At 44.2% G+C, this 72089-nt stretch overlaps 1 protein-coding gene across 1 annotated transcript; it reads left to right on the forward strand.

Annotated features, from left to right (window-relative positions):
- Window positions 1-24532: 24532 nt before the first annotated feature.
- Window positions 24533-59148, forward strand: LOC120020510 (supervillin-like). Its single transcript, XM_038964212.1, has 33 exons — window positions 24533-24684; window positions 25028-25065; window positions 25442-25506; window positions 25736-25869; window positions 30695-30868; window positions 31251-31404; window positions 33435-33530; window positions 33942-34015; window positions 34165-34274; window positions 35560-36046; window positions 37328-37472; window positions 40736-40792; window positions 44900-45053; window positions 46775-46867; window positions 47143-47229; window positions 47567-47744; window positions 47991-48163; window positions 48264-48419; window positions 49480-49616; window positions 50341-50488; window positions 50755-50900; window positions 51687-51862; window positions 52031-52178; window positions 52411-52607; window positions 52810-53044; window positions 53312-53417; window positions 53753-53960; window positions 54267-54400; window positions 54489-54644; window positions 54926-55069; window positions 55419-55540; window positions 55742-57067; window positions 57741-59148. Exons 1-32 carry the CDS (start codon window positions 24533-24535, stop codon window positions 55943-55945), a joined length of 4788 nt encoding a protein of 1595 aa, XP_038820140.1. The 3' UTR covers window positions 55946-57067; window positions 57741-59148.
- The last annotated feature ends 12941 nt before the right edge of the window (window positions 59149-72089 follow it).

The following is a 72089-nucleotide window of genomic DNA, read 5'->3' on the forward strand; positions in this document are numbered from 1 at the left end:
TGAGTGTGTGTGTGTGTGTGTGTGTGTGTGTGTGTGTGTGTGTGTGTGTGTGTGTGTGTGTGTGTGTGTGTGTGTGTGTGTGTGTGTCTCTTACCTGCTACACTCCTCAGTCCTCCTGGCACCGTCCTCCAATCCATTTTCAGCGTTTTTATCATCAGGGCTAATTTCTGTCTGTAATCTGATTAGTGGCTCTGAACAGCTTTAGCACTCTGCCTCCTGCCTCTCATCTCTCTCTCTTTCCCCCTCTCTCTTCCCCCCCCCTCTCTCTCTCTCTCTCTTGCTTACACCTGTCTCGCTCTCCCCTCTCGCTCTCTCTCTTACTCTCTCTTCTCTCTTTGTCTGTCCCTCTATCGGCGCTGATCTCCCTGGCTGAGCTCACACACACACACACGCACGCACACACACCGTGTCTGTCTGTCTTTCAGACTGCTGGTCTGAGCTGGCGATCCACTCAGTGTGGTCAGGCCTTAATGCTACTTGCCTCGCTGTGTGTGTGTGTGTTTTTCTGTGTAGTACCTTACTGCCACAGTCTGTCAGTCTGTCTGCATCACTGCTGCTGTGACTGTCTGTAAGCACCGCTAGCTGTGGGACAACCTGGGACAACAGGGAGCCTGTCAGCAGCGTATGTTCTGCCCGTCTTCAGCCTCCCTACAAACATGTTCCGGAACCCACGGATCACTAATTATCTGAGCCATGTCAAATACAGTGTCGGTGGGCAAGGTAAGGGAAAGGAGGAGGAAGCGACTCTGGAGTGAGTGTGTGTGTGTGTGTGTGTGTGTATGTGTGTGTGTGGTGTGTGTGGTAGGTTTTGACTTAATAGTTAGCACTTATTGACCATTCATAGTAAGGAACTGTCCTTGTGTTGTGCAGTGAGTGAGAGATTCAAAGGACATGAGTTACTTTGATTTGGTGCATGTTCTCTTAGGGACTCAACTGGCTTTGACTGTGTGTGTTAGTGTGTGTGTGTGTGTGTGTGTGTGTGTGTGTGTGTGTGTGTGTGTGTGTGTGTGTGTGTGTGTGTGTGTGTGTGTGTGTGTGTGTGTGTGTGTGTGTGCGTGTGTGGGTGTGCAAGGGCTGCTACAGCTGCAGTAGGACCATTGAATAATGAATCAAGTATCTATTTGTCCATGTGGACTGAGGAAGTGTACCTGATGTTGTTTCTTTATTACCTTCTCCTCATCAGATACAAACGTCCCTAGTAGTCAACAGGTGCTTTATCCGTGGTACTTTATTACTGTATGCTGCAGATCATTATACCCCTCTCATCCATGCACTTCAGGGCTTGTATGTATCAAGCGTCTCAGGAGTGCTGATCCATTGATATTTCCGCTAGGATCTGTCAGGTCCTTTATCTTATAGTGAATGGAGAGGGGGGAACTGATCGTAGATCAACCCTCCTACTCTCTCATAGTCCTATCAGACTATGAAGGCTGATAGAGAGGGTGGTTTCCATGACTTTAACTGAGGATGGACACATGGTAAGTCTATTCGCTCTCGTGATTCCTGCCTGCCTTAAGACGAGGTGCAGTTTGTTTAACAGGGTCTATTTTTCACCTTGTGCCTCCCTCTGTGTATTTATAGAAAATCCCCTTCTTCACTGAGCTCACTTTTGACCGACAGTCTCCTAAGCTCGTCTTTGGCGTGTCTTTTCGCACGGCTGCCCGCGAACCAACTGGACATTGTCATGGGTGGACGACTGACCCTGTCTCTGATTTCGATGACCTGATTGACACATTCGTTCTCAGGCCACCACCCGTGACAACACCTGCACCCACCCATACATACTCGGGGCCGGCTCTAGCCTTTTGGAGGCCTGTCACGCAAAATAGTATCCCCCTGCCAAAAAGTCCCGCCCCCCCCCCCCCCCCCCCCCCCCGCGTCACAATGGGATTCGATAAGCTATTAGCGTCCGTTGCTATGTCAATGTGGTGACGGCCGAATGCGTCGATTGTTTGAGATCATTACAGTCTAAATGGCGTTATTTTCATCCCCCACTATGTAAACAAAGCCGATTTTCCACGACAATTTCATTGTTTAAACCAGTTTTGTTTAGCTAATTAGATGAAAACATGACTTCAAACGATCCCCCCCCCCCCCCCCACCCCCACCTCACAGCAGAACATTTTAGATGACAGTGTAGTTTGATTTTTTAAAAACTATTCTTCAATTCGTGGACCTTGGTTGGAGAGCAAGGTAGCGGCAGTGTTATTAGATCTTTTATTGAAAAAGCTGTTGTTTCGCTCTCGTTTTCCAATGGTTATTGATTGATATTGAAGAAGTGAGTACCTTATTTAGGCTGGAGTCTAGAGTTAGTCTCTGTAGCTGGTGCTGGTTATCTACAGTGTGTAATTCCATCATGTTTCCATTTAGGTGATGATGCTTTAGGTGATGATGCGTAATATGCTTTTTCGTCAGATTTCAATGGAAGATTGAGTCATTGTAAAATGTGGTGGATTCCTGTTTTTGGTCCACTCTGACACATTCTTGATATGTCTTTGTAATATTTATGTAATCAGTCCTTTTTTATCAGTTAAGTCAGTTGGCGAGTTTCACCACACTGTTTCACCACACTGTGTGACAGGAAAAATCTAACCAATTAACATACACAGAAGTAGGACATGTTTTTCTAACATATCTTGTCTGTCTGTTTCTCCAGGCTTTGGAACTGAGGCTCCAGTCAAACTCTGCACTTCAACCCCATTGCCAACAGAAACTCTAAGGTGAAGGAAACCATTTTGTATGCACTTTTCACTTGTCATATTCTGACATATACAAGTAGACCGATTTCACAGTCGCGTTGTGGCACGCACAATTATGCGTCAGAAAGATGGTGTTTTTTTTTATCAAAGAAAGTGATTGAGCCAACATTAAACTTCAGATGAAAGTGAACAAACGTAAGGTAATTTGATCAGGTTGTTATTGCAAACATTACACACTGTAATCCTGAAGAACGTGCTTGTCGGCCCCATGTTGTTATATCTGCTACATCATCAAGATAGGGATAGACAAGGATAAGGGTAGGTTCTTCCGACTGGTTTAAAGACTAATTCAGACTGGTTTAAGACTAGGCTCCTGATGAGATACACAGGCAGGCAGAGTACCTCCTCTATGAAACCAGAACAGTCCACAGTCCGGATGCAACCCCCACTGGCACCACAAAAACACCGTTACCAACAACAGCACAATGGCAACAAAATACTCCAGCTTTTAATGCATACTGGGCAAAATTAGCCCAGTAAGCATTAAAAGCTGGACATGCTTGGAGCAGCTTATCCTAAGATACTTTGTTCAAATGGCAGAACAGAAGAACTGTAACACCTCCATTCAGTAGTCCTGCCCTCCTATCCTGATGGAATTAGTGTACTTCTGCAACTGACAGCTCATTTTCTGTACCCATTCAAAGCTAGTCTATGTCAACATTCTCCACTCTTTTCCAAAATTGTGCACTTGCACACTTCCTGAAATGGATTTAACAATGTTAAACATTCCTTCCTACCAATGCTCAAACCAATCTAATGTTATTCCATATATCATACTAAAGCAGTTGAACGTGGCATTTCATACTAAAGCAGTCGAATGTAATATATCATACTAAACGAGTCAGAGCAAACTGTTGCGATCAAGACGTAGGATACTATACGCCTTATAATTCCTATTATATTGTATGACCGCTATTACATTGGTAGGCAAATGTAATGTCACCTAACGTAAAGTAACATAATAAATGGAGTGGCACGGATTTTAGTAAAATATAACACGTCTTGCTCTGAGGCCAGTTTGGGGTGGAGAATCAGAGTTGCATTAAGTAGAGCTACTACAATTCATTTCATTTGTGAATGATAGGATTTCTATGGTCATGTGGTCATTCATTCATGTTTCATAGAGCTGCACTGTTTCACATCGGACCATTTTGAGATCTTTTGATTGACAAGTAAGTGGGTCAGAATGCTTCATTGTGACGGCGGAGATGTTTAGAAGATACTTGCCTGGCTGTGTGTCCTTTTGATTGCTCTGGATGAAGCCACTAGGGTATGATCCTGATCGTTTCCTGGAGGTGTGCCATGTTAGGGTTAGGGGTTTAACCTAGTTCTTAGCTAGATCCCTCTTCCCTCACGGAAGTCGAAGTGTAACCGATGTGAAATGGCTAGCTAGTTAGCGGTGGTGCGCGCTAATAGCCTTTCAAACGGTGACGTCACTCGCTTTGAGACCTTGAAGTAGTGGTTCCCCTTGCTCTGCAAAAGCCGCGGCCTTTGTGGAGCGATGGGTAACGATGCTTCGTGGGTGACTGTTGTTGATGTGTGCAGAGGGTCCCTGGTTCGCGCTCGGGGCGAGGGGACGGACTTAAGTTAAAACTGTTACAGAAGCACAGTACAAAATTACCCGAACTGACCCTTGGGACTGACGGTATGTTTATCCACTTAAAGGCAGTGAATACAGTAATAGTAGTAGACATGACGGTGTCTTCACAATCTTAAAATGGTTTCTCAACGTCAGCAACTTAGTGGCCTTGTGGTTAGAGTGTCAGCTCTGAGATCGTAAGATTGGAGGTTCGATCCCAGCTCGGGTCGTACTCGAAGACTAAAAATGGTAATCTATGCTTGGCACTCAGCGTTAAGGAGTTGGATTAGGGGATAGAGCCTAGTGTGCTGTCCACGGGGTGTACTTGTACACCAAGCTGCCTCACGCTACAGAAACATGAGGTAGTATCATTTTTTTTTGTCATTTGACCAAAATGTCCAATATGTGAGATGATATATCCAGTACGAATTTGTGCGGGCACCTCACTGAAGACTGGTATACAACTTATATACAGTACATCTTCAATAGCAATAGTCTCATGATAAGATGTTAGATTCTTTGGAACTCTTTTACTTTCAGCTTTCAGAAGGACTTTTCCTTCAGGGACAAGACCGAGCTGGTCAAGAGTGCCACTGATATCGATGCCAATCTTCTGCCAGTCCTACCCAAGGGTGAGCTTCTTCCCAAACACAGACAGCATCCCAAATGGCACCCTATTCTATATGCAGTGCACTACTTTTCACATGTAGTAACCTATGTGTAGGGGATTTTGGGACGCACACATAGTTATTGCGATAGGAATAATGAACTAACTAACAGATTACTGTCGTGCCATGTTTTGTAATATTTTATATGTATTTTTTCCCAGTTTCAGAATTAAAGAAACATTTTGAAAGTGCTGTCTCGAGCGATTTAGAAATGAACAGGTATGTTTGCACATGTCAAAATCGTAATCCTTGACAACCCTCCATCTGTCCCTCCTTTTCATACATCCTTCAGTTCTCATCAACTCTCATAGCTACCTCAGACCGTTTCATGTTGTTACTGTGTAGGGCTGTAAAATTCTGGAAATTTCCGCCAACATTCCCAGGTTTTCCTTATGTCTTGCTTACTCCATTCTAATTCTGGGAATGTTCCAACTGAGATTTTTGGAAAACCTGGAATTGTGCAAACCTCTCCTGTATAAACAGGAGTCACTGTTGAGGACCTCTTTACTGAGGAATTGTGGTTGTTTTTCATGATTATGTTATATTTTGTTGGTGTATTTCCTATGCTCCTATGCTGCCTTGATCGTGTAATTGTTGTGTATTTGTTGAGATGCAGGGCGCCCTTGCAAAAGAGACTTTAAATTATTTATTTTTTAATTGCAATATATGATATTATAATATATCTATATCCCCCTGTCTGTCTCTGCCTGGTATGAAGCAGGAAGGAAAGGATAGCCAGGCGCCTGGAGGGTATCGAGAGTGAGGCTCCTCTTCCCCTGATACCTAGCTGTGCCGGCTTGGTGGCCAACCGCATGCTGGAGGAGGACCCGCCACGATACACCCGGGCCTCAGACCCCTGTGAGCCAATCATGGGTACGTATACTGACCACACAAGGCAATGCAAGCCCTGTATGAAACATATACTGTAGACTTGGCCTACTGTACTTAGATTTTAAAGCTCCTCGTAAAGAAAAGTTGAAGCCTCATAATGTATGCTAGTGAGGGGGAATGCATACGACACCTAGACCCTTATTCAGAGCATGGGTTGTTAGGTTTGGATTATTTTGGGATGGAGAAAGATTATATTTGGGAGAGAGGCATGGTAGGTCTGCCTGTATATTTAACTGTGTGTCTGGATTTCTCCTGAATCCACAGTGAGACCATGCCATGTTTGAGACATTGTTGTGTTCATATGATTTAGGGTACGTCCCAAATGGCACCCTGTTCCCTATATAGTAGTGCCCATGCGGCTCTGGTCAAAAGTGGTGAACTATAAAGGGAACAGAGTGCCATTTTCGACACATCCTTACTGTGTGCTTGTCTCCCTCCTCGTTCCACAGTGAAACGTTACAGCAGAGAGCAGGTGGAGGTCCCACAGATGCCGGTGTCCTCCCCAGACAGACAGTCTAGGACCCGGGGCAGACCGGGGGACCATCCTGGACCGGCCACCCACCCCCATGCAGAGCCTGTCCTATCCCCTTCCGGTGGCCCAGTGGACCCAGCCAGCCTCAGTTCCAAGGCCGAGCGGATCGCCCGCTACAAAGCAGAGCGCCGGCGCCAGCTCTCCGAGCGCTACGGCATCCTCTTGGATCAGGAGATAGACATGGACTACAGTCCTCGCTACTCGTGCTCACGTAGAGAGTCTGACGCCTCGGATAGAGGGGCCCCAGCGGTCACAGAGCGTAGGAGAGACAGAGATAGAGAAAGACAGGAGGTGGAGGAAGGAGGAGGAGGAGGGCGGGAGACTTCCTGCAGAACTCCCTACAGCTCTGGAGTGGGCAGGATCTACATGCAGGCTCACCCTGCTGAGCCTACTCCTGGCCACGCTCCTGCCCCAGGTCACGGTCCAGCCCCTGCAGGCCCGACCCATACTCAAGCCCCTCTGCCCACCCGGGAGAGGGCCGGCACCTTCTCAGAGCGGGAGAGGATGATGAACCTGGAGAACTACCGGCGGGCCCAGGAGAGGACGATGCCAGGTGGCCTCAGAGGAGCCAGTAACAGGCCCCATGATCATGCCCAGGCCCCCTCCATCCAGCAGCTCAGCCCTCCTCTATCCAGGGCCTCGTCCAGAGAATCCTGCAGTGTGGCGGCCATCCCCAGCTCCCCTCGTACGGCCCGCCGGGCCTCCCTGCCCTCCACACGCTATGGCATCTCCCCCGGGGACCTGTTCATCGAGCAGCAGGCTCAGGCCATCCTCAGCAGACAGGGGTGAGTTCAGATCAGCTTTGATGTCATACTGCACTCTGTCTCCAATGAGTTTGATCTCTGTGCTCAGGTTGCTTTCAGTATGAAATAGTTGCAGGTGCTGAGTACAAAAACAACGAATGTAAAGATATTGGCACAGTGATGAATGGTCCCACTGTCTCCGGGGTGGGAGCAATGGCTTGGGTAAAAAACAGGTTGCTTTCACCATTGACTGACCACTTTAAGGAGTAGTTGCAGTATTTTGTTGCCCTTGTGCTGTTGTTGTTAACGGTGTTTATGTGGTGTCAGTGGGGGTTGCATCCGGACTGTGGACTGTTCTGGTTTCACAGAGGAGGTACTCTGCCTGCCTGGGTATCTCATCAGGAGCCGCAGAGGGGCTACAGGGTGTGTTTTTGTGGGGGTAAGGGGGCCATCTATGATGGGGGATTTGTTAAGTTGGTTGGGTTTCACAGCTTGCCCTGTAAGGGCAGACCCATAGAGTTAGATAGAGTGCTCATCTTTGCCTCTGAAAACAGGCTTTGTGCCAAGTGTGCCCTCTATCCAACTCCATGGCCAGAGCAGAGATGGTAGAGAAAGTGAGACATCTCACTGGCTAATCTTTTCTTGGCAGGTCAGGTGAGGCGAGCAGGGAGGTGACAATAATTATACCAGTGCCAGCTGTTATTGGGCAGTTTCCCATTGAAAATGAATCCTTTCTGTGTAAGTGGGCCTTAACTCTCTCGCATGAACATGCCAGAGATTATGGAGGAACCGTGAGCTCCCGCAGGAAAGCATGCTCACGCGAGAGAGGGAACGCCCACTTACAAAGACAGGAACCTTGAAAAATGTTTCCAATGGTAAACTGCCTGAGTAAGACATCTTCATGTATCCACCATCTTTGGCCAGACCAGAGAGAGAGAGAGGACAGGGTCTAAATGTCTTCTTATAGCATTGATTAATATTGATATTTCCGACATAGTGCACTGCTTTTGACCAGAGCCCTATGGGCCCTGGTCAAAAGTAGTGCACTATATAGGGAATAGGGTGCAATTTGGGACATAACCACAGTATTATAGTAGTCCTAATGACCCAGCACCATTCTAAGCTATGTCGTCATCTTCACCATATTGGTCCTGTAGCCTGGCAGTGTTGTCTCAGAGTGACTGGTCTCTCCAGACAGACTCAGAAGATGATGCTGCTGGCACTCAGTCTGCCATCAGTTGGCCCTCCAGGTACTGTGGTAGGAACATACTGTAGGGGCAGACCTGGGTTCAACTACTTTTTGTAAATCTTTCAAATACTTTCCGCATTTGCTTTAGCCTGCAGGTCGTTGGGGTTTGTCATTTAGAGACTTTATTATTGGTTCTATTGCAACAGGCAAGTTCACTCAAGCACATATTTGAAATGATGTCTAATAGTATTTGAACCCAGGTCTGTGTACCGTATGGATGTGTGTGTGTAGACCCCAAAACATCTACCTAACACATCCTCCCAACAGATAGACAACCTATATCATTTATATGATAATATATCCTGTATTATATATTACTATATAATCATAGTAATCATTCCCCTTTTGTCATCTCCAAGTTAACTGGTGTTTTCTAGTTCTCAGTGTGAGGTTTGGATTGCAGTTCTTTAACTCTCCTTCCCAATCCAGTCACCAGTGTAGGGTGCTAGATGCAACTGACATTGTGAGGGTGAGAGAGCGAGAAAGGATGGGGGACACTTGCCTTAAAGCGCTAGGCATCTTGCTATGACATGCATTATCTGAAGTAGGGCCACAGGATATCTCTCCTGTGTAGGCCACAGTAACCTATGCTTCAAAGGGGAGGGGCAGGTAGCCCATGTGAGTGGAGTCCTGCTCATCGCTCATGGAGCGGTTACACACTGCTGCTGTGGCCATGTCCTTTCCTACAGCTTTGCAAAAAAAAACTGCTGAGCTCACAATAAAAAAAACTGCTGGTCCAAATTCGCTCCATTCATTAAAATCACAATTTAACCAACACCCATCTATTTTTGTGACTACCTGGACCTACCAATTGGGTTTTTAAGTATTGAAACCCGACACGTAAGGATTTGAATTAAAAGTATTTGAATAAACATGAAAAGGTGAATGTAAGAAGCAAACATCATTTCAAATAGGCTATGTGTCATATTACACAGCATATAAACACTCTAAAAAGGTCAGGAGCCAGACAGGGAGCATAAGAAGGGAATTATTTTGGCTATATTAATTATTATTTCAAGGCTATAGCCTACAAAGAAATACATTGCGAAGCATTTACAAGTACGAGACAATAGGCTGGTAGGGACATAAAGCACCATACTAAGCATCTCCAATCCAAAATTAAATCTAGAATCGGCTTCCTATTTCGCAATAAAGCCTCCTTCACTCATGCTGCCAAACATACCCTCGTAAAACTGACTATCCTGCCGATCCTTGACTTCGGCGATGTCATTTACAAAATAGCCTCCAACACTCTACTCAGCAAATTGGATGCAGTCTATCACAGTGCCATCCGTTTTGTCACCAAAGCCCCATATACTACACACCACTGCGACCTGTATGCTCTCGCTGGCTGGTCCTCGTTACCTATTCGTCGGCAAACCCACTGGCTCCAGGTCATCTATAAGTCTTTGCTAGGTAATACTCCGCCTTATCTCAGCTCACTGGTCACCGCGCTCCAGCAGGTATATTTCACTGGTCATCCCCAAAGCCAACACTTACTTTGGCCGCCTTTCCTTCCAGTTCTCTGCTGCCAATGACTGGAATGAATTGCAAAAATCACTGAAGTTGGAGACGTATTAGTTGGAGACTTATATCTCCCTCACTAACTTCAAGCATCGGTTGTCAGAGCAGCTTACTGATCGCTGCAGCTGTACACTGCCCATCTGTAAATAGCCCATCCAACCAACTACCTACCTCATCCCCATATTTGAAAAAAAATTAATTCTGCTCCTTTGCACACCAGTATTTCTACTTGCACATCCTCATCTGCACATCTATCACTCCAGTGTTAATTTCTAAATTGTAATTACTTCGCCACTATGGCCTATTTATTGGGGGCGGCAGCATAGCCTAGTGGTTAGAGCGTTGGACTAGTAATAGAACGGTTGCTTGATCAAATCCCCGAGCTGACAAGGTACAAATCTGTCGTCCGCCCCCTGAACAAGGCAGTTAACCCACTGTTCCTAGGCCATCAATGAAAATAAGAATTTGAATTTGTTCTTAACTGACTTGCCTAGTTAAATAAAGGTGAAATAAATCAACAACAAAAAAAAAGCGCTCAGCATTTAAACCACATTTTGTTGTATTAAATCATTAGAGTCTATAAATTGCGCATATAGGCTGTGACTTACTTAGAATTCAATACAAATTCAATGAAAAAGGACTTATTAGTGCCTTTGAATATATTTTTAGAAACACAAGTTTTGCCAGTCTTTTGCTTCAGGCTCATGCGATGGTGCCTGGAGAACAGGTGTTGTGCCGAAACCCCAGGTGTTGTGCCCCCCCCCCCTCGCGTGAACGCGCACACACTCAATTTTTCATTGCTGCGACTTGCTTGCTAGTTGAGATTTCTGATCACGTTTGGCTGCAATTCATTAAAAAATGTATGTCGTTTTGATCGCGGGGGAGGCACTAGTAATGTCTGCAGTTTTCGGTTTAGCTATTTGTTTCAAGTGTATTAGTCTATCAATAAATCTCTTTGCCAAAATTATTCATCATCTCTCTTATGTCTTATTCGACTAGTAGATGTTCTGAAATGTTTATCGCTTGCCTACATTTTACTCCCTCCTCTATGTTTAATATAACACACAAATACAATAATTACTAATTTCGGTTGCCTATCCTGACGCGAAGTTTGTTCTATAGAAAGTATTTGACTCTGATGTGTGCCACAGAAAGTATTTGATTCTAACCACAAAATTAAGGAAATTAGAGGGGGGTGGAGGGGGATTGGCAAGGCTATTTTCTTGCCTGCCGAAATCCCCCCCCCTTCTATCTTGGGACTACAAGGCCATTTTTTAATGGAAAGTTTTCCAGGTGATATCGTTGCCTGGAACTCAAGCCTGGCCTAGCCCTGACAGGCAGCGCAGACATAATCCTCCAATGATGGGATGGTTTTCATACAGGATTGGTGGAACCATTGTGGGCAGCGGTCACAACCAATCTGAAATTTATGAGGATTTTAAAAAATATATTTAAAACATTAAATACATTTTCTTGAATTACAATTATTTCATTATCAGACAAAGTGGATGATACTACTTCTAAAAATATTACTGCTTATACAAATTCGTACTCCTAAAAATGTGCCTTTTAGAAGTGAACAACCAATTACCCAGTTTAGTGTCTTCCTCATTATTGTCCACCTCCCCACAGAAGTGGCACAGTTGGCTCGTGTCATCTAGCAAAACATAAATGGCAAGTAGTCTATACATCTTTACATGTATATGGATATGCAAGGATATGCATATTATTGGTACCATTTGAAAGGATACACTTTGTAGTTTATGGAAATGTGAAAGGAATGTGGTAGAGTACAACACAATAGATCTGGTAAAAGATAATACAAAGAAAAAAACAACCGTTCTTTTGTATTTTATTTGTACTATCTTTGAAATGCAAGAGAAAGACCATAATGTATTATTCCAGCCCAGGTGCAATTTTGATTTTGGCCACTAGATGGCATCAGTGTATGTGCAAAGTTTTTGACTGATCCAATGAACCATTCTATTTCTGTTCAAAATGTTGTATTAAGACTACCCAAATGTGCCTAATTTGTTTATTAATAACTTTTCATGTTCAAAATTGTGCACTCTCCTCAAACAATAGCATGGTATTCTTTCACTGTAATAGCTACTGTAAATTGGAAAGTGCAGTTAGATTAACACGAATTTAAGCTTTCTGACAATATCAGATATGTCTATGTCCTGGGAAATGTTCTTGTTACTTACAACCTCATGCTAATCGCATTAGCCTACATTAGCTCAACCGTCCCGTGGAAGGGACACCGATCTTTAGAAATTGAGGAGAGTGACTTCCATTTCTTCTCTCATCTTTGTCCGTATTTGAAAAGACAATCGACTCCTCCTTCAGAACACATTCAGCAAACTGGGGAAAAAATTTGATGGGCATTTCAGTTTTTCCCAACAAAATGATGTTACACTTAAGATTCAAATTCGCAAGTATACAACGACACAGCTATAATATAATTTGAGAGTTCTCTTTTGCCTTTTAGTCAGTATCCTTTCAGTAGGTTAATTGTACATTACTTATACTCTCATACTTACTTTCAAGGCAAAGACCCCACAAGAAGTAGCATCTTGTTGGCATGGGTGAGGAATTACCACACCCACCTGGAGTGTGGGTGTGGCATGGGTGAGGAAGGTACCACACGCCCATCTGGAGATATTACACCCCTTCTCTCTCAGGAATGATCTGAACATGTATGTTAATAAAAGTACAGCATTTTGAAACACTTTATTGATTACAATATAGAGAATAATCACAGAGGGGAATCTGAGAATGCAGGGATTAAAGTAGTCAAATCTGGAGCTGACAAGGGCTGGAATGTAAATGACATGTGATCATCTGGGATTATCTGACATCTGAGAACGGGCAGGCATTCCCTCGGATGATGAGCATCTCTGTCTTGCTGATTATATGCTGTCATCCAGGTGGAAATGTCACCTGCATATCTGATGTAGGAAAAGAGATAAGAGATAAGTTGAGTGTCCTGTGAATATCTTTATGTATATGTATTGTACATGTGTATGTGTATATATATCTTGGTATATATATATATTTTTTATTTTAATATCTATTATTATTATCATTATTGTATTTTGTGGTTGAGGGGTGGGGGGTAGGGGGAGGTTGATGGGGATGGTGGAGGTAATGGGGGTGTCCTATTGAGGGTGAAGGGACCTTTTGGGGAGGGGATTCTTCATGGAGGCACATTCAGTCATAGTTTTGTTTATTATATTATTATATTTTTATTTTTGTATTATTTTTTTCTATTATTATAACCGTTTACTGTGATTATGGATATGCACTCATGTTGACTTGTATATTTGAACTTTCTTTTTCGCCCAGAGTATACATTTTAGATTTATTATTGTTATTTTATTATTACTGCTGTACCTACATTCAAAAAAATTAAAACAGAAAAGTGTATTTTTTTTATAGGAAAAGCCATAAGAGGGAAAAACACAATGGGATGGGGGATGGGTAGAGAGAATAGTAGAGGGCTCTGAAAACTATTATTGCTGAAATAACCACTTCCTCACACAACACAGTGCCGGTTTTCAGTTGCGGCTGAACAGTTTGTTTGTGTGTTTAACTCTGCCTGTAAACACGCTGGATGATTCAGAAGCCATTGAAGAGCTTGAACGATTCATTGACGAGAGATACTTACGAACTCAAAGAAACATGTCGCTGGTTTCGGAGGATTCAAGCATTGTTAAGGACAACCAACCCAATCAACAAAACAAACCAAAACCAGGTTGGCCAATAGGTATCAACGATGGAACCAAACCATCCCCTAGTAAGAGGGCGCGTGTGGCGAGTGGGGAGAGGTTTACTGATATGGATGTGGACTTGTTAAAATCCATCAATGAAAGGCTTGCCAAACTTGATATCTTGGATATATTACGAGATGACATCAATGCATTATGTGCTAGTCTAGAATTCAGCCAACGTCAGATTGATGATCTAAGGAAAGAGAACACGGCGCTGAAAGGTACTCTAGACTCTATTCATGGCAAGGTGGAGGTGGTGCAAAGGGAGAACAAACAACTTTAACATTTTTAACAAAACCTTGCTTGATGTACAGTGTCGATCAATGCGGAACAATCTAATATTTTCAGGGATACCGGAGAATGACAACTGGCTGTGAGGACACAGTCCGAGAGTTTATGTCAACTCAACTAAAACTGCCCACTGATGTTGTGCATAATGCCACTTTCTCCAGAGTCCATAGAATAGGTAAGGCCTCTGGAAATAGGCCACGGGCTATTATTGCATGTTTTGACAAATTTAAGCAAAAGGAAATGACGAAGAACATGGGCAGAGAACTCAGAAACACTGATATTGGAATGAATGATCACTTCCCCACCGAGATCAATGAAAGGAGAAAAAAAACCATATCCCTTCATGAAGGAAAAGCGTTGCCTGAATCAACGAGTCTCCATGGTGATGGATAAACTTTATATCAACGGGCAATTGTATCCGGACTCTAGAGTAACTCCCTGGCTATTTTAATTTAATGTTCAAATCTGAGTTTGTGTGTTGTGGTGTATCATGACAACTTCAACTATAACGAATACATGCTCTATTGATCTCCACTTGACAAGGAAAGGGCTGCATATAGCTCTGGTTAATGTATGTAGCCTTCCTAACAAAATACATGAGGTTTTTTAACTTGGTCAACATAAATAATATTCATATTTTAGCCTTGACCAAAACGCATGTAGATGCATCTGTAAATGATGGGCAAATTAACATGCAAGGATATAGTCTACTGAGAAGGGACAGGAATAGGAATGGTGGGGGTGTAGCACTGTATATTCAGAATCATATACCTTTTAAGAGGAGGGATGACCTTAATGTATGTCAAATAGAGGCACTATGGGCTCAAGTACATCTGCCTCACCAGGCACCCATATTGGTAGGATGTGTGTATAGACCTCCTAGCTCTAAGGTGTCCTATCTGGATGACTTATGTACTGGGTTTGACCAGGCCACAGATAGCAACAGAGATGTATTTATCTTGGGTGATTTTAATATAAATTGGAAGGATCACAATAATTCGAATAGAACAAAATTGATGAGATATGCCAAGAACTGTGGTTTGAAACAAATGGTTAATGATACTACTAGATCATCAATTAAGTTGGGTCATCGTTCAGACACATGCATTGATCTGATCTTCTGTAATATACCATTGCAATGCTTAAAGCCAGATCAATGCCAGTGGGCTGGACAGACCATAATATTGTGACCATAACCATGAACACCAAGGTTCCAAAGAAACCCCCTAGGATTGTGGTCAAGAGACATTTTAAAACATTTAATCATGAGTTATTTCTAAATGATTTGGCTGCTGTACCCTGAGAGCTGATTTATCTAGAGGATGATTTAAATCACGCTACAGAATGTTTTATTGATTTGCTCACTGAGGTAATGGACCATCATGCCCCAGTAAGAAAGAGTACAGTTGGTGCTCGTCCATCTCCATGGATTAATGATGAACTGGGTGAGGCCTTTTCTAAAAGAAATATGGCAAAAGTCTTAGCAGCTAAGTCAAAATTAGAAATTGATGAACAGAATTATAGAACATTACGTAATTATGCAGTTAAATTGAATCGAAATAAAAAAAAGTTATTTTACAACAATGATTTTATTGATTGTAAAAATTATTCTAAAAAGGTATGGAACACAGTTAAGGGCTTACTTGGTACATCTATCTCATCATGCCCATCTAGTGTGGAGGTTGACGGGAGAATAATAACAAAACCAGTTGATATTGCCAATCATTTTGCAGATTTTTTTACAAAGAAAATTAAATTACTCAGCAACAATGTAAACATACATTCTTCCAAACAAGCTATTGTCCAATGGATTGATGATCGTATTATGAGTAACAAGATCTGCTCTTTTAGTCTGCAAACAGTGTCAGTGGAGGAGGTGTTAAACCTATTGAAGTCATTACCTGATGGTAAATCTACAGGTTATGGTCTTATGGACAATTTTTTGCTTCACTGTGCTGCTCCCCAGATTGCAGTTCCACTGAGATACATATTTAATTGGTCACTGGAAAAGGGGATGTTTGCAAATGTATGGAAGCATGCAAAACTGTGTCCTATTCCGAAAGACTGCAAAGAACCCATTACTCCTGCCAGTAGTCGACCAATTAGTCTACTCCCTACACTCAGTAAGATATTGGAAGGTATTGTGAGTAGACAAATATGGGAGTACATGGAAAAGAATGATCTGATTACAGCCAATCAGCATGCTTATCGCAAAAACCATTCCACTACCACTGCATTGGTTGACATGACTGACCAGTGGCTCAATGCTATGGATAATGGCAAGTTTGTGGGTGTACTATTTTTAGATTTCAGTGCAGAATTTGATTTAGTGGATCATGAAATAATTTTGACCAAATTAATGCATTATGGTTTTAAGGAGGTAGCATTGAATTGGGTACAGTCATATCTAACTGACAGGAAACAGTCCACCTATATCAAGGGTTCATTTTCTTCCCCTCGTGTTAAACTGTGGAATACCGCAGGGCAGCTGCCTTGGGCCACTTCTTTATTTAATATATACCAACGACCTTCCCTATGCCTTAGTTGAAACTCAAGCTACTATATTTGCAGATGATACTACAATTTATGCAGCAAGACAATCGGTTCAACAGGTACAGCAGGCTTTACAAGGACATTTGCAGAATATCAGGGAGTGTGTTTGCCAAAACCAACTTGTTTTAAACACCAAGAAAACCAAAGTTATGTTGGTCTGTTCCAATAGGAAAAGGCCAAAACAGCATGGGATACAATTAAGTATGGGAGGAGTACAAATTGAAGAAGTGGCAGAAACCAAACTATTGGGAGTGCAGCTAGACAACTGCTTATCATGGTCGTCTCAAATAACTAATCTATGTAAAAAAAAAAAAAAAAAAACAGCATGCATAATCAGAAGGATAGCTAAATATTTACCAGGAAAAATTATTCAGCAAATAACACAAGCATTAATTGAGAGTCAGGTGAACTACTGTTCTGTGGTCTGGGGAAATGCATCATCAAGTGAAGTTAGGAGGCTGCAGAATGCACAGAACAAAGCAGCAAGGATTGTTTTAAGGTGGAGGTATGGTTCTTCTGTTGCAGTCATGCGCAGTGTTCTTGGTTGGTCATCAATCGACAAGATAATTGAAAAAAAATGCTTATTTTATTTCATAATATACATCATTTAAAACGGCCAAGTTCTATTCACAACGGTTTTCAGTTTGTAAGAGACAGACATTCAGTAAATACTAGGAATAGATTGTCCACCATCTATGTGTTATCCAGACAGAAAAGAGAAATAGGCAAAATAACATTTTGATTTAGAGCAATAAAGAAATGGAATAAATTAACTGAGCAAACCAGAAACCTTTCAATATATACATTTAAACATTTTAAAACGATTTAAATATAATACATAGAAATGTTGTGGGACTATAGTAGATGAAGAATCAATATTTTTTAGATTGAGTATTTATTGGGTCATTATGTTAGTATATTATGTACGTTTGTAATAGTGTGTTATATGTGAAAATGTGTTCGTATTATAAATTGTATTTTAATGTTTAAGGACTCTTGGAAGATTAGTCCAAATGGGGACTAAAAGAGATCCAAATAAAATAAAATAAAATCCTTTTGTGACAAGAGTCTAATACGTCCTGTGGCACACATCAGAGGACATGATAGGTCACCAAAAATTATTCAGAAGTGTGCCAGGCCTTGCAGTCCCAAGACAGAAGGGAGGGAAGCAAGAAAATAGCCTTGCCGAAATACTCCCCACCTTCTAATTTCCTTAATTTTGTGGCTAGAATCAAATACTTTCTGTGGCACACATCAGAGTCAAATACTTTCTATGGAACAAACGTCATATAAGGATAGGCAACCGAAATTAATAATTAATGTATGTGTGTTATATTAAACATAGAGGAGGGAGTAAAATGTAGGCAAGCAATAAACATTTCAGAACAACTACTAGTCGAATAAGACACGGGAGAGATGATGAATTTTGGCAAAGAGATGTATTTATAGACTAATACACTTGAAACAAATAGCCAAACTGAAAACTTCAGACATTGCCAGTGCCTCCCCCGTGATCAAAACGACATAAAAAATCGAATGAAATGCAGCCTAATGTGATCAGAAATCTCAACTAGCAAGCAAGTCGCAGCAATGAAGAATTGAGTGCGTGCGCGTTCACGCTAAGGAGGGGGGGGATTCTGGCAGGGGGGAACCTTTCGGCACAACGCCGGCCAGCAGCAGAGAATATCCTCTCCACACTTGCAAAGCCATTTGGGATGCTAAACATCCTTTTGCCCACTCTTGCCAGGCTGGGCAGAGATGCAGAGTTGTTTCATTTTTCTATAGGTAGGTCTAATGGTTTTTAAGCAAAATAACCCAATCAAAACAGAAAGCTCCTTGAACGTGGGGAACATGCCAGACCTATAGGGCCAAAGTCAATTATGGCCTATTGTATAAAGATTATAGAACAAAAATGAATAATACGTTTAAGAGATCAGTTTTTTTGTTTATAAATACTTTGCTACAATGACACACTTAATTAGCCACCCACCTCGTTGCTTTCTAAGTAGGTTACACCATCATGCTTTCGGAATAAGTGTCTTTTCAGATTCCACAATGATTCTTTAGTTGTGAAATTACATCACAGCACTCCCTCTCTTGCTCTTGGTCCTCATCTTTGTAAGTCACCTCGATTTAGCACCTGTGTGTTTAATATCAGATTCTTTATGAAAATATTTAGCGAACTCCATGACAGTAGCTAAAGCAAGCGGCTATAGCAGCTCCCAAGTGGACTACAAATGCATGCTGGGCCGGGCATGCCCTGAGCTCATGAAGTCAGCACTACTGGAACGAAATTGGGTGGGCGAGAAGGCCAACGCTCCAGCCTTTGGGAATCTTGCTCCAAGCGCCAGTCAAATTGGGCACGCTCTGCTCCTCGCTCCACTCCAGCTCTGCTCCGCTCACATACTCTGTAGCCCACACACACACACCCACTGGCAAATATTTACAGCTGGCAGGCAGATGCTGGAATAAGTTTCTGAGCGACAGAGTGAGAGCTTTGCATAAATGCTTTGTTGCGATTTTTGTAGCACCCCCCAAATAAATGCCTGGAATGTAAAATAACGTTATTCACCAGTTCCCATGCTTTTAAAATAACGGTTCTGTTCCAGAATAGTATAGATTACTTTTGTTTTCGGTTCGGGTTATGTCCCTCAAATACTTACATTTTCGGTTCTGTTACCCTGAACCCTCAGGGGAATTCTCTGTATGTACTACGTTGTACGTATGTATCTATGTACATATATTCAAATCATAATGACAGTGTGACACAGTTCAAGCAGATTCCAACGGTGTCCAAAATGGCACCCTATTCCCTATGTAGTGTACTACTTTTGACCAGGACCAAAGGGCTCTGGTCAAAAGTAATACACTATATTGGGAATAGGGTGCTTTTTGGGACATATACTATGTGTGCCCTGAGTTTGATAGGCAGGGGAGTTGGGCTGTATGTGAGTGAGTACTGAGTACTGTAGGTGTTGGGCTGTGAACATTACTCAGATGCTCGGTCTAACTCAGCCTTTGTGGCCGTGTCCACTGAGTCAGAAAATGCCAGCTGAGTGAGTATGTCTACACTCATATATGTCGCCCACTCACTGAGACACAGTCAGAATTACCGTGAAATTACCTGACTGTGTAAACCTGAAAACAAACCCGTATTATTCATGTTGACAAGAGTCAGCTGGATATTGGGGAATTGGGAATTGCTGCTCACGGCATTTCAGCTAATCAGATTGCGCATTTCTCCTAACCCGTTTTCTGTGGTAAATCACGTTTTATTTAGGATTACAATTAGTGCCTTTTTAACTTTCTGTCTAGACATGCAGGCTACACAGTGGATGTCACTAGAGTGACTAGAGTGTTGTGTAGGCTTGGCCGGTCTTAAGATCTGGTTTATTTTTAAAATGTTCTATTTCACATTTATTTAACCAGGTAGGCTAGTTGAGAACAGGTTCTCATTTGCAACGGCGACCTGGCCAAGATAAAGCAAAGCAGTGTGACACAGACAACAACACAGAGTTACACATGGAGTAAACAATAAACAAGCCAATAACACCGTAAACAAGTCAATGACACAGTAGAAAAAAAGAAAGTCTATATACAGTGTGTGCAAAAGGCATGAGGAAGTAGGCAATAAATAGGCCATAGGAGCGAACAATTACAATTTAGCAGATTAACACTGGAGTGATAAATGAGCAGATGATGATGTGCAAGTAGAGATACTGGTGTGCAAAAGAGCAGAAAAGTAAATAAAATAAAAACAGTATGGGGATGAGGTAGGTAGATTGGGTGGGCTATTTACAGATGGACTATGTACAGCTGCAGCGATCGGTTAGCTGCTCAGATAGTTGATGTTTAAAGTTGGTGAGGGAAATAAAATTCTCCAACTTCAGCGATTTTTGCAATTCGTTCCAGTCACTGGCAGCAGAGAACTGGAAGGAAAGGCGGTATACCTGCTGGAACGTGTGCTACGGGTGGGTGTTGTTATCGTGACCAGTGAACTGAGATAAGGCGGAGCTTTACCTAGCATAAACTTATAGATGACCTGGAGCCAGTGGGTCTGGCGACGAGTATGTAGCGAGGGCCAGCCGACTAGAGTATACAGGTCACAGTGGTGGGTGGTATAAGGTGATTTGGTAACAAAACGGATGGCACTGTGATAGACTGCATCCAGTTTGCTGAGTAGAGTGTTGGAAGCTATTTTGTAGATGACATCGCCGAAGTCGAGGATCGGTAGGATAGTCAGTTTTACTAGGGTAAGTTTGGCGGCGTGAGTGAAGGAGGCTTTGTTTGCGAAATAGGAAGCCGATTCTAGATTTAATTTTGGATTGGAGATGTTTAATATGAGTCTGGAAGGAGAGTTTACAATCTAGCCAGACACCTAGGTATTTATAGTTGTCCACATATTCTAGGTCGGAACCGTCCAGGGTGGCGATGCTAGTTGGGCGGGCGGGTGCGGGCAGCGAACGGTTGAAAAGAATGCATTTGGTTTTACTAGCGTTTAAGAGCAGTCGGAGGCCACGGAAGGAGTGTTGTATGGCATTGAAGCTCGTTTGGAGGTTAATTAGCACAGTGTCCAAGGAAGGGCCAGAAGTATACAGAATGGTGTCGTCTGCGTAGAGGTGGATCAGGGAGGAAAGTGTTAGCTAGGCTAGTGGGGTATATTTTTGGAGCGGAGTTTGGCCCAGATACTCTGCATGACTGGCCAGCTGAAGGCAGGGCTGTAGTGTGAGAGGTGCTGGGCCCATGGCCAGGCCAGCCTTACTTTGAGGAGTATGGACAGGTGAGTGTGGGTCTACCGAGCACAGCCCACTGAGGCCCTGCACCAAGCCAGTAGAAACCTGTCTAGGTTGTGTTCCAAATGGTGTCCTATTCCCTAGATACTGTAATGCACACATTTTGACCGGAGCCCTATATGAGCCCTGGTCAAAAGTAGTGGACTATATAGAGAATAGGGTGGCATTTTGGACACACAGCTGGGGTGGATTGTAAAGCTTGGCTGTTCCCTTGTATTTATTAGCAGACAATGCTATCTGGTTCATTTCATAGCCTCTCTGTTTGACAGACACAGCAGTTCATTTACAAAGATGTTCTAGCTATGTTAAGCTTTCCAACAGGTATATAAGTGGCAATCACTCCAACCAGCATAGGATCTGCAGTGCAGCCTGTGTGGCCTAGCCTGATCCCAGATCTGTTTGTGCTTTTGCCAACTCGATTGCTGTCATTGTCAAGCTCAACATGAGTGACAAGGACTTGGTATGGTAGCACAAACAGATTGGCACTCAGGCTACGTGTGACCTTGTCTGCCTAGCAACAATAAGTGAAGTGTTAGATCACAATGGAGATGTGCTGTTGTCTCTATGGAGCGTGTGTATACTTTTTAAACTCCTTCCATGCCATGTCAAATGAAGCGTCAGCCCGTCAATTAGGGGTGGCTTAGTGGTGTACAAGGAGATTAGCATGGGCTGCGTCATAAATGGCACCCTATTGCCTATTTGGTGCATTACTTTTGACCAGAGCCCTGCCATTTGGGACGCAACCTAACTTGACCTTTGACTGCTAAGAGCAAGGGGTCATAGATAAAAATAGTTTAGGCTCGCTCACATTTTGGCATAGAGAAATTTGAGTCAGCTAGAGATGATATAGCAAGGATTAGTCTTGAACCACAACATGGGAACATACGTTTATATATGAGTTATTTAGCAGACACTTTTGTCCAGAGTGACTTACAGGAGCAATTAGGGTTAAGTGCCTTGCTACATCAACAGATTTTTCACGTATTCAGCTCAGGGATTTGAACCAGCGACCTTCGCCGCTAGGCTACCTACCACCCAAGAATGATGTCGCTACTTAAACTTAACCATTCTGTCAGTCTGTATTTTTTATATAGATAAATGTGATTGCATGTGCTGCAGTCTTTATATATCCCTGTTTGTTGTCCCTAGATTAATGGCATTCTTTAATTAATAATCACTTGACTTGACATTTATAGTCGACTTGGTGTGCATTTCATTCTGCATCCCAAAAGGCACCCTATTCCCGAAATAGTGCACTACTTTTGACCAGGGCACTATATTTTGGACACAGTTTTAGTGACACATATTTCAAATTACTACATCAATTTGACAAGGGCACTGTGGTCGTTTATTTGGGTGTCTCATTGATTGTCTTCAATTTGAAAATGAGTTCTATGGTTCGTTAATCAGTTCTTCCCCCTTTAAGAATCAGAGTAAGAGAGAGAGTATCGAAAGATGAGAGCGGAGTCCAAAGGGCCCCTGCAGAGCGGGGTCCAGCTCCAGAGCCCCCAGTGAAGAGACACCGTGATCGTGCTCACACCACCACAGCTCACTACATGCCCCAACGTGGCCACAGCTCTGACCCTGCCACCTACAAAAGGACTGGCCCCTCCTCTCAGCCCTCCCAACCTGCCTTCGCCCACGTCCCATACCCCCACGCCCCAGCACCACGCACCCACACATCAGGCCCTGCCATGGGCCACCAGCATACCCATCAGGGGACCCACCAGGGGACCCACATGGACCCTCAGCCTTACCTAGCCATGCCAGCCCCTGTGGCCACCAAGCTCCCTGGAGCCCCTGTGGTGGAGGTGGATACTCCAAGGAGGAGGGTGAGCACTGACCACATCTACACGACCCAGAAGGAGACCCACAGGGAGGGCAGGCAGGCACTGAGAGAGGAGGTCCACACCGAGGGGCTGCTGAAGAGCCGGAAGGCCGTGCTGCCCTCAGAGATCCGCCGCAGGGAGAAGAGTGTGGACAACCCCCAGAGAGGGGAGCCCCACCTGGGGCCAGTCAGCCGCCAGGACGACTCCACCACCTCAACCGCCATGGAGTATGAGAGCTATAGCTCCGGGGGGAGGAGAACGAGTCGGGCGGACTCGGAGGAGTGGGAGACTAGGCCCAGGGAGCAGCAGCAGCACTGGTCCAGCCACACCCAGGACACAAAGGAGACAGGTCCAGCCAGTTGCATGGAGACCTCCCACTCCCAGCCCAGCCAGCAGCAACAGGCTCCTGAGCCTCTCCACCAGCACCAGCAACTCCAGCGGCATCCGCAGCCCCAGAGTCAGCAGGACCTCCAGGGTCAACACGGCCTGCAGGACCAGCAGCAGGGTGACTCGGCCGTCTACCTCCAGAGGGGTGCCTACCTCCCTCAGGCCAGACACAGGAGCATGGAGCCAGCCGGGCAGGCTGGGCCCCCCAAGCTCAAGGTCCGCACACGCTCCATGTCCGACATCGGCGTAAGTCAGCGCTCGGCTGCCTATAGGAGCATGGAGAGGGCAGCCGCCAGCAGAGAGGCTACCATGGCAGCCCACCTGGCCAGGGAGGGAGGGGTGGCAGTGGGGGTACTGCCCAATGGGGAGGTGGGGACCTTGGATACAAGGGTCTCTGTGGCCCAGCTCCGACACTCATATCTGGAGAACGCCAACAGGAAGCCGGAGCTGTAGGTGGAACAGCATGTTTACTGACTCTTTAATCAGTTTGCTTTGCCTAACACTAATATAGACTCTCATCCTAATATGAGGCTTGAGATGTTTGCGCTTGTGTGTTTTTTGAGTGCAGTATATTGCATAATCAAACGTGATATCAAGAGATCTTCTAAGCCAGTATGGGTTTGTATTATTTGTTTAGCCAGCTGCTTGGACATATTCTGTTATTGTCAGCCTGTTGGGCAAAGTTGAGGGGTTTGTTGTTGCATGTTGTGCTGTGTGTGGGTTCAGACACAATTGGGCTGGTGACAAAATCCCTCATTTTGGGGACAGTTAATTTTTGCGGTGTGATCGTCTTGTGCGTGACTTCACCACCTCTAACCTGGATGTCTGGATTGCTGTGGAAGAAAACTGACCTTGCCGTTCGTTCTCTCACTATTATCCTCCTTTTCTGTTGCCTTCGTCACTCTCTCCATCCCAACACGTGACCCTACAAAGGGAGCCAACTAAAGTAGAGCTTACTGCCATGGAAGTAGATCCGGCTGCTGGGAGCGCTGATCGGGAGCGTGGCACAGCGCGGAGGCCGCGGCGCTACATCACCCCTGGAGACATCCGCAAGTCCTCTGAGAGATTTAGGACGCAACCCATAACCACTGCAGAGCGGCTAGAGTCTGATAGGTGAGAGGTTTAGGACAGTCCATAACCTCTGCAGAGCGGCTGGAGTCTGATAGGTGAGAGGTTTAGGACAGTCCATAACCTCTGCAGAGTCATAGGTATTGAAGGCCCCGAGGGACAGGTCTCTCAGAAAAGGTACACAGAATACATTTGCTAAGATCACCAGTGGGTGTACTGTGGACAGTGGCTTTTCTTTTTTCTCCTGGGGTTTGTGGGATACTTGGTGCAGACCATGGGGATTTTATGCTCTCAATAAATGTGTCTCTTGTGCCGTATAGCAAAAGACCATTCCTGAGTCTATTTGGATCAATGTCTTGTTTGTTTTGTCGTTTGTTTTCTCCCTCAGGTCTCGTCTGAGTCCAACCGAGCTACAGAACCCAGAAGGCAAGTAACAGTGGAGATTATTTGCTTTGTTTAGTTACCAACACCACTCTCAATTGAATAACTATTCATTAGCCAGATTGCTCACCATCTGACAACACAATGTATGGATGTGTCTGAGGGACTTGTTGAGGTTAACAAAGATTAGAAAGGTGTTGAACAAAAAATACACCTCCTCCAGATTAATTTACTGTGTCAGGCAGGGTGATTTTAGGTAACGTGTTTGAGGTCAAGGAAATACATTCACACCAGGGTTGGGGTCAATTCGTAATTTCTGAAATGAATTAAATTCAACCCATTAATTGCACTCCTCAGTGGGTTTACCTTAGTATTGTGGATGTGTTGTGGACTGACAATTGTTCGCCCTTACCTTTTGCAGCTGACGAAGAGAAGCTTGATGAGAGAGCTAAGATGAGTGTGGCTGCTAAGAGGTCACTATTTAGGGTACAGTATCTGCCTTGTGTGTAGTTGTTTACATTGAGGGCCGGTTTCCCAGACACAGATTAAGCCTAGTCCTGAACTAAAAAGATTTCAATTGATATTCTCCATTGAGCATGCTTTCAGTCCAGGACTAAGGGAAACCGTCGCAAATAGTATATTCCCATGGTTTGATGCATGTTGTTGATGAGCAGAGATTTACTATAAGCATGTTTCTCTTCGTTCCACTCCACAGGAGCTGGAGAAAACCACAGATAGCGTCCCCAAACCGCGGTCCCGTAACCCTGCCGTGGAGAGGCGCCTGAGACGAGTCCAAGACCGTGCGCGCACACAGCCTATCACCAATGAGGAAGTGGACATCGCTCACACGTACGTCTGTCACTCTCCGATCGTTGCTAAGTGCTGCCTTGCCGTCATTTTGTTTACAATGGAAGGGTAAAAAAAATGACGACACTTGGTCAATATAAAGATATTCTTTCCAATCTTTCTTCTTGTGATGCTCTTGTTTGACTCTTTTCCCCTGTCGACTTCTTCTTTCTCTCCGATTCTCTCGTCTGCCGCTTTGTGACTTCTCTCGCTTTATCTCTCTTTCTCTCCCTCTCGTTATCTCTCTCTCTCTTTCTCACTCTCTCTCCCTATCTCTCTGTGACTCCTTTCCCTATGTGACTGTCCCTGTCTATGTGGGACACTTTTCTGCACATATAAAGTGTCTCTGCTCTGTCCTCACAATCGGTGACGGTCCACACCACAGTAGCACGTATCCCCAGCCCCACTGTAGTCAGCACCACCGTGACCAGTTACAGGTGTGTGTGTGTGTGTGTGTGTGTGAGCTCAAGACATGGGCTTACCTAATTGATATACAATTAAACCTTGCATGCCTCCTCTCTTCTCTTACTCCATGCAAGACTGATGTTTTTCACCTTCCGTTTAGCTTGACATTTTCTTGAGTGGCAATGCATGGATATTAAGTTACGATTGATTAATTCATAGTGTTTCAAAAAAATTGCAGTACATTTCTGAAATCCTAGTTGGATGATTCCGGATGTCCTTCTTATTCCCTGTGATTCAAGGAATCTTCCAACTGGGATTTTTGGAAAACATGGGAATTTGGGGTGACGTTGAACCTTACAGGGGGAATAAACTTGTTTTAACACAATAGATTCTTTAGTACATTTCAACTCCGCAAGCATTAGGGGAGAGTGGGGTAAGTTGAGCCCTTTCTTACGTTCAGCATCACTACATCCAGGGAAATATAGTGTTCTTTCTCACAAAGAACTCTACATATATTTCCGGATTTTGTGTATCCCTGAAAATAATCAGAATTCATGTAAACATAACCATTTTTATTTTAAAAGAAGTTATCTCTTGGCACAACTTAACCCTGGTATGGGGTAAGTTGAGCATAGGGACAGGGTATGTTGAGCCACCTTGGGGTAAGTGGGTGATGGTGCTGGTGCTGGTTAGGTCAAAGTTTTCATGGAATGGGGGTTTGGTATATTGTATATCTTAAATAATATGTATGCTATATTCAGATATAGATTTCTCTGTTCAATATTACTTATTACTGTTTCGAAGTGACAATTTGTAGGCAAGTTCTCTGCATTTGAGGTCCATGCAACTGGTCCGCAAAATTCTTGATTAGCAAGCTCAGAATCCGTGTCGTCAGATAAGACCTTGTATGCCTCTGATACTCTATCAAAGCCTCTCATTCGTACAGGTACATGTTTGTTTTCTTTTTTGTCGTTGTAACTCTTCAGTGTCATTCAGTCTATTTTTTCCTTCCAAAACTTCCTTGGCTGCTTTCTCAAGAACCTCAAGGGGAACTAGACCCCTGCCTGTTTTACATTTGTATACACGGGGCATGATGATGTCTGCTCTGTAACAATACAAACGGCTATCCTGAGTTCATATGCATGACACACAGCAAATTACTATGCATACTGGTCCCGATTCAGACTTAGGAAATCTATTCTTTTTTTTAACACGTTTTGATTTAATCACTTTTTAATAGTTGGTATTCAGACTTACCGTATGCAAGTGCGCAATGGGTTTTGCAGGAGTGGCTCCCTTGCGCACACTAAATAAATTAAATGAAACTGCTGAGAACCCTCCCACTTGCTAGCCAACAGATTTTCTTGTGGAGTTTTTATTCAATGGGGTTTCCAGTACATTTATGTAAAGCCTTCCCTTTAAATATGGTGTACCTTTAATTAAAAAACAATTCTCGACAGACTCTGTAGAATATACCGTTTATCGGGGGGCGTGTTCAGAATAGGGATCAATGAAAGAAAGCCATCTAAATACCTGCATATTCGTTTCCTTTCCAGCACCAATTGGTAGATTAAAAAAATATTCCGATTTTGTAGATTATTTAGGGTATTGGAAGTATTTATGAATCATACATAAACAGAGTTGGACAGCCTTTGCACATTTTTTTTTATTAGTCAATAAAAAATACATTGGTTTCATTTATCCTGAAAGTTGCCATATTAAAATGCTTCAATCCATGACATATTGGAAGGTGAGAAGTGTACAGTAGGGCTTGATCAATAGTCCTATACGTCCACCCTAATCTTCACTAATCACAGAACTGTGATGACAAAAGTTCCAATTGTCGTGGAACGTGCGCCAGGCTCCAGGTTTAAACTGCTAGGTATGGTCTGCGTTCCATAATGATTCAAATAAGCTACATGTCCCAAATTATTGCACAACTTGTAATACTTTATCCTAATCTGATCCACTATTTGTAGTGACCCATCAGGAACAACCACACAGATGTGACAGTGGAAAGAAAGGTAAACGAACGATGTAATGGTATGATGCAAAAATGTAGGCTTCAAAATGAAGGAAACGAACAGTCATTAGTGGCTAATATTCATACGGGAGAAATGGTTAAAAATAACTGAAAAGTCCGGGCGGACTTGAAAAGAGGCCAAAATACCTGTCAAGTTGACATGCTTTTCCGTTTGCTGAAATATGACTGCTTTCACAATAACATCCAGCGATCAAAAGGTAAACTAGATCGAAAACAATTGTCATTTATATTTACAATCCACTTATCTAAACGGATTAGCTCTTATCAATTTATAAATTACAATGCATGGAGATTATTCTATCGGAAAAAAGAAAGTTGATGTTTTTCCACTTGGATCTGGCATGTTGCTCAACTTTATTCAAGGTTTCCCTGCGCATGGTGGAATTATGAGGGAATTAAGTCAAGATCAAAATATAGCATATCTGTAGACACACCTCCATTTCTGTGATCTCCACCCCAAACGAATACCTGGCTGACAGATGCATTTGCCCATACTTAAATTCAAGGTCAGAGTACCTGTAGAGAGAAGGGTGCATAAAAAGAGAATTAAGTTTAATTTACGCACACGTAACTCAGATCTGAATTCCCCCCATTATGCATAAAATGGACAAAATGTAATCATAATTTGTATGGTGGCCATTGGCTCAGTTTACCCCATGGCCATTGGCTCAATTTACCCTAAGGCAAACATTTTGACTATATTAGCCCACACACTTACAAGGATGCACTTTCATGTTAGGTTTAGGACCTCATATTGTAGTTTATAGAGACCCCAAATCGTACAACTATCTACTTTGGTTTCAATACAAGCATCATGAAACCTATAACACAATTAATTCAAATTACATTTTTTTAAATCTTAATAAATACTTGTTCCATGTGGTTTCTTCCTTCACAGACTCCATGAAATGAGGTTGTCACAAATTAACATGGTCACAAAGTCATAAACCCTGCCTGTTTCTACAATTTGTCCTCCTAAAAATCAAATGTTAAACCTAACCCACACCTTAACCATAACCTTAACCACACTGCTAACCTTATGCTTAACGCTAACTTTAAATCACGACCAAAAAGCACATGATTGTTTTCTTGACTTCTTACAATACCCAATTTTGACTTTGTGTTTGGGCTATCTAGTGGAAACAATGAAATGATGACCTCTTCCTAAATATTTGGTCACATGACTCGTTTTGTGTACGGTTTCCTAGAAAGAAAGGGTGACTCAACGTACCCCACTCTCCCCTACTGCTTTCAGTGTTGTTTGTACTCTTTAAGGGATAGTTCACCTAAATTACAAAATGACATATTGGGATTCCTTGTAAACAGTCCGTGGACAAGATAAGACAGCAATCCATGCTGTCTTTGGTTTTGGTTATATTTTTTGCTTTCGTTTACCTAGCCATGTTATTTTGTAATGCGGGTGAGAACTATCCCTTTAAGTTCCTATGTTGAAATGTGTCACACGTCTTCTAAAGCTATGACTGAGGGAGAAAAGGTCAAAGGTGAAGCCAGTTAAAGCTCAGCGTGTCAGGTTCACGTGTGGTGCGAGCGTGTCGCACCCGGTTTGTTTACCGACTGAGGTTAAACTTAACACGCTGAGAGAACCCAACCGTCCATATCCTCTAGTGCAGATGGCCGACTGCGTGAGCACCATGATTATCTCAGTGCGGGCCTCACACATCTACTTATAACTCCTGTTGCTGCCCAATGGCTGCATCTTGATTCTCCACCCTTCTCCAAAAGTATGCACTTGCCAATGCTTACTACCCTTATCCGCCATCCCGCGTGCTCTGCTCTCCTATGCCTTTAAATCCACGACAGGGAGTGTACAACTGCACTCTTTGAGAGAAGGGTGGGGAATCGGATGCAGCGTTTCGGTATCATGTTCTGATCAGGAATATCAATAACTTGACTTGATGCTGTTCACAGGATACTGTACGTGCTTTATGGAGATGAGGAGTTCGTTTGATCACAAGTGTCACCAGGACTTAAGCATTATTGTGTTCATGTGGTTGAGCTCAGTGCAAAGTTCAGATTTGTCTGACTATTAACAATGTAGTATTGCTACTTCACAGAATGTGTTTTGATGACCTACTTGATCATCTAGCATGTTGGCATGCTCTTGCTAGATACTGTCCGTCAATTGTACAGTATGGTGCATTATAATACAGTGTTACATATGGCCCTACAGCTGTTAACCCATAGCAGCACAATCTGCACTCATCCCCTGTGTGTGTGTGTGTGTGTGTGTGTGTGTGTGTGTGTGTGTGTGTGTGTGTGTGTGTGTGTGTGTGTGTGTGTGTGTGTGTGTGTGTGTGTGTGTGTGTGTGTGTGTGTGTGTGTGTGTGTGTGTGTGTGTGTATGCTTCCTCCTTCCCAGCCTGCAGGAGGCATCGCAGCACGGCTCTATGGTGCGGAGCAGTGGAGAGCAGGACGGGGAGAAAGAAAGGGAGAGGGAGGCCCAGCCTAAAGGAGATGGAGCAGGGCCTGGGCCTGGCCCTGAGGAGATAATGGAGGACCTGGGTCCAGATGAGCCCGACCTTTCAACTCTCAGGTAAAAAGAGAGAATGTGCTCAACTCTTATCCTCTTATGTAAACACATTAAAGGGTGTTTGGAAGCAAAAATAGATCACATTGGAAAAAAATAGCAAAAAGCCAGCATTCACTTCATAAGTTGCAATTGAAGCTTGGTTTTAATTATTTTTGAACTCATGGCAACATGTCTTAAATTTTACAACTTGATTTGAGATGGGTCCTCACCCTGAAAGAAGTCTATGGGCCAGGAGAAACTGTAATCCATGTTTCTTTCAAATATCCACTAAAAACTTCAGCTAACTTTACTTAGCGCTAGCTAACATTCAATGGCAGTGATGGGGACAGAGACCCTAGTGACAGACCACACACTGACATACAATATGTTACCTTTCCCCTCACAGCCTTGCAGAGAAGATGGCCCTGTTCAACCAGCTGTCCCAGCAGCCCTCAAAGCCTGCTGCAGAGGGGGCCGGGGCCTCCAGGGGCGACACCCGCCAGCGCCGAGCCAATAGCCGCTTCCAGACCCAACCTATTACCCAGGGAGAGGTGGATCAGGTATAGAGTCCTGCCCTTCTCTCAACCCAGATAGACAATGGACATGTTTCACTTATCCGCCCTTGTCCAGAAGTGTGCACATGGATTTTTAAGCATAGGAATGATTTAAGCAGTGGCTGGAGGGAGGTTCCACCATTGATAAATCCATGTGAGATAGTGTGCAAATGCACACCTAGGGATAATGGTGGAGAATCGGGACCACAAAATGATGGTCTTCCTTTCTCTTGCTCTTCAAAACTGTAGCCTCTAAGTGTCAAGCCTTACTCCGAGGACCAGTTTCCCTGACCCAAATTAAGCCTCGTCCTGGACTAAAACACCACCGATGGAGATTCTCCATGTTTTTGGAAACTGTTCCTGAGAGTATGTCGTAATGCACAAACTAGTTTCTCTTAGCCCTGATACAACTACAGGTTGATCATTCTGTGTAAACACCAAAGAACTTAGACAATCACGCAATTAGTAAGTGCTCCAAGTCTCAAGAAAATATTCCAGAAAAGCAGCCTAATATTGAACTGAAACATTCATGTGAACTGGTATAAAACAACCCTCTAAGTGAAGTCATGCTGTGTCCGTACAGGAGATAGATCCTATGGTTACCGCTCTTCCTCCTCCACCTCCTCCTCCGTTGACTAAGAGAGAACAAGTAGGAGCCTGCCTAGCAACCTGCCTGAACATTGCTGCTGACTGGTAGTGGCCTGCTCATAGCATTCTAAAAGCTTGTATGCGTTCGTTTGGCGAGCCGTGACGCCCATTAACAGTATGGCTTGGCGTTACGGCTCGGTTAATGAAGATGTTGAAATGCTCGGCCCTCACAGAGTCCATGGTTTTCATTCAGGCGTTCACTTTGAAGATATGACGTAACCACATAGTGCGTCGTTCATATAGCCGTGAAGGACTACAGTATGTCGTGACATTATGCTGCTACGTCGTGCTTGCTTGCAGAAGACTTTGGCATGGAAGCGCCATCGTGTTTAGCGAATGCAACGATGTTCTGCGGCAAGATGCTTGAGTATCGTGTTAGCAAGAGAGTTCTGCTCTTCTAAAATGCTTATCCAGTGGCTGAATAAGTATGCATGAACACTTTAGTAATAATATTTATAGGAATGTATTAGAGTCAGATGCATGCAAGGTTGGTTCTTGGGCAAATGCTGTCTTGCCTTGAAAATAGAGTGTACAGTAAAGGTGAATGCATACAGATTTGGCTGGAATGTTGTAGGTTTAATTCATGTTGATTAAGTCGATAGAGGGCATCGCGTTTCGACCCATCATCAAAGATGGTAGGGAGGTTGTGTTCATGCATGCTGCTTGGTTCACTGTAGGTGAAGGTCATTTTAAGAAGGGCAAAGGGTAAGTGCTCACTTTCAGGTGAACATCACAGAAGAGAATCACTCCTAAAAAGCAGGATGAATTATAATGCGTAACATTTTAATGCTACGATTATGCACTGCTAAAGACACTGACATCTTACAGTGCCTTCCATTGGTCACTTATTATGAATGGGGTAAATGGGATATGGTCAGAGGCAATGACTTGTGAATTGTGATATTATTTGTATGACAGGTATATGTTGTCATACTTGAGTAAAAGTAAAGATACCTTGATAGAAAATGACTCAAGTAAAAGTCGAAATCACTCAGTAAAATTCGACTTGAGTAAAAGTCTAAAAGTATTTGGTTTAAAATATACTTAAGTATCAAAAGTAAAAGTATACATCATTTCAAATTTCTTATATTAAGCAAACCAGATACCCCCAAAAAACGACTTAAATAGTACTTTAAAGTATTTTTACGTAAGTACTTTACACCACTGCCCTGCCTTGTCTAAGGCATGTTTTGTTTAGATTTGGCGATAGTGTTTTTGTATGACCAAATGTGAAGAGCTGCTCTACTTGGTCGGTTTCATCTCTTACTGTATCTGTTCTGACTGCATGTTGTCCTTTCCCCATCCCTTTATCCCTCCGTGTCCCCCGCCATTCATCCGTCCATTCATTTATTCATCCCTCCCTCCATCCCTTCTCGCGCTTCCTGCAGCTGCAGAACGGAGGGGGAGGGGTCAAGCTGGAGCCGCTGTCTGCCTCTCTGGTCCGCTCCGTGGCAGCCGTCACCTCCCAGGTCTCGGTCGCCACGGTAACCGCGGCGACTTCCAGCGGCAGCGACGTCCACCTCGGGAAATCTACGGCCGTTCACTACAACCCCCCCCCCACCACCACCCCCACCACCACCCCCACCACCCAGGAGAGGGGAGGGGTGAGGTGTGTGTGTTTTCTCATGTTATGACATGGTGTCAAATAATTCAGCCTTCACTGGTATTGAAACCATGAATTGTCTGTCTGTCTGTGTCTGTCTGTCTCTTTCATTCTCTCTCTGTCTGTCTGTGTCTGTCTGTGTGTGTGTGTGTGTGTGTCTGTCTGTTTCTCTCTCTCTCTCTGCCCCCCCCCCCCCCCCCTTTCTCTCTCAGGTACTTCAGCCTGACCAAGGGCGGTGACTCCTCCAGTTTCCCTGAACCAGATCTGTACTCCCCTGGCCCTCCCCTTTCAGAGCAGCAACCACAGCAGCAGGCTCACAGTAGAGGAGCCGGAGAGAGAGGAGGAGACAGTGGCGTCGCTCCTGGAGCCAGTCGCTCCTCCACTGGCCACAGAGAGAGAGAGGAGGAGGAGGATGTGTGGGGAGGAGGAGGGGCCAGCAGAGAGGAGAGGGAGAGCTGTGGTAGTAGTGGTGCTGGAGGCAGCAGCAGTAAGGGAAGGCGCCACTCCCCCGACAGCAGACAGCAGCGCTATCAGCCCCCAGCCCCAGAGCCCCAGTCCCAGCCGCGGCACGCCAACAGTAGCCAGCGGGAGTCCGTCGAGCTTCCCTCTTCGAGGCACGGGAGGGGTGAGTTGCTGGTGGAGCCCAGGCAGCACAGAGACAGAGAGAGAGACAGAGATAAATACGGCAGTAGCAGCAGCATCACCCTGGAGAGGGAAGAGCACGGGAGCTACCTGGGAGAGACACACAGCTCAGAGAGACACACAGAGCTGCAGCACACAGCAGACAGAGCGAGCACACGGAGCAGCAGGAGCAGGGAACTCCTCTCAGGTAGGAAACACAGACCATTGTATACCTCCCAAAGGGCACCCTATTCCCTACGTAGCGCGCTACTTTGACCAATGCTGAACAAACATGCATGTGGATGAGAGGAATATTTATATGCATTCATTATACGGACGGTTGATGCAGTCAAGACGTTTTTTCCAATTCAGAAGAGTGCACTATATAGGGCATATGGCACCATTTGGGATGCAAACGAGAGACCGAGAGGACAAGGGAAATATCTTATTGTCTCATGGATTATGCAGCATGTTAATTGCATGCCTCTTTCCATTGGCTACACACTGCCTCCGTTGGTTTGATTTGTTTTAACGCCTAATGCGTCTGTGCCCATCACATCACGGACACAATCTGACAGACAGGAAGACTAGAGACATGGCTTCAGCTGAATCTACTTAGCATATTTGTGCATGCATTTGTCCCGGCGGCTCCCTTTGTCTGCAAATGCAGGACCACTCTCACTGACGGGTCGTCTGTAATTGCGATTCCAAATGGAAATCGAGTATGATTGAGGTGTGGATATGTTTCTGTGGATGCCGTGGATGGATGTCAGTGTTGCAGGCTTTGGTTTACGCATTGGCATCGTGCTCCGCCGTGCCGGTAGGGTAGATAGACAGTGCAGATAGGCAGTGTAACACGGCTGACCCTATCCGTCTGTGTGTCTGGATGACTGTCAGCATACATCATGTCCAGAGGACGCAGGGTCGTCTTTTATTAAAGCATGCGAGAGAGAGAGAGAACGCTCGTAGAGAACAATGGAAAGGAACCCTAAAAGGAACGGGGGAACAATTGCCCGTGCGTGAATGAGCACGGACATTATAGACGACGTCTGAGCATTGGAGACCGCGTGAACTGAACACTGATCATGACGATTGTATGCACAATCTTGGCAGTCGCGAATGTGTGTCTGTACGCGGTGTGCGCACGTGCATATGTGTGCGTGTGTGCTATGAGGGGCTGCTATTGGGGTCTGCTTCTCCCCCTGTGTGAGTATTGATTACATGGTGGATTTATTACAATGCAATTTCTGTGTGCGTGTGTGTGTGTGTGGCTGTCTATATGTCCACAGACACCGAGCACACCAGTGTGTCATTGAGAACTGTGACAACAGCGTCAGCGTCCAGGAGTGTCTCTCACACCTCCAGTAACCAGCAGAAACAGCAGCAGATCCAGTCTTTCACCCAGTCTCCCCCACAAACTGAGCCCCAGCCCTACTCCAAACCTCACCGGCACTTCACCCAGGAACCGCCAGCCCAATCCCAGCCCAAGCCCCAGGAAAGGGAGAGGAGCGTCACCCAGCCACTTCCCAAGTCTTACTCTCAGCTAATCCCACACACTCAACCCAGTCCCCAGTCCTTATCCCAGCCTCCTCCTCCCCAGACCGCCCCCCAGACTCTGCCCAAGCCCGCGTCCTTCCCTCAGCCGCTGGTCAAGTCTCAGTCCCTGCCTCTGGACTACAGTGACGACATCACAGGACACAGTGTCTCCGACCTCCTCTCCCCCGGCGAAACAGAACTCTCAGAGATGTCCTCCAAACAGATGTCCATCAAAGAAAGGTGAGTCTGTGCCGGGGTTTCTGTGATGGGGTAACAATTCCAACTGCGGTTCAAATGGGGGTGCTTACATGGCAGGATGTTGTACTGTACATACGTTTCCAGAAATACTGGTTGGAGGATTCCAAATCTCCTGTTTATTCCCTTCTGATGCCAGGGAATCTTCCATCCATCATTTCTATACTTATGGGAAAGTTACCGGAGTTTTGTAATTGTCTGAATGGGCTCTCTGTAAAGTAGGGCACTATATAGGGAATAGGCAGCCATTTGGGGCACCCTCAGAGTCCCCCTGTGTCCTTGTGGGATCTAAGTTTCTGCCTCTCTTCGAGGTGAAAGTGATTTATTTCTGGCCACTGTGTATTTTCCCTCTTTGTTCCTGGAGAGAGGAGAGGTAAGAGATGGAGATCAGGCTGCAGTCTGTAGACATCCTTAGGTTGTGTCCCAGTGTCCCAAATGGCACCTGTGTCCTGTTCCCTATATATTGCACTACTTATGACCTGACTGCATTCCAAATCCCACTCCGCCAACCCCCTACCCCCCAAAAAAGTAGTGAACTATAAAGGGAATAGGGTGCCATTTGGGATGGATGCTTAGAGATTAGAAGCTGTTTCAGTAGATTTAGCTACTGTTCTACAGTACTGCTCTCATGTTGGCCCTGTCAGACTGTTAGTAGCTCGGTTTCCATGCAATTGGCGACAGATTTTCATGCGAATATTCCAAAATCCGCAAAAAGAAAATATATGCGCATTTTTCCACCAGTGGTGTGTTTCCACCAAACGGACTTGTTGTGTATAAAAGCCAGTGCATGATGATGTAGTTCATGTTGAAGAGGTTAACCTCTCTCTCTCTCTCTCTCTTTCTTTCTTTCCTTCTCTCTCCCAGGCTGGCCCTGCTGAAGAAGTGTGGTGAAGAGGTTAACCTTTCTCTCTCTCTCTCTCTTTCCTTCCTTCTCCCAGGCTGGCCCTGTTGAAGAAGTGTGGTGAAGAGGTTAACCTCTCTTACTCTCTCTCTCTCTCTCTCTCTTTCTTTCCTTCCCTCTCCCAGGCTGGCCCTGCTGAAGAAGAGTGGTGAAGAGGTTAACCTCTCTCTCTCTCTCTCTCTCTCTTTCTTTCCTTCTCTCTCCCAGGCTGGCCCTGCTGAAGAAGAGTGGTGAAGAGGTTAACCTCTCTCTCTCTCTCTCTCTCTCTCTCTCTCTCTCTCTCTCTCTCTCTCTCTCTCTCTCTCTCTTTCTTTCTTTCTTTCTTTCTTTCTTTCTTTCTTTCTTTCTTTCCTTCTCTCTCCCAGGCTGGCCCTGCTGAAGAAGAGTGGTGAAGAGGACTGGAGGAACAGGATCAATAAGAAGCAGGACGTGGTGAAGGTGGCTGTGACTGAGAGACACTCCACAGTACAAGGACAGGGATGGGAGGCAGAGCAGACCTACAAGAAGAAGGTGAGACTACACACAGCTGGACCTCCAAATTGAATCTAGAAAGAGAAGCCCCATTTTGGGCTCAAAGAGATACAAACAGACACACTCTATGGAGATGCACTCTACTGCACTATAACCACAACAGTAGAACAGTACAACAAGCAGCATCCCCACACCTCACAAAATGTCTATTGAGATCATGTGATGATGAATGAAATGTGTTTCAACAGCCCAGACCTTGTCCTACTGAACCATCGTTACTCAACCCGTTACCCAGACAGTACTAAATGATTACAGTCAGGTGGATTTAGATGCATTCGCATAAAACGTTCTTGTTATACTTAAAGTTAAAGATGCACTCTCAAACTTTTTGTTCGCGAAAGTGAGGCTCACCTTCCAAAAGCGGTCCCTGTTTTTTGTGTACTACGTCATCCCGTTTCGTGACACGTTACACATTTGTTGTGCTTACCATCTTTAAGTAGTCTCATTAGGGCACTCTTCCTGGTTGCCATTTTAAAGGGGCCTCTCGTGGTCTTTATGTGAGGGTGCCTTTCATTTCCCCCTTGCCATTCATCAGCCCCATCTGCTCCAGTGTGAGCTCAGCTCAGCTTAGTGGGCTGGTTCCCCCTTTATCCCAATTGGCTCCCTGTTGTGCCCTTCTTTTGACCATAGTTTGACCACAGCCCTATGGGCCTTGATCAAAAGAAGTGCACTGTATAGGGAACAGGGTGCTATTTGGGACCAGTGCCTGGGGCCAACACAGCCCTGCATGGAACATATGGCCCAGTCTCCCTGTGGAATTAGCAATCTGGGGCCTTGGAGAAATCTCTTTTCTACTTTACACTGGGACAAGAGCAAGTCAAAATTGCTCACTCTGATTGAAGATTGAGTTCCACTTAAACTAGTGCTAATGCCATTTGACAATATGGTTACAGAATGGCATGTGATTATATGTATTGTTTAACCTTTACCGAACCTCAACCCCGTATCCGGGATCACCCCCCACCCCCCACACACTGATTAGCATAGCTAGCATAGCTTCACAAGTAGATAGTAGCATCTAAATATCATTAAATCACAAGTCCAAGACACCAGATGAAAGATACAGATCTTGTGAATAAAGCCACCATTTCAGATTTTTAAAATGTTTTACAGGGAAGACAAAATATGTAAATCTATTAGCTAAACACGTTAGCAAAATACACCACTATTCTAACTCCATCAGTTTCTTACTCCTTCAGGTGCTATCACCAATTCGGCTCAACTAAGATATTGATAGCCAATAACCTATAAAAAAAACCATCAGATGACAGTCTGATAACATATTCATGGTATAGGATAGTTTTTGTTAGAAAAAAGTGCATATTTCAGGTAGAAATCACAGTTTACAATTGCACCGACCATCACAAATCGACTAGAATTACTAGATAGAGCAACGTGTATGACCAATTTACTCATCATAAAACATTTCATAAAAATAGACAAAGCATAGCAATGGAAAGACCCAGTTCTTGTGATTTCAGACCATATTTCAGATTTTCTAAGCGTTTTTCAGCGAAAACACAATAAATCGATAAGTTAGCATACTACATGTGCAAACGTTACCAGAGCATCGATTCCAGCCAAAGAACGCTATAACGTCAACATCGCCAAAAGATATTAATTTTTTCACTAACCTTCTCAGAATTCTTCCGATGACACTCCTGTAACATCATTTTACAACATACATATACAGTTTGTTCGAAAAGGTGCATATTTAGCCATACAAAACCGTGGTTACACAATAAAAATACTAGGAAATCAAGCCTCAATATGTCTGACGTCATCTATCAGAGTGATCTAGTTTAATTGAAAGCTAATCATATACTTGACTAAAAAATACAGGGTTGACAGGAATCGAAAGACAAATTAGTTCTTAATGCAACCGCTGATTTACATTTGTAAAATTATCCTTACTTTTCAATACAGGGTTCGCCAAGTGAAGCTACACCAAACAAAATGGCGAAATATGCGTTTAAAATATTTCGACAGAACAACAATTTATCATATTAAATATTGCTTACTATGAGCTGTTCTTCCATCATATTCTTGGGCAATGTATCCTTTCTATGTTATAAACGTCTTTTGGTCGATAGATGTCCTCTGTCCTTCGAAATATCCACTAACGATCGAACGGGACTCCAAAACGTGTCCAAAGTTTCAGAGTGCACAACAAAGAAATTCCTCAAAATCGCACTAAACGGATATAATTTCCTATAAAACGGTTTAAATTAACTACCTTATGATGTTTCTAAGTCCTATATCGAATTAAATTACAGACGGATACATTTCAAGTTGATAACCGAGCCTGTGAAAATGGCGTCCGGAGGTCCCTTCCTGCGTAAGGGCGAGCGTCGAAAGGGGGGCTACTCTCACTCCTTGGTCTTTTATAACCTCTGAGAGCTACGGAGAAGGCCCATTCCACTTCTCATTGGTTACTGACATCCAGGGGAAGGCGGGTGCAGTTCGTGTCGTTCCATAGGATAGACAGAGACCTTAAAAACTGATCTGAAACCAGAGCTTCGCTCTCAGACCTTTCACTGTCTGTCATGGATTTCGCTGTAGAAAGAGTTCTGGGTCACCCACAGACATCATTCCAACTTTGTATGAAACTAGAAAGTGTTTTCTTTCCAATAGAATTAATAATATGCATATTGTACGAGCAAGAATTGAGTACTAGGCAGTTTAATTTGGAGACGACAAAATGCTAATTCGGAACAGCACCCCCTGTAGTCGCAAGAAGTTAATGTACAGTATTACGTTGAATTAATGAATTAGTCTACTCTATGCCACTTCACAGAAATTCTGGTTTAACTGAGCATATTCAGTTCAGATTATATCTAAAACAGAGACACTGACTTCTTGGAATAATTGAATCGCCCCTCCTTTCTGTTAATGATGCACCCCATTGTGCTGTAATCTGGGTTAAATCCTGTCTGTTTGTGTACTTAATACTTCATGTTAAATCCTCCCGTTGATCACACTTCTTCTAAGCCTCATGTTACAGTAGCAACAGTAATGGGTTGGGGCTAGGGTTGTAGTTGAAAGATTTTGGGCAGTGGCCAGTTGGGCTAGTAGACCACAATTTCTACTAGCCAAGGTGACATTCTACTAGCCATTGTACTAGCCAAGATTCCAATATTTGATAAGTCAACATTTCTGTCTTGTTTGGCACATTTTCTACTAGGCTAGCCTGGCACTAGCCTTCTCCCTTTGAACGTGTTCTGTGTTTCCCCTGTCTTCAGGAGGAAGTGATGGTCATTGATGAGTTCGCTGCTGTCACTGTGTCTGACCAGCTGTGGGTAAGGCCTGACGACGGTGCTGCGGCCCAGTGCCAACGGTGGTCCACTGAGCTCTGTGTGTGACCTGCTGCTTCTTTCAGTCTCTTCTGTTCTGTTCTGTTGTTCACTGCTGTTCAGTGTTGCTGTGGTTTGCAAAATATTTTGAACTTTCCCTAAATTCACAGATTTTCCAGAAATCCCGGCTGAAGAATTCCCAGATTTTCCTAGTTATTCCCTCCTTGGAAAACCTGGAAATTTTGGGCAAATTACCATAAATTTGCTACTCTAGTTGTTCACTACTCTGCAGTGTTGCTGTTCACTACTCTTCAGTGTTGCTGTTCACTACTCTGCAGTGTTGCTGTTCACTGCTCTTCAGTGTTGCTGTTCACTGCTCTTCAGTGTTGCTGTTCACTGCTCTGCAGTGTTGCTGTTCACTGCTCTTCAGTGTTGCTGTTCACTGCTCTTCAGTGTTGCTGTTCACTACTCTGCAGTGTTGCTGTTCAGTGCTCTTCAGTGTTGCTGTTCACTGCTCTTCAGTGTTGCTGTTCACTACTCTGCAGTGTTGCTGTTCACTGCTCTTCAGTGTTGCTGTTCACTGCTCTTCAGTGTTGCTGTTCACTGCTCTTCAGTGTTGCTGTTCACTACTCTGCAGTGTTGCTGTTCACTGCTCTTCAGTGTTGCTGTTCACTGCTCTTCAGTGTTGCTGTTCACTACTCTGCAGTGTTGCTGTTCACTGCTCTTCAGTGTTGCTGTTCACTACTCTGCAGTGTTGCTGTTCACTGCTCTTCAGTGTTGCTGTTCACTGCTCTGCAGTGTTGCTGTTCACTGCTCTTCAGTGTTGCTGTTCACTGCTCTGCAGTGTTGCTGTTCACTGCTCTTCAGTGTTGCTGTTCACTGCTCTTCAGTGTTGCTGTTCACTGCTCTGCAGTGTTGCTGTTCACTGCTCTTCAGTGTTGCTGTTCACTGCTCTTCAGTGTTGCTGTTCACTGCTCTTCAGTGTTGCTGTTCACTGCTCTGCAGTGTTGCTGTTCACTGCTCTTCAGTGTTGCTGTTCACTGCTCTGCAGTGTTGCTGTTCACTGCTCCGCAGTGTTGCTGTTCACTGCTCCGCAGTGTTGCTGTTCAGTGCTCTTCAGTGTTGCTGTTCACTGCTCTTCAGTGTTGCTGTTCACTGCTCCGCAGTGTTGCTGTTCACTGCTCCGCAGTGTTGCTGTTCAGTGCTCTTCAGTGTTGCTGTTCACTACTCTGCAGTGTTGCTGTTCACTGCTCTTCAGTGTTGCTGTTCACTGCTCTGCAGTGTTGCTGTTCACTGCTCTTCAGTGTTGCTGTTCACTACTCTGCAGTGTTGCTGTTCACTGCTCTTCAGTGTTGCTGTTCACTGCTCTTCAGTGTTGCTGTTCACTGCTCTTCAGTGTTGCTGTTCACTGCTCTTCAGTGTTGCTGTTCACTGCTCTTCAGTGTTGCTGTTCACTGCTCTGCAGTGTTGCTGTTCACTGCTCTGCAGTGTTGCTGTTCACTGCTCTGCAGTGTTGCTGTTCACTGCTCTTCAGTGTTGCTGTTCACTGCTCTTCAGTGTTGCTGTTCACTACTCTGCAGTGTTGCTGTTCACTGCTCTTCAGTGTTGCTGTGGTCGGATGCTATCCTACCTCTGACGGTTTGTGGCTGTGTTATGGGATGCTGGTGATGGACTTGACTCTGCTTCTTTTTCCCTAAGCTTTCGATTGAACTTCTTGCACTCTTGAACTTCTTGCACAAGTCAATATAGCTAGCTACGCTATAGTGTTCAGAGATAAGATGCGATGTGTTTGTTGCTGCCGGTCACTGCTTGTTTTTCGCCTCAAAATGTTTGCTTTTTCAACTGCCCACTGCATAGTAGTGATGGAGAGAGACTTGATTCACACAGTGGTTCTTCCTTTAAACGTTTTGAGCTCATGCCGCAACCGTTTGTGGTAGACGGTGGCAGATTGCGGTAAATTGCGTCGTCCCGGCAACTATGGCGGACGGTTAAATGACGCGCCATAGAATTCTGCGGCACCCCGCAAGCTGTGCTGCAGTACGCCGCGACTTTTAAAGGAAGAACCACTGTCACAAGTCAGTAGTGACAGAACAAATGGCCTCTCTTCTTGACTGTATCACAGACTGTCACTGAGACAGTCGTCGCTGGCTTGTCTAGAGCAGGGTTTCCCTTATTCGGTTCTGGGGTCCCGCCTGTGTTTGTACGTTTAGTTTTTTGCCCTAGCACTCCACAGCTGATTCAAATAATCAAAGCATGATGATGGTTATTTGAATCAGCTGTGTGATGGGTGTTAGATACAGCAGCTGCAATGTGCATTGCCAGTTACCGATTAATTCGTATTCAAGCACCTCTGTATGTGTTCATGATTAAACGTTTAACACTTGCACGCCAGTGGTGGCTGGTGGGACTTTCAATCGGAGAACGGGCTCATAGTAATGGATGGAACGGAATATATGGAATGGTATCAAACACATCAAAGACATTGTTTCATGAGTTGGATAGTGTTCCATTTTTTCCATTCCAGCCATTGCTATGAGTCGTCCTCCCCTCACCAGACTCCACTGTTGCATGTCTTTGCATTTCATGTGACGTGTACGGATGTGAGGGGCTCAGGCGATGGTGCTCTGGAGATGTTGTCTCTCTTTAAAGGGGGAAATACACTGTGAACCAGATAAAAGTTTGACTGGGGAACGCCGGCTCAGTCTGCTTCAGCCATGGAAACATCATCATGACTTCAGACTTGATTTATCCAAAATAATCTCTGTGAGTTGTCCCTCAGTGGCTCTCAGTATCTCGCTCTGGGTCTCTTAGTCACAATTATCATTTCTGGTTTGGAATGGTGTGGTCTCTCTCCTTTGCATCCTTTCTCCAGTAGTGTTGGGGCGGTATTCAGATTTTCACCGGTATACCCCGGTATACGGTATGATCATATACCTGGCTGCACAACCATATTCTCTAGCATCCCTCTGTATATGTCTGCCTGATTGTAACTTTCTTCCCCATCCCTCTCCATTGCCTCCCTCCACCATCTCTTCTCCTCTTATCCACGTATCCAATCACCTCTGTCCTTAGGAGCCTGTCTTTTCCTCCACATATTTTCCTCCAATCTCCCTTGGCCATAAGTGCCAAGTTATTGACCTTCATAGTCAGGTAAGAACACGCACCGGACCAGCCACGTTTCACTGTTCTGCCTGTACTGGAAGCTTGGGCTGTGTCTCAAATTGCACCCCATTCCTTATGTAGTGCACTACTTTTGACCAGGGCACATACGGCTCTGGTCACCTATCCCGTATTTAGGGAACTACTTTTGACCAGAATCCTATGGGGCCTGGTCAAAAGTAGGGCACTATATAGGGATTAGGGTGTCATTTAAGACTCTCAGCCGGTGGTCTTCCATTATCCCTTCATGCATGTCATTGAAAGGTTAGGTGATTATGCATCTGTCTTTTCCCTGTCCACTAAAATCTAAGTTGGTTACGTTAATGAGTGTGCACACGATTTGAACCCCTCCCCCTATTGCTACTTATCTTACTGTACTCTTGTCTCTTTGTTTTGTGTGTATGAGTAGTAGTACACTTCTATGGGATAGTCCTACAAAGGCAAAGCCACTGTACTGTGCTGCTATCATTTCCAAGGTTTTGTGGTTTTGTCCTCATATAAATCAGAGCAGTTGTGGCTGGTGTCACTTTAAGTCGGAGGATGGACTCATTGTGATGGCTGGAACGGAAATGTTGGAACGGCATGGTCTTTACGTGTTTGATACAATTCCAGCCTAATGGCTATGACTCATCCTCCGTTCACCAGCCACTACTGATTTCCACTTTTTTTTCTCATATTATCAGAGTGATACAGTGACCTTCAGTGGTGTAGTGGAGGGTAAACACTATTTATGCACCTTTTTTATTTTGCGTGAGCATTTACCCACCTTTAGCTGAAAACAAATGCATTTAAAGTATAGGGAGCATTACTTTAGTCACAGCGAGCGGTGATCAACGTTTTACCTACCTATTTATTAACTAATACATCACTGGTGACCTTACTGTACAGCATTTAACCCTATGTGAAAACCCTGTACTAACCAGTAGGTAACAGTGTGTAACTGTGTGTGTTCAGAGGATGGGAGAGGAGATGGAGAACCAGGCTCAGATGTCCATAGAGGAGAGGAAGCAGATGATCTCAACACGGGAGGAGTCCTGGGTGTCTAAAGGCAAGGGGGTGGCCAATGACTCCACCCAGTACACTGTGGCTGCACGCATGGTCAAGAAAGGTTAGTACACTGTGGCTGCACGCATGGTCAAGAAAGGTTAGTACACTGTGGCTGCACACATGGTTAAGAAAGGTTAGTACACAGGGGCTGCACACATGGTCAAGAAAGGTTAGTACACCGTGGCTGCACGCATTGTCAAGAAAGGTTAGTTCACAGGGGCTGCACGCATGGTCAAGAAAGGTTATTTCACAGGGGCTGCACACATGGTAAAGAAAGGTTAGTTCACAGGGGCTGCACGCATGGTCAAGAAAGGTTAGTACACCGTGGCTGCACGCATGGTCAAGAAAGGTTAGTACACCGTGGCTGCACGCATGGTCAAGAAAGGTCAGAGCACGGCCCACTGATGGTCAACTTAACCGGTCCGCATGCTTCCCAGCCAAAACATTTTTTATTTTTTTTCAGCTGTTCGTGCACACAAAATATGTTCTCGAGGCAGGCCGAAGTTTGTAAGCCAAAGTCTACGCACCTTTGTCAGTGATTGGGCAACAGTAGGGATTCTAGTAGGCAAAAACTTCTAAATGAATGACAGATTTCTGGAGTTATCTTAGATGAATTCTGACTATTTTGAGGAAGTGTATACTGGCTACGGTGTCTCAAGGTGGACAAACGGTACTATTGCAGCTTTTTTCTCATTTTTCAAGTGAAGGTCGAAGGTATGCGAGCACACCTGTTCGTTTTGCCTAGTGGAGTTCGGGCTAGGCGCCAGCCAAATCAAAGCATGTGCAAGTCCACTGAGGCTACCCAACTACAAATAAAAATATAATATCAAAACACTATTTATTTCACAAGGGGAATGAATAGGCAGGATGGCAGATATATAACCACCATACATAACAACAGATGAGATGATCACAACAACTACACACCGATAGATATTAAAACGAGACGTTTTCTTTTAGAAAACCAAATCTCAAATTTTTGATGTAAATGGCATGTTCTAGAAGGGTTCAGACACATTTTTTTTCACTTCCTCATCCTCGTTGTGCAGTACGGGGCCACTGAAAAAACATGTTCAAAGGCTCCAAAAACATTACTTTTAGAAATGGCAAATCTCTCAGCACGGTGATGCAAATCTTTAAATGTTGTACACGTGGAATTGTGCCATTCCTAACTTTATCCGCAAGGTTATATTCAATTTTGTTGAAACTCGAGTGATACCTCTCTGTCCATTCTACAGGTAACTGCCAAACTAAAGGAAAACCTGAAAAAATGAGGGATACAAAGAATATTTGAAAGCAGATGCTTCCACACAGGAAGTTCCAGACATTTGTACAATATATGCCAAGGTGCATTGAAGCTGTTCTGGCAGTGGCCCAAAGCCCTATTAAGACACTTTGTGTTGGCGTTTCCTTTATTTTGGCAGTTACCTGTAGCGGCAGGCTACACGGAGAAGGGAACAGCTGGATAGGGGAAACGGCTCGAGTGGCACAAAAGTAGTGAACATAACGTTGCGGATCGAGTTCAGAATGACACGGCTTCATTTGTAGAACATCTAAAGACCTGCATCGCTATGCTGAGATCTTTGCTGTTTCTAAAAGGACGTATAGGGTGGTTTTTTTCGTGTTTTTTTCAGGGCCCCCATGTTGCACAACAAGGATGAGAAAGTGATTCGCTGTTTGGGGTAAGTTGATAAAAACAAGTGAAATCACAAGAAAGGTTTCTGGACCCTAGAGGATAGTATGATTTCTTTCCTCTCAGTGTGTGTGTGGTTGTGTTTGCAGGTCTGGCAGCCTCCTCCTCAGCCATCAGCCCCATCCTGTCTCCTGTCTCCACCAAACTCAAGAGCAACGTGCCTGTCATCAAACCGCAGGAGGGTCAGTCATACACTTAATGAAAGATGCAATGTAGGACTGCAGAATTCCAAGTACTTTTCCCCCGATTTTTCTGAATCCTGGTTGGAGGACACATGGATTTCCTGCTTATTCCCTCCTGATTCAAGGAACCTTCCAACCGAGATTTGGAGAACGTTACCAGAACTGTTTGACCCTAATCACAATTCTATGACAACATACAATCACAACATGACCATACTATATCTGTCAGGAGTATTTGTAACTCTGTTGTCTGATCTGGTGTTTTATCCATCCAGAAATCGAAGCCAGACCAGAGATGAACTTGGAGTCGGATAAAAAGCTGGATAAATTGGAGACATTTTTGGGACGTCTGAACAGTAAAGGTTGGTGCTAATCGTTTTTTCAGTTGCCTCGACCCACGCCATCAAATGCTTTTCAGTAGCGTAACTGGCTCAAGATGTTTCAAGAGTGTTGTGAGACAGAAGATGAAATATCGAATACGAGTGTGGGCTTGTGAGGAAGGAAGCTATTCTGTTAATCAAGCATCGGGAAGTCTGCTACAGTAGTCATTTACAGTAGTGATTGGACCTTTACTGTGTTTCTATCAGTGGCAGGTCTTCAGGAGACCGCCCTAACAGTGACAGAGAGGGAGCAGATGGGCTCCTGCCGTATGGGCTGCTCTGGCTTGGACAAGGCTTACTTTACTGTGTTTCCCCCTAGTGGCAGGTCTTCAGGAGACCACTCTGACCGTGACAGAGAAGGCTGTGAAGGAGGTGATGAGGATGGACGATGAGATCTTCTCCAAGTTCTACCGTCACGTGGCTGACTTCCCACGCATGCCCAGCAGGATCGAGATCGACGAGGACTTTGATGCCATCTTCGGCACTCAGGCGCCCAAGTAAGCAAATGATTTACCAAATAATGTATTTTCTCTAGGGTTGCAACATAACTTTCCCAAACATTTTCCAGAAATCCTGGTTGGAATATTCCTGGAATCAGGAGGAATTCTGGAGTTACAGGATTTCTGCAAGCCTACTTTGGTCGGAGCAGACGTGTGGCATTGGGTGTAGCTCCATTGCATGGAGTTTCACTACATCTCTGTCCTCTCTGCCCCTCTTCCTGCCCTCTGTCCCTCCCTGTGCAGGTTGACCTCAGCCATAGCGCAGCACAAACGAGCAGTGAGACCATCGAGGAACGTCCGGGCGTCTAAGAACCCTCTGAAGATGCTGGCGGCCAGGGAGGACATCAGACACGAGTACACTGAGCAGAGACTCAACATCGGCCTCATAGAGAGCAAGAGGATCAAGGATGAGAAGAGTGAGTGTGTGTGTGTGCAAGTCAGAGTGAGTGTGTGTGTGCCTGTGTGTGTCACACATAGTGTCTAGCCCTCACACGCTCCTTGTCCTGTGAGTTTTAGTGAGTAAGACTTCGGAGTACTCGGACGCGGCCCTGGCTGGACTGGCCAGTAAGGAGAACTTCAGCAACGTGAGTCTGAGGAGCGTCAACATCTCCGAGCAGATGTCCAACAACAGCGCCGTGCCATACAAGAACCTCATGCTGATGCAGGTCAAAGGTGAGATGCCTACTGCATTGCTGTGCTTTATTCATTAGTGCACGTCGTTTCAAAATGTAGATACAGTGCCTCCCTGTTTCTGTCAGTTTTCGTACGTTTCATACCTAATGAATATGACCTCGATGTGTCTTTAGTATCTTTCCCATTCATTTTGGGATTGAGGCCTGTAGCTTGATCCACAGTACAGATAGCATGGGATATATTCTCACTTTTAAGGTCTTAAAACGTCGGACAAACTTCGGTTTTGAGGTGAGCTGTATCAATTCAAGACCCGCATTTATTTTGACATTGACCAATGTCATAGGAAGATATGAACAGGACAGAGAATATTCCACAGCCAGGTTGTTCCTTGAATGAGGACAGGTGAGGACAGGTAAAGAGAACAAATGAAGTTATTTCTGGAGAACTCTGCGTCATTGAAGTAGGACGTTGCACCCCAAACGGCACGCTATTCCCTTCATAGTTCAGTTCTTTTTACCGAGGCCCATATGGCTCTGGTCAAAAGTAGTGCACTTTTAGGAAATAGTATGCCATTTGAGACGCAGGCAGGGTCCTGTGTTGTCTGCTAACCTCTCTCTCTCTGTGTGTGTGTGTGTGTGTGTGTTCAACCTGCTAGAGAGCACAAGATATTAGGGCCAGTCATGCAAAGGGGAAAGATAAGGAGGAAATAGATTAGAGTTGGAAAGAGAGGGTCACGTTGGGATAGTTAAAACATGTGGTTGACACACATACACACACACACACTCACACCAAATCAAGAATGTGATTTCCTGTGCAGATGTGACCGTGTCCACCTTCTAGACTAAAATAATCAAGCCCAGAATAGCAGAGTTGCTCGGATCATGACAGAGAAATGAATTGTATCCTGAGCCTCAGGTTGCGTTCAAAATGTCACCCTATTCCCTCTATACTGTAGTGCACTACTTTTGATCAGAGCCCTACGGGCCCTTATTCCCTTGAAGCTTTTGTCAGGGAATATGGTGCCATGTAGTGCACTACTGTATATTGGGAACAGGGTGCCATTTCCGACGCAATCCCACCCTCTCTCTTATCTACCTAGGCCGCCGTCACGTCCAGACCAGACTAGTGGAGCCCAGAGCCTCGGCCCTGAACAGTGGTGACTGCTTCCTCCTGGTTACTCCTCAACACTGCTTTGTTTGGATGGGAGAGTTCTCTAATGTCATCGAGAAAGCCAAAGTGAGTCCCTGTTTCCTGACTGTGCATATGTGTATGTCTATGTGTGTGTGTGTGTGTGTGTGTGGGCATGACTGTGTGAGATGGGCGAGAACGGCAAAGTGAGTCCTCGTCTCTCCAACTGTGTCAGTGTTGAAAAAAACGACTTCCAGGATTAAGGAAATGTCTTGTGCGTTAATCCCAGTCCTCTCGGGTTGGGTTAGCTACAATTTGTGATTTAAAAGCTCGGGGGTTATTTTAGGGTGCAGGCAAATGTTTAATAAGGCCTTTTGGATGGAGTTTAACGTCTCCCACACAGGCAACAGCTGGTGATGTGTTGTCGTGTTTTTCTGGGTGAAGCAGACGCGTGTACTGCGATATCGTATCGGCCCTGGTCAAAAGTCGTCAAAAATGTATTATACTAGCTCCAGTATTTTTAACTGGTATCAACTTGGGTATCATCAGGCAGACATCGAACTACAGTGCGCCCACAGTTAGAGCATGGAGACCCTTGATCTCCCAAGATGAACAATGCCTCATCATTATAACATAAAATACTATTCGTAGGACACAACTAGCAGGCTCTGACATTGGCCTTTGCAAGTAAATCTAATGCTAACCTAAGCCCCTTTCAGGGCTGACGGTATTTGGTATTGTACTGTATGTACGGTTTTGACATGTACAGTGTATGTATTTCTGTTATAGTGACATTTTCTCTGTTGTTGTGTGTATCTCTCTCGTACTGTAGGCTTCTGAGCTGGCATTGTTCATCCAGACTAAGAAGGATCTGGGCTGCAGAGCGAGCCAGATCCAGACCATCGAGGAGGGGGTCGACCCCCAGAGCCCTGCGGCCACAGAGTTCTGGAAGATCCTGAGAGGAGAGCAGACCTACCAGTGTAAAGCAACAGCATCAGAGGCCATGGCCGTGTCACAATTCTCCACCTCCAAAAAATGTGTACTTGCACACTTTTGAAAAGCATTGGTGGAGTCACTGGATGGAGGGAGTTTCCACCATTTTGTTAAATCATGACGGGAAGTGTGCAAGTGCACACTTTAGGAAAGAGTGGAGAATTGGGACTAAGTTCATTGAAAATATTTAGCTACAAGTCTTTCAGAAGTCTTTATCTTGATATCTTATGTGTTTGTGTGTGTCCTCCGACAGCTGCGGGGCCACCAGAGGAGGATGAGCTGTTTGAGAGTGCCATAGTGGAGACTAACTGTATCTTCCGTCTGCTGGATGACAAGCTGGTTCCTGATGATGACCAGTGGGGGAAGGTTCCTCACAGCACACTACTGGAGTCCAAAGAGGTACGTGATTGGACTGATCAAGTAAGGCATGTGATATATCAGAAATGATGTAATAGAATGATCGTCAACTGAAAATATTGTCATATAATTATAATATAGTTTATATGGGTTTTATACACATTTTCTGTATAAATAGCCTCTAAAATATATGTAAACAGACATGTTTTAATTTTAGTTTCCTTGGAAAACTGTGAGTGCTCTTGTATGACACAATTTCAGTACTTGTTGCATTTACAACTTGTCTAAGTCCCGTAAACCAGCTGATTTCAGCCAGTGTGTGGCTGTGGATTGACTGCATTGTTTTAGTTAATGGAATCCTTCCTCTAAAACTGGCTGGCTAGCTAGATAACAAACATACAGTGCAGGTAAATGATTCAACTTCATTATTTTATACATTATCCTATCACAACACTGGCAAACCATGGTTGACCAACTCCCTGACCAAAATGGCTGCCCTTTATCCCATCATAAGACGGTTAATATCCATGCTAGTATTCCAATTCCTTAATCTATGGTCCTAACCATGGAGATCCTATTAAATTAATTCCCAATTCTATGGTCCTCTAAATATATGGCTCTGGTTTCCGTATGTTGGAAGCAGTTTGATACCGTTCCATTAATTCCATTCCAGCCATTACAATGAGCCCGTCCTCCTATAGCTCGTCCCACCAGCCTCCTATGCTATCAATGATTATTATTGCAACCAAATGTTTACCAGAATGGCCATCGCTCTGTGCCCATTCTGATGCCACACTGGCACACTGTTGTTTTTGTGCCCCCCTGCAGGTGTTGGTGTTTGACTTTGGCAGTGAGGTGTATGTGTGGCATGGTAAGGAGGTGACTCTGGCCCAGAGGAAAGTAGCCTTCCAGCTGGCTAAACACCTGTGGAATGGAACCTTTGACTACACCTGCTGCGATATCAACCCTCTGGACCCTGGAGGATGCAATACACTCATACCCAGGCAGGCAACCAACACACGCGCAGTCTCTCTCTCTCTCTCTCTCATCACACTCACTCACTCACTCACTCCACCACTTACTCAGATCATCACCTCAGGGACTGTTTGTCCTAGATTTTTTTGTGTATAGGCCTGTGCTCTCACTCTCTTGTTCTGTGTGTGTGTCTACAGGAAGGGCCAGGGCCGTCCTGACTGGGCCATATTCGGCAGGCTGACAGAGCACAATGAGACTACCCTGTTCAAAGAGAAGTTCCTGGACTGGGCAGACACTAAGAAACCCCAATCAAAGAACACCAATGAGCAAGTCAGTGAGCAGAAGGTATGTCCTGCTGACTCGCTCCTTCTCTCTCTCATTCCTGATCCTTCTCTTTCTCGCTCCCTTTGTCTCTCTCTCTCTTTCTCTGTCTACCCTTCTTTCTCTCTGCCTTTCATACTTCGTTCATACTTCTTCCGCTATCTGTTTTCATCAGACCCCATGACCCAAGAGTTTTTTGAATGACACTCTCTCTCTACACCCCTTCCCCCTCTCTCCCTCTCCCTTTCTCTCTCAGGAGATGCCGGGGCGGGAGTGCAGGCCGTACGATGCAGCATTGATGCTGCCTGTACTCCAGACAGCAGTCAGCACTGTGCTGGACGGGATGAACGTGGGCCGAGGCCACGGCTCTATAGAAGGAGAGGACAGGATGAGGACTCTAGAGATCAGCACGGTGTCGGTGGATGTCTGGCACATCCTGGAGTTTGACTACAGGTCAGTTTCCCCCCCAAAAAATGAATGAATTTGACTTGACATTTTAAAATGACGTATAGAGCTACCTCAGCCATTAGAGTACAACAATACATACATTAAAATCTAGGATTAAAAGCGCAATAAAGTACTATTACTATTTAAAAGTGCAACGCACAGTGGGAAAAATGCTATACAAATCAAATCGATATGCTTCTTATTCCAGCCGGCTACCCAAGCAGAGTATAGGCCAGTTCCACGAGGGAGACGCGTACGTTGTGAAGTGGAAGTACATGGTGAGCGCAGCAGTTGGGAGGAGGCAGAACCCGGAGTTGAGGAGTGCGGGCCCTGGCAAAGAAAAGTGCTGCTACTTCTTCTGGCAGGGACGGCACTCCACCGTGAGCGAGAAAGGAACGTCAGCACTGATGACAGTGGAGCTGGATGAGGAGAGAGGGGCACAGGTACTGTCAACCTGTAAATACTAAGGGTGCATCTCAAATGGCACCCTATTCCCTATATACTGCACTCCTTTTAAACTAAGCCTCCATACCAGACCAGAGAGCACTATATAGAAAATACACTTTTGTACTGCACTATATAGGGAAAAGGGTGTCATTTTGGATGGAGCCTAAATCCATGCATACATGTATCTACTGTCACTGATCTGAGAGCAGCCCTAGATGCATATGACCTGGGTGAGCGTTGTCCCTCTCTCTCTCCCCCAACAGGTCCAGGTACAGCAGGGGAAGGAGCTCCCTTGTTTCCTCCAGTGTTTCAACGGGGGGATGATCATACACTGTGGGAAGAGAGAGGAGGAAGAGGAGAACACACAGAGTAGGGATCTCTTCTGGTTAGCAGTATGACGTCATAGCCCTCAGAGGAGTTGGTTAAGCAGTTCGATGCGGCTCTACTGTATTATCAGGAGCGCTGTTGTGTGAATAAGAGTTACAAAATTCCAGTAACTTTCCCCAAATTCCCAGGTTTCCCAGAAATCCTGGTTGGAAAGTTACAGGAATTGTGCAACCATATTTGTGAATGTGTGCCATGTTTGAGGGGCTTCTGACTGTGTACCTGTGTGTCTGTGATCAGGAGCAGTAGTACCAGTGTATGTGTCATACTGTGTGTGTGAGAGGGGAGGTCTCCTGACTGTTATTCTAAACGTATTCCAGCTGAGTGGCGTCTGTACTGCGTGCGAGGGGACGTCCCGGTCGAGGGCCACCTCCTGGAGGTAGTGTGTCACTGCAGCAGCCTGCGCTCCAGGAGCTCCATGATCCTCCTGAATGTGAACAAGGCCCTCATTTACCTGTGGCACGGCTGCAAGGCCCAGCAACGCACACGCCTGGTGGGCCTCACCGCCGCGCAGAGGATCAAAGAACAGTGAGTCTCCGTCTCAAGTGGCACCATATTGCCAAAATAGTGCACTACTTTTGACCAGGGCCTATTCTTTTTCTTGATAATTTACTATGCCAAGTAGTTGACCAGGAAAAACTCTCGTCCCTAGTCATGAAATGGATAATGAAATGTGTAATATGGGATGCTTGCATCCGAAATGGCACCCTATGCCCAATACAGTGCGCTACTTTTGACAAGGGCCCCGAGGGCACTATATGGGGAATAGGGTGCAGTTTGGGGGACAACCTGTTCATTGTATGTGGAGGATATGAACCATGTGTTGTCTGTTAGATGTCCGTTGGAGGCGGGGCTCCATAGCAGCAGTAAGGTGACCATCACCGAGTGTGACGAGGGATCAGAGCCCACTGGATTCTGGGATGCGGTCGGTAGGAAAGACAGGAAGGCCTACGACTGTATGCTGCAAGGTACAGTACTATTACACACACACATTCACAAGAGCACTCCAGTTATTCATCATACTTCTGACTTACTATTATTATTCCTTTGTTTCAGATCCGGGTAAATTTAACTTCACCCCTCGGCTGTTCCAGCTGAGCAGTTCTTCTGGGGAGTTTGTAGCCACAGAGTTCTACCACCCCTCCAGAGTTCCAGACCTGGTCAGCTCTCTGCCCTTCCTTCAGGAGGATCTGTACCAAGCCTCCCAGCCGGGTGAGTCCTACAATACAATACAGTACCATACCATACAACACATTGCAATGCAGTGCAACACAACACAAATACTGTATATAAGCCTTGGAAGGGGATTAGGTCTGTTTAAGGTTGATTTACCTGCAATCAAATGTCAGAGCCTGTTTGTTTGATTGTTCCCAGCAGTAGTACCGTAAAGTTAGGTCCACATTCATCTTAAAGAAACCAACCGTCCCTCTGCTCTCACTGTGGCCTTACTACTGGAAATAGCTGATCTAGAATGACTTTCTCTTCCTGTATAGCTCTGTTCCTGGTGGATAACTTCCATGAGGTGTACCTGTGGCAGGGCTGGTGGCCCCAGGACAGCGAGAGCCCAGGCTCCGCCAGGATACGATGGGACATGGACAGGAAGTGCGCCATGGAAACGGTGCTGCGGTACTGCAAAGGTAGACTGTGACGATGTCATCTGTTTGACATCAGTGTGATATTACACTTGAAATATGACATCCATCTCTGACCTCTTGTATCTCTTGGTTAAATTTAAAGAGGGGCATACGTGGCGTTTGTCTTTCGTGACCATTTAGTTTCACTGTACTGTTAACGTGTAAAGCTTTTCACTAAGGGCACGTCTCTCTAGTTAGGATTTGTTACTGAGGTGTGTCCTAAATTGCATCCTATTTCGTAAATAGTGCCCTAGTTTTGATGTCCTCAGGGCTATGGTCAAAAGTAGTACACTATATAGGGAATAGGGTGCCATTGGGGCCGCACCCTAAATGGGTTGACTTCCTCCTATAGAGAAGAATGAGAAGAAGCCTCAGAAGTCGTATCTGATCCATGCTGGTCTGGAGCCTCTCACCTTTACCAACATGTTTCCCAGCTGGGAGCACAGAGAGGACATCGCAGAGATCACTGAGAGGGTGCGTTATACGCCACGCACAGTGATCTGACAGCCCCCTTGTACATTGCACACACATACTCTGGCCATACACACACACACACCTTACACACACACACACACACACACACACACACACACACACACACACACACACACACGTGTGCAGTGCTCTTATGTCCTTTTTCTTGGGACCATAACAGTGTGTGTGTGTGTGTGTCAGGAGGCGGAGGTGTGTAACCAGATCATCTTGGTGGAGGATGTGCTGGCCAGGCTGTGCCAGAACACCTATCCCCTGGCTGAGCTGCTGGCACGTCCCCTACCTGGGGGCGTCGACCCCCTCCGCCTGGAGATCTACCTATCAGACCAGGACTTTGAAGTGAGTTTAAGTCCAGCTGCAGTTTGCATTAAATACACAATGTGGTGAGACCACACCATTCAGCACCAACACACCCTGTGAGAAAAGTAAACCTTGATTTAAGACTGAATGGGCTGGTTTCCCAGACAAAGGTTAGGCCTAGTCCCGGACTAAAAAACTAAACCTTTGTCTGGGAAATATTTCCAAATGTTGTTTTGTTGAAATCAATGCATTGCAGTCATGTTCATATCTGATGCATGCAGTATGTCCATGTTAAACATAAACCAGAGTGTGTGTGTGTGCGTTCGTGTGAGGCGTGTGTGATCCCCTCTGTGTGTGATGGATGAAAAGGTCAAAGGGATTTCCACAGATAAGAAGCTCAACACAAAAGCAGAACATGTGAGAAGCAGCACCTTGCTTCCTGGCTGCGGCTCGGAATAAGAGCTGTATCTGTCACACTGTGTCCTGTACATGTACCGATAGTGACAGCGGTGCATTCCAAATACCACCCTATTCCCTTTAGTGCACTACTTTTGACATAGCCCTGGCCAAAAGTAGTGCACCATATAGGGAATAGGATGCCATTGGCGATGGAGAGCGAGAGAGACAGACTGGCCCAGTCAGGTCACCCTCCATTTCACACATTACCTCAATCTGGGTGCACTCCTCTTCTCTCCCACCATTCAACAAGAGAGAGGCCCTCTCCGTTTTGTGTTTCTCTATTTACAGAATTCAACACACACTGAAGGAGGACAGAGTGGCTCCAGCGTCGGAGCCCACTCTGTGTACTCAGGAAATGAGTTCTCGCTCTCCTTGGGCGTCAACTCCCCTCCTCAAATAGTGTGACCATGGTTACAATGAGGAGAGAGGGCCCGGAGAGCTGCTTGGTCTTTGGTCTGTAGCATGCCAATGGCACAGATACCAGGGGCTGTATGTATCAAAGCGTTTCAGAGTGGTGATCTAGGATCAGTTTAGCCTTTTAGATCACCAATGAATACGATTACATGGGCAGAGATCCTAGATCAGCACTCCTACTCTGAGATGGTTGACACCTACTGATGTAATTTGTGATTATCTTACCGTCATTACTTTCAGCTCCCTGTTGATGTCTAATAGCTCTGTAATACACTCTTAGTCCAGGCTAACTTCTCCTCTCACCTTTCAGGCTGGGTTCTAGGGGATTCAGGTAAGGTGAGTTATTTACCACGTAGACTATGATAAATGAGCACTGGTGATTCTACTTGTCTTCAAGCACACGGCATCTTCACTCACTGTAATAACCTCTGACCACACTTGTTCCCTCTTCCTCTGGGCTGTCCTGCTTGCCTTCTCCACCTGTCTTTTCTTTCTTTCTCCACAGCAAGGTGGAGCACAGTGGATCACTTCACCTCTTTGTAGCATGGGCTCAGGCGGTGTACTACAGTATTGGAAAAAAAGGGTTCTTCGATTATCCCCATAGGAGAACCCTTTTTGGTTCCAGGTGGAACTCTTTTCGATTCCATGTAGAACCCTCTGTGGAGAGGGTTTTGCATGGAACCCAAAAGGGATCTAGCTGGAACTAAAAAGGGTTCTACCTAGAACTTAAAAGGGGTTTCCTGTGGGGACAGCCGAAGAACCCTTTTAGTAACTTCTAATAGATCCTTTTTTTTTTTACTAAGAGTGTACTTCTGTGTGAAACGTATTTGACTTTGAACTTTGCAGAGGCCAGAGCATGATAATCAATGATGGTTCATTATTTGACATGACATTGTTTTGAATTCGGCCAATGTGACTATATATTGACCACCCCTGGTGACATACTGAGTTTCTTCCTCTCTCACTCTGGCAGTGTAATAATTGGAGCTATTTCTTTCCCCCCATGCAGAAAGCATTGGACATGAAGAGAGAGGAGTACGAAGGATTACCAGGGTGGAAGCAAGTGAACTTAAAGAAAGCTAAAGGACTGTTTTAGTGTAAAGTTAAGCTGATGATGATTGTGGAGAGAGATTAAATGCAGCACGTCTTGGACGACAGTGGAAGTTGATACAAATGCTGCTTTATTGTTAAAACCAACGTTTCTGGCTCCGGGCCTTCATCAGGTTGGTTGTGGAGAGAGAGGACGCAGAGACTGTTGACATGATGGAGGCCACCAAGCTGTCCCGCCTCAGCACTTCCCAGCGGCGTGAATGAACCCCAGTAGTGGCTGGTGGTACTTTAACAATCAGTGGATGGGCTCATCATTTCAGTTGAACGGAATCATTGGAAAGGTATCAAACTCATGGTTTCCAAGTGTTTGATACAATTCCATCCACTTCATTCCAGTCATTGTTATGAGATATCCACCCCTCACTAGTTTCCTCTCCTGAACACACTCTCAGGGACAGCTTCTCTGAGTGGGTCACAGGGGGGGGGGAAAGGAAAGGAGGCTGGGGTAGAGGATCTGCTGAGGTGTGCTAGCGTCATGTAGCATATTGTTTTTACCTTTCAGTTATGTAACTATGTAGGAAAGTGAAAATTCTGCTTAGCACATTGTATGCGAGTGGGTTTATCAGGTACTGTACAAAGCAGGACCTGCACTCTCTCTCTTTTTCTCTCTCTGCTTCATACTGTACGACAAGTCTCCACTTATTATGACACCGCTCATGCCATATGAAGTGAAGAGGAAATTCAGCAACTCTTTGAGGACAGTGGAAGTTGATAAAAAGGCTTGTTTATTGTTAAAAATAAACCAACGTGTTTAAATTGGTCGGTAGCCTTCATCAGGGTTTAACAGATAGAAGAACAATGGAGGGCAGAGTTTCATGCCATGGACATATGAATGACATACACACTGATGTGGTCTCTGGGTGTGATGTTTTAACTGTTGTGTGTGTGTTTGTGAAGTATTTAGAAGAATTTGTATTTATGTAAAAAACAATATTTAAAAAATCTGGTAGAAAGACAACGTATTCAACTTGAAAGTACTGTGTAATATCTGTCAGTAGGAGTGTTTTTTTTTTCTTGTCAAAAAGGTGTAAACATGCCAAGTATGTACCTTTTTTGTTTTGCGTTCTCAAATATGGTACCTGCCTGGGGCTGTCATAATGACATCTAACCTTTACAGGTACCTGAGAAATGACAAACGGCTGTATTTTTTAAAGGCATGGAATTCTTTGTGAAAAACACTTGATGAATGTTGAATGTATAGTGCCTTGCTTTTGTGTACAGTTTATATACAGAAATTCTAGTCTGCATTTCAAAGACTTTCTTTGTGATAAATAGTAAATAAACAACAATAAATCCCAAAATCCAAATAGATGTTAGTTTGTATTCATTTGAGTGAATGTCAATTGTATTTTCTTGAATACTCACATTCTCCCTCGTCACTTTTTCAAAATCACATTTGAGTAGAAGATCTGTGGTTCCTCCCCTCTGACCTTATCCTCCAATGTGTTTTGAGAAAGAGACGAAGAGAGGACGCAAGGAATCTAGGGGAGATTCTCAATTCTCAAACAGTCTGTCCTCGACTCTTCCGTCGTCCTCTCCTCTGTGACCCGGAAACCGATGTGGTCGAGTGGTAGAGGAGAGTGTCAATTCGTTAGTAGGTGAAACTGAGTATGCTTCCTTCCTCTATTACCTAGTTCAGCAGAGGATGCACAAAATAATCCTACCAGGACCTGGCGCGGAAGTGTTGTAAAATCCACCACATCCCTTTTGAATCAGCTGTTGTTTTTTCTCAGAAGAGAAAAGCATGCACACATTTTTTTTTCAAATGATATAAAATGTCTCACACAACTAGCTAACACGTTACACGTTTATTTTGGGATTCCAACCCTGTAAACATAATTTGCCTGATGACAAGCAAGAGTCTCATTTTTTGTTTCCACGTTTCCTCTCCTCGCCGCCTCTGGAGCAAATCCAACAGATTCTCCCTAGGAAATACAATTGAGATTCACTCTAAAACTTGCTTGACTTTGTAGCGATTTGTCTTATGCCCAGCAGATGGTGGTGTTTGTAATCTTTGTCCTAACATCCCTTAAAGTCCCATGCAGTCTTTTTATTTTTAAATTATGTCTAATACATCCATGTGTATGTTAATTTTATGAAAATAACCACAAATATATTTATCATTTATTTCTCTGAGCCTCCTTTTGCCATTGAAATAAATGCACAGCCTGATCGTGTGGTCGTGTTGATAGAAATTGAAATATATTTACATACACAGCCCTGATTGGCGAATAAGATCGTCTACTCTAGTCTAGAGCCTACCCTGCTTACCCCTTCAAAGTAGGAGGATACATGTGCAAATTAAAGATGACTAGTCAGAATATTTAGATCAGATTGTGATGTCATGCTATGGGCCAAAAACTCCAACACACCTGAACTTCCAGGTGTTTTAATTTTTTTAATCTCTTACACTAAAAGGCCATTATCCTCACTTTCACAATTTCAGAGTGTTATTTCATCCTCGTAGTTTGGAAATATATATTTTTTTTACATGAAAATCACATTTAAGTTCTAAACCGTTTCCAGTTCTGTGTGTCATGTGTCATGTATACATTTGCCAAGCATATTAAGATTATAGGAGAGATATTGTTATTGTCTTAGTGACTGCTGTGTAGTAGTATGGAGAACTAGTTGTTGTGAATTGTACAAGTGTTAATTCATTATCTACCTAGCAACTAATATGCTGTATTTATGTTGGTTAATTGTTGGGAGAGAGCAGGAAGTAGTTGAGTTGGTGCGTGGCTGTAGACCCAACTAACAATTAATGTTCCCACAACTTTAGTGATCGTTCCGTTAAGAGTCTCATTAGGTCTTTAACTAATGTTTTCATGGGAATGTTCCTGTGATGTGCAAGGAATGTGGTTTAGGAAAATATTCCATCAACATCCCACCAAATATACACATTACACGATTGCCATGTCCTCAAAACATATGATTTTAATGTTCTAGACACGTTTAATGGGAACTTTGAAAAAATATGTCCCAAAAAATAACACTATTACATCAGTGGAGGCTGCTGGGGGAGGACAGCTCAAAAGAATGGCCAGTACTAAGCAAGTGGAATGGCATCAAACACATGGGAACAGTGTTTTCAATTGACATATTTGACATATGATTGCATTGTGAATGTTCAATTAATCAGGAATTATTATTCAACATTCCTCACCTGGGATTTGCAGCCACAACCTCTTGGTTCACAGTACTCCGATCTTCCTGCTCTGCCATCAGTTAATCTGACTATTCACTCAGCATTGATTTTATGTACGGATTTCAGTAATAAAAGTCCATTCCCCCTATTGCTTACACCTATCAAGTTGTTTAGATTGTTACAGGCTTAGTTTTTTTCAATTATATTTTGAGGTTGACGTTAGCATGTTGGGCGCACCGATTGGCGTCACCTCGTTAGTCAGTATGTGTTACACCTGTGCTGGCTTGTCATCTCGTTAGTCAGAAGGTGTTTCACCTGTGCTGTCAAAGGTGATATTTAACACTGGCTGGCCCAGTGCTCTAGTTTGCTGGAGAGATGTGGAGGGTTAATGCCTTTAGTTGGCGCTCCCTATTTGATTTCTGGGAAAAAACTATCCTCTCCCCTGTTTTTGTAACAGAAGGGGGTCTCGTCCGGGATATTGTTTCCCATGAGTATGGCAGTCGCTCTAATCACCTACTCTGAAGCTCTGCTGTGCCCAGATATGAGTTCTCAAAATACTCATTTGTGTTAGTTTGTCACTGACTTCCACCCGAAGGGGTTATAAGATTTAAGTTGGAAGCATTTGTGGAAAACCCTAGATATATGTACGAAGGTGAATCTGTTCATCATTGCTAAGCTTTATGACATCAAAGTTGCACATGACGATTCGAAAGCAGTAGTCAGCTAGTCTATACTGCTGTGGTGGAGGAGGAAATCCTTCCGGAGAGGGAGTATGATACAATGTGGCCTACAGTGTGTAGAATACACCCCATTGATTTGCAACTGCGAGAGGTAAAACTAAAGGCGAAATGGGAACAGAAATTAGAGCTTGAGCACAAGGAAAGGGAAAGAGAACATGCAGACAACAAGAACAGGAATGTGAGCATGCCATTTGATTAAGAGAGCTGGATCTGGAAACACTGAATCCAGTCAGGCCGTCCTGCACCCCTCAACAGAGTTTGATCTTGGTCAGAACAGCCAACTTGTACTGACCTTTCAACGAAAAAGAGGCGGCCGTATATTTTACTCTGAGCGGATTGCCACATCCCTAAAATGGCCACTAAATATTTGGTCATTGCTCCTCCAAAGTGTTCTTGTGGAAAAAGCTCAAAGTATAAGCCACTTTATGATCTCAGATTATGACACTGTTTAAAGCTCCTATCCTTTGGGCTTATGATTTGGTCTCAGATGCCGACAGACAATTGTAAGCTAAAGTACTAATGTGAAAAGCAATCCTGAGAAGTTACCTACACCTGTACTATGAGGTTTGTCTTTTTCTACAGTGCCAAAAGATAAGGATCGGCAGAAAACTGGTTTTTCGTATCCGCAAATTTGTCATTACTACCGTGAGAAAGGACACATTGCCTCTGTGTCCTAAATTGAAACAGAAAAATTTGAGTAGAAGAAGCCATGTCTTCTTGTGGGAGCACTCCAGCCTATTATGTCGCTGGTTGATTTTGGATCAGATATGTATGAACCTTTTGTTTTAGACGGGCTTGTGTCTTGCATGGAAGTTCCTTTGTATAATGTGGAAGCCTGATCGAGCCTGATCTTATTTCTGGTTCCGTTGGAGTGAGGCCTAGCCTACTGGTGAAGGGGGTCTCATTCATTTTGGGAAACGATTTTGGGAACCCAGAGAAGAGGAACCTGGTGGGTTATCAGAAAAGTACCCTACAGTGTTCCCAGCATGTGTCGTAACACGTGCTATGTCTAAGAAAGTCGCAGGGAGCAAGTCTAGTGTTGAGGATGTCAGCGATCCCACCATATTCGATCTGTCTGAGACGCTTATGATCCTGATTTTGGTAAACCTACTGAGTTGACCTCTCCTTTAAAAAACTAAAAGGTGAGCGAGTTTCTAGAACCACTGAAGGAAGAGAGGGTCCCTATAGTTGACACTTTGATGTCTAGGAAGCAGCTGATTGCTGAACAGAGTAAAGATTTTTCCCTCTCTCCTCTGTTTGATGCAATATATCCAGAGAGGAGTTTGATGAAGTTCGTACGGGTTACTTTGACAGAGATGGTGTCCTGATGAGGAAATGGCATTCTCGCGCCACTTCTGGGCAAGACGATTGGCCCAGTGTGTCTCAAATTGTTCCAGTTACACTTCAACAAAAGAAACTGAAGGTGGCTCACAATGGTAGTGTGGCCAGCCATCTTGGAGTCATCAAGATGTATGACCGTATCTTGCGTAACTTCTGGTCTGAAATAGGATGCTGTGGCTTACTGTAAATCCTGTTGCGTTTTGACAGTGGACGTGTAAACCGAACCAAGCTGTACTGGTTGCACCTTTGAAGTCTATTCCTGTTTTTGACTAACCTTTCAGCAGGGTTCTGGTGGATTGTGTTTTTCCTTTGCCCAAATAAAAGTGTTAACCAGTTTCTCTTAACCATCATGTGCGCTGCCACTCGTTTCCCTGAGTCCATTCCACGGAGGAAAATCGCGGCTCCCAGTATTGTTAAGGCCCTGGTGAAATTATTTTCAATGTTTGGACATCTGTGAGTAGTGCAATCAGACCAAGTTTTGAATTTCAGCAATTGCTGCTAAAGTTGGGCATTACCCGTTGCCTCTAGTGCCTACCTCCCAGAGTCTATGTTGAGAGCTTACTGCTTTCAGTTTTATAAAGCTTGGGATGAAGATTTTTTTTTTTTGTTTTCAGTGCAGGAGGTTGTTCAGGAATCTCTCGGTTTTTGTCCGAATTAGCTTGTGTTTGGACATCGCGTTAGAGGTTCTTTGAGCTTCCTGAGAAAGAGGTTGTTGCAGGGCGACACTTTAAACACCGAAACAAATCTGTTGGAGCACGTTAGCACTTTTCGATACAGATTGCACCGCGCCTGTGAGTTTGCCAGTAAGAATCTGGAGAAGGCGCAAACAAAAATGTGTGACACAATCGACGAACCCGAAGCCGCACTTTTGATGTGGGTGACTAAGTCCTGGTTTTGTTGCCCATTCTGGGGTCACCGTTGCAAGCTCGCTTTTCAAGTCTTTACCCCATAGTGGGAAAAAATCATCTAGATTACACCGGAGCACAAGAAACCTGGCTGTGTCATGTCAACATGTTGAAACCATACTTCACCCGCTAGCGAAGAAGACGTCAGTGGAAACCGGTGGTGATGTCCTTCCTGTAGCCACTGCTGTCACCATTGACTGTAGTCTTCCTCAAGAAAGCAAAGAAAGCCCAATACTCCCTGTGCCTGTGGGACGGCTGAGTAACTCAAAGATTCTAGAAAACCTTTATGTGTTTCTGGCACACTCATCTCCAGAGGAAAAAGGAAACATTTCTGCTTTTAGAATATCAGGGTTTATTCTCAGATGTGCCAACTCAGACAAATGTACTAGAGCATGACATTGACATTGTGGACTCTGCCCCAATCAAACATGCCTATTGAGTGAACCCTGAAAACGCAAAGAAACTCCGTTGTGAGGTGGCGTTCATGCTTGAGCACAGCATTGCACAACATGGCAAATGTCAGTGGAGTTCACCCTGTATATTAGTACCTAAGGCGGATGGGTCTCTGCAGTTTGTTTCCGATTTTCAGAAACTCAATGCTGTTTGTTACTAAGTCGGAGTCGTACCCTTTACCAAGGGTCGACAATTGTGTGGACTACGTTGGCGCTGCTATGTAAGTTAGCAAGTTCGATCTACTGAAGGGATATTGGCAGATCCCTCTAACTGAGCACGCCAATGAGTTGCCTGCTTTTGTAACTCCTGACTATAATCTGTTTCCGTTCAGGTTACGAAATATTAAGACCCTTTTGGTCTCTGCACTGGTGCTAGCTGCTCCGGATTTCCGTCATCCATTTGCTTGTACACCGATGCCAGCGATGTAGGAGCAGGGGCCGTGCTCCTACAGAAAGACGATAACAATGTTGAGCACTCTGTGGGATACTTTTCTAAGATATTGGCCTCAAAAACCCTACTTGACTATCGAGAAGGAGACTTACTTTGGTGCTGGCTCTTCAGCACTCTACTCCTCTGGTGGTCCATACCAATCATAACCCCCTCGTTGTCCTGCAAAAGACGTGTTCCACAAATCACAGACTCCTTTGCTGGAGTCTCATTTTGTGGGAGTTTCCCCTTGAAATCAGACATGTCCGTGGTAAGGACAACTTGGTTACTGATTGTCGTTCAATGGTGGACAGTCAAGCCTGTGTGTAGCGTTTAGCCTGTGTGTAGCCCTGGCACAAATGTAGTTTTGACTGCAAGTTTTGCTCTATTCGAGATGACTTTTGTTTTGGTTGTGCTCGTTCCAAGAGGATGAGAGTTATAGAAACATACTTAATTTGACCCGATCCTCAAAATGTCACTTTTAGGCAGCAATTGAAAGAAAACTATATACAAAAAAGGCGGAAAAAATAAGAAAACATTTGTAAAAGTTATAATTTTACAAGGATACATAATATATACATTATATAAAAAAAGTTGCCGTTCTGTCTAGTATTTAATTGTTGACAGCCAGTAGACACCATGTTCATATTGGAGAAGGCGACGCATTAGTTGATTATGTAGGGATATGGAAGTTGTTTACTGTTGGTTGTGAGCAAACATGTTGAACACAAATATGGAATATATTTGTTTTAAGGGGGAAGGTGTTACAGGCTTGGGTTTTTCCATTTATATTTTGAGGTTGCATGTTGGGCACACTGATTTTTGTACCTCGTTAAGTCAGTATGTGTTACACCTGTGCTGGCTTGTCATCTCGTTAGTCAGAAGGTGTTTCACCTGTGCTGTCACAGGTGATATTTAAGAGTGGCTGGCCCAGTGTTCCATTTGGCTTGAGAGATGTGGAGGGTTAACACCTTTAGATTTCTGAAAAACAATTCTTTGTCTGATCGTTTCTGTTTTGCTCCACTTTTTGGTTTGCTTCCTGTCTTTAAGTTTGATATGGGTTTTTCTGTTTGCCTCTTCTTGGGCAAATTTAGTGGGTGTTCATGGTGGGTGTCTTTTAGGTCCCAGTTTCTTGTTGCTGATCAACTTTTAGTGGAAACCCCCATGAGTGTCTTTCAGAACCCCTCCTAGCCCCTTTAACATATTGTGATTTCTTTTTCCACATTAAAACTTGGAGACGGAATTCCGTGTTGTGTATTGTTTTGGTATAACTGGCATGATCATTGCTTAAATGGCAAATGTGAAAAAGGACAGACATGCTACTGTAAATATACACATGAGAATATGGCATCCATGTTCTGGGTGTGTTTCTATCAGAAGCAACACTACCACCTGGGCCAAGTTTCGGCAACAAATGTCACAGATAACACAATAACGAGAGCTGATGTGATTCCTAATCAGAGACACGTTTGTTCTACATGGTATACAGTGGGGAGAACAAGTATTTGATACACTGCCGATTTTGCAGGTTTTCCTACTTACAAAGCATGTAGAGGTCTCTCATTTTTATCATAGGAACACTTAAACTGTGAGAGACAGAATCTAAAACAAAAATCCAGAAAATCACATTGTATGATTTTTAAGTAATTAATTTGCATTTTATTGCATGTCATAAGTATTTGATCACCTACCAACCAGTAAGAATTCCGGCTCTCACAGACCTGTTAGTTTTTCTTTAAGAAGCCCCCCTGTTCTCCACTCATTACCTATATTAACTGCACCTGTTTGAACTCGTTACCTGTATAAAAGACACCTGTCCACACACTCAATCAAACAGACTCCAACCTCTCCACAATGGCCAAGACCAGAGAGCTGTGTAAGGACATCAGGGATAAAATTGTAGACCTGCACAAGGCTGGGATGGGCTACGGGACAATAGGCAAGCAGCTTGGTGAGAAGGCAACAACTGTTGGCGCAGTTATTAGAAAATGGAAGAAGTTCAAGATGACGGTCAATCACCCTCGGTCTGGGGCTCCATGCAAGATCTCACCTCGTGGGGCATCAATGATCATGAGGAAGGTGAGGGATCAGCCCAGAACTACACGGCAGGACCTGGTCAATGACCTGAAGAGAGCTGGGACCACAGTCTCAAAGAAAACCATTAGTAACACACTACGCCGTCATGGATTAAAATCCTGCAGCGCACGCAAGGTCCCCCTGCTCAAGACAGCGCATGTCCAGGCCTGTCTGAAGTTTGCCAATGACCATCTGGATGATCCAGAGGAGGAATGGGAGAAGGTCATGTGGTCTGATGAGACAAAAATAGAGCTTTTTGGTCTAAACTCCACTTGCCATGTTTGGAGGAAGAAGGATGAGTACAACCCCAAGAACACCATCCCAACCGTGACGCATGGAGGTGGAAACATCATTCTTTGGGGATGCTTTTCTGCAAAGGGGACAGGACGACTGCACCGTATTGAGGGGAGGATGGATGGGCCATGTATCGTGAGATCTTGGCCAAAAACCTCCTTCCCTCAGTAAGAGCATTGAAGATGGGTCGTGGCTGGGTCTTCCAGCATGACAACGACCCGAAACACACAGCCAGGGCAACTAAGGAGTGGCTCCGTAAGAAGCATCTCAAGGTCCTGGAGTGGCCTAGCCAGTCTCCAGACCTGAACCCAATAGAAAATCTTTGGAGGGAGCTGAAAGTCCGTATTGCCCAGCGACAGCCACGAAACCTGAAGGATCTGGAGAAGGTATGTATGGAGGAGTGGGCCAAAATCCCTGCTGCAGTGTGTGCAAACCTGGTCAACAACTACAGGAAACGTATGATCTCTGTAATTGCAAACAAAGGTTTCTGTACCAAATATTAAGTTCTGCTTTTCTGATGTATCAAATACTTACGTCATGCAATAAAATGCAAATTAATTACTTAAAAATCATACAATGTGATTTTCTGGATTTTTGTTTTAGATTCCGTCTCACAGTTGAAGTGTACCTATGATAAAAATTAGAGACCTCTACATGCTTTGTAAGTAGGAAAGACTGCCGATTTTGCAGGTTATCAAATACAGTGGGGCAAAAAAGTATTTAGTCAGCCACCAATTGTGCAAGTTCTCCCACTTAAAAAGATGAGAGAGGCCTGTAATTTTCATCATAGGTACACTTCAACTATGACAGACAAAATTAGAGAAAGAAAATCACATTGTAGGATTTTTAATGAATTTAATTGCAAATTATGGTGGAAAATAAGTATTTGGTCAATAACAAAAGTTTATCTCAATACTTTGTTATATACCCTTTGTTGGCAATGACAGAGGTCAAACGTTTTCTGTAAGTCTTCACAAGGTTTCACACTGTTGCTGGTATTTTGGCCCATTCCTCCATGCAGATCTCCTCTGGAGCAGTGATGTTTTGGGGCTGTTGCTGGGCAACACAGACTTTCAACTCCCTCCAAAGATTTTCTATGGGGTTGAGATCTGGAGACTGGCTAGGCCACTCCAGGACCTCGAAATGCTTCTTACGAAGCCACTCCTTCGTTGCCCGGGCGGTGTGTTTGGGATCATTGTCATGCTGAAAGACCCAGCCACGTTTCATCTTCAATGCCCTTGCTGATGGAAGGAGGTTTTCACTCAAAATCTCACGATACATGGCCCCATTCATTCTTTCCTTTACACGGATCAGTCGTCCTGGTCCCTTTGCAGAAAAACAGCCCCAAAGCATGATGTTTCCACCCCCATGCTTCACAGTAGATATGGTGTTCTTTGGATGCAACTAAGCATTCTTTGTCCTCCAAACACGACGAGTTGAGTTTTTACCAAAAAGTTCTATTTTGGTTTCATCTGAAAATATGACATTCTCCCAATCTTCTTCTGGATCATCCAAATGCTCTCTAGCAAACTTCAGACGGGCCTGGACATGTACTGGCTTAAGCAGGGGGACACGTCTGGCACTGCAGGATTTGAGTCCCTGGCGGCGTAGTGTGTTACTGATGGTAGGCTTTGTTACTTTGGTCCCAGCTCTCTGCAGGTCATTCACTAGGTCCCCCCGTGTGGTTCTGGGATTTTTGCTCACCGTTCTTGTGATCATTTTGACCCCACGGGGTGAGATCTTGCGTGGAGCCCCAGATCGAGGGAGATTATCAGTGGTCTTGTATGTCTTCCATTTCCTAATAATTGCTCCCACAGTTGATTTCTTCAAACCAAGCTGCTTACCTATTGCAGATTCAGTCTTCCCAGCCTGGTGCAGGTCTACAATTTTGTTTCTGGTGTCCTTTGACAGCTCTTTGGTCTTGGCCATAGTGGAGTTTGGAGTGTGACTGTTTGAGGTTGTGGACAGGTGTCTTTTATACTGATAACAAGTTCAAACAGGTGCCATTAATACAGGTAACGAGTGGAGGACAGAGGAGCCTCTTAAAGAAGAAGTTACAGGTCTGTGAGAGCCAGAAATCTTGCTTGTTTGTAGGTGACCAAATACTTATTTTCCACCATAATTTGCAAATAAATTAATAAAAAATCCTACAATGTGATTTTCTGGATTTTTTTCTCATTTTGTCTGTCATAGTTGAAGTGTACATATGATGAAATTACAGGCCTCTCTCATCTTTTTAAGTGGGAGAACTTGCACAATTGGTGGCTGACTAAATACTTTTTTGCCCCACTGTACTTGTTCTCCCCACTGTATGTGGTGTGAATAAAATAAATAAAGGACAGAGAATTCGCTTTCAGATGCTCAGCTATCTAGAATTCTACCGATTCCCATCTTTTAACGAGAAACTAATTCGAGTTAGATCAGATATTGTTGGTGTCTTGTAACTGTTACCAAATAATGACATTGACATATATTGCTAAGAATGTGAGACTAGCGGGTCTTGAACCCAGGCTACCAGCACCAATGTCGAACACCCTAACCACTGTGCCAATAAGGGATATCTTTAGGGCATACTGTTTACTTGCTGGCCCAGTATAGTAAGGACCTGTCCAGAAGAAACCCTAACCCCTCCTCCCTAGGCACTTGCGTAGATCCGAAAAAACTTGATATGTGTAAGAATAGGGTGAACGGATTTTGAAGTAAAGCTCAGCTCTTTTAAAAGTACACTCAATAATTGTTTTTATTGATCATGGTGATTCAAGAGTATCATTAATATAGGTTAATATGCCCCACCAACAGACAACTATACAGAAAGCCCTTAAATCGTTTAAAAGAGTTAATCAAATTAATGATGAGATAGTCCAATTAAATAACTGTTGCAGACATGGTGGCATAGCAGGAAAATCTGAATGTTGTGAACCAAGAGGTTGTGAGTTTATATCCCAGGTAAGGACAAGTTGACTAATAATTACTGTATAAATTAACATGCAAAATGTATTCAAGTGTGTCTAATATCTAAAGTTGAAAACATTATGTTAAACCTCTAAAAGTCGAAGCGGTTGGGGAGGTTCTACTGACCTGACATATGGAATTGTTTAAAGATGGTCAGACCATGGATCATGTAGCTATTTGATTTGTAATTTTAGGACCCTTTAGGTACCCCCCCCCAAAAAAAAATTAATGATTTGATCAAATACGCAATTTGGCCTTTATTACTATATGGATGCATAATGTTAGCCAGCACTAGTGTAAAATGGTCCCAAAATGGTCCCAAAATGACCAACTACAGTATTTGTCTACGTGACAGAGTTATAGGAGTAGATTATTGAAGTGATAATGCCCGAGAAGCCGGTGCTCGGAGGATATATTGGCACGGTTGTTGTTAGGCCCGAGACGAAGCAAACCGTGCCAATATATCCACCAAACACTGGCTTCGAAGGCATTATCACTTTTAAACAATGGGTTACCGACATATTCAAATAATGATTGACATATTTTTCCTTAAAATTTTTATTTTGATTGATTTATTCGTGCCATTTCACCCTTCCATGCGTTTGTTTAAGCTGTTTTCTAGTGACATTTATTTGGATATATCCATAACAATGAGCTAATGGTGCGCGATTTCACCGGGCATAGAAAATGTGCTCTCTGCAAACTGCAAACTGCAAACTAGCTGCACTTTTTAATTTGACATGTTTTCTATTAACATTTCTTTGTATATATATCTGTTGTGTATATACATATATAAATGATGACGATTCATGATTTCGACTGACTGAGAAAAGCTGCCTGCCTGTCTGTCTCATCCCGACTCCTACAAGTTCATTACTACGTGAGAGCTGGAGATAGAATTTCAATACTGAAAGAATGTTGCAAATGTCAGAGAGACAAACGGCAAGGTTTATACAAATATCCGCTATTGAAAGCCAATTGCAGCTCTAAAATAAATAGGAGATCATGTCTAGATGATTTTTATGGAAGTCCAGAGAGGACATACGATAATTTTTTTTTTTAAAACATCAAGATCACAACTTATTTATCTCATGATCACAACAAAACAAAAGTTTCTATTGGACAAACTCAGGCAGGTCTATCCCCATTTCTGTCACGTTCCTGACCTGTTTTCTGTTAGTTTTGTATGTTAGTTGGTCAGGACGTGAGTTTGGGTGGGCAGTCTATGTTTTCTGTTTCTATGTTGGTTTAATGGGTACCTGATATGGTTCTCAATTAGAGGCAGGTGGTTTTCATCTCCTCTGATTGAGAATCATATTAAGGTAGGTGTTTTCACATTGATTGTTGTGGGTGGTTGTCTCCTGTGTCTGTGGCGCCACACGGGACTGTCTCGGTTTGTTTGTTCGTTCGGTTTTGTGTAGTCTGTTTTCCTGTTCGTGCGTTCTTCGTGTTTCATGTAAGTTCTTACGTTCAGGTCAGTCTACGTCGTTTGTTGTTTTTGTAAGTATTCAAGTGTTCGTCGTGTTTTTCTGTTTTGTTAATAAATATCATGTCAAATCGCAACGCTGCATCTTGGTCGAATCACTACTCCTCCTTTTCGGATGAAGAGGAGGAGGAACGCCGTTACAGAACCACCCACCAATCCAGAACCAAGCAGCATAAGTTCGAGCAGTGGAACACGAAACAGGAATGGACATGGGAGGACGTATTAAACGGCAAGGGTTGCTACACATGGGAGGAGATCCTGGCTGGAAGGGATCGCCTCCCATGGGAACAGCTGGAGGCACTGAGGAGAGCAGAGGCAACCGGACAAGGGAACCGGAGATATGAAGGTACGCGGCTAGCAAGGAAGCCCGAGAAGAAACCCCAAAAATTTCTTGGGGGGGGGGGGGCTAAGAGGTAGTGGGCCAAGG

The sequence above is a fragment of the Salvelinus namaycush genome, chromosome 25, assembly GCF_016432855.1.
Source record: "Salvelinus namaycush isolate Seneca chromosome 25, SaNama_1.0, whole genome shotgun sequence".
NCBI classification, from domain to species: domain Eukaryota; kingdom Metazoa; phylum Chordata; class Actinopteri; order Salmoniformes; family Salmonidae; genus Salvelinus; species Salvelinus namaycush.

Excerpts from the sequence above, each read along its gene's own strand:
- LOC120020510 (XM_038964212.1), top strand. The coding sequence starts at position 24,533 with ATGGAAGTAGATCCGGCTGCTGGGAGCGCTGATCGGGAGCGTGGCACA. Across the intron at positions 40,793-44,899 it reads CTGTGTCTGACCAGCTGTGG|AGGATGGGAGAGGAGATGGA; the intron begins GTAAGGCCTGAC and ends GTGTGTGTTCAG. Across the intron at positions 48,420-49,479 it reads CATGCTGATGCAGGTCAAAG|GCCGCCGTCACGTCCAGACC; the intron begins GTGAGATGCCTA and ends TTATCTACCTAG.